The sequence below is a fragment of the Thermobia domestica genome, chromosome 1 (assembly GCF_964235325.1).
Source record: "Thermobia domestica chromosome 1, izTheDome1.hap1.1, whole genome shotgun sequence".
In the NCBI taxonomy this organism is placed as follows: domain Eukaryota; kingdom Metazoa; phylum Arthropoda; class Insecta; order Zygentoma; family Lepismatidae; genus Thermobia; species Thermobia domestica.
In genome coordinates, this window is record NC_137454.1 from 74,766,921 (window position 1) to 74,839,009 (window position 72,089).

The following is a 72,089-nucleotide window of genomic DNA, read 5'->3' on the forward strand; positions in this document are numbered from 1 at the left end:
TTTGCGGTTTTCAAAACCGAAACCGCAAAAGCGGTTTTCAAAACCGAAACCGCAAAAGCGGTTTTCAAAACCGAAACCGCAAATGCGGTTTTCAAAACCGACATTTCGGTTTTATGAAATTTCACTTTTTTCAAAAACCGGTTTTCGGTTTTTTCAAAAACCGATTTCGAGCACTAGTTGAAATCTGCTCTATTATTTTTCATTATAGGATAATGAATTAACAAGAAGCTACATTTAAAGAAATTAAGACATAGTAAATAGATTGAGAATCGGGGATTAAACAAGTGAATATTCGACTCTAGTAGTGAACATTATTATTCCACTTTAAATTCTACTGTAACAGTATGTAGTTGATATTATATCAGTTACTTTAGGGTTATTGGATCAACGGGAGCCTCATTCCGAATATGTTTGCGTCAACGCAACTCAAGATTTAAGTTTTGGTTTGCAATGGTCGACATTATTACGCATTGATGTTTCAGTGCGAGTCAGTGTCGCAAATTTCGCATTTCGGAATCATCTATCCTCCGTTTTCTTTCACCGATTCACAAACTTTTAGCGCACTCTCATTTGTATTGAATTGTGGACCTCAAATCTTGCGAAGTGTTTCGGAATGAGGCTCCGATTTGCGGAGCTAGACAGTTTAAATGTAACCATTCGCATATCCAGGTATGCATGACAGAAATTGTGATCCATGTAATCTAAGTGACATATACCATCAGTAGTTGTCACACAACTATTGTTCATTTTGGGCACTTCAAAAGAAAAGTGGAATAAGAGATAAGTAAGTCAACCAATTATGATACTTACATTAAAAAATCTAGAGCAGGGAAAATAAAACTTTTTCCCATTTTGAACATATCGATTTTTAGTTCTCAAAGGTTCTGTGTTCCCGTCCTGTATCTAGGAGTTTTCCACTACATTTAAGTTAACAAGTAAAATTAAGAAACTGGATACGTTCGGTAATCATTAAGAAAGAAAGCAGATAAAAAGGTTCGCCATCCGAAATCTTCAGGTTCAAATAACGAAACCCACTGTTGGGGTTGAAATTTAGTAGGCCTTTTCAATCTTCCTGACAAATGTTGGAATTATATGATTTCGTAAGTATACTGCTGAAATGCTGTACCATGATTCGTTATAAAAATCTATCACTTTCCACTTTGAGCCAGGGGAGCTGTTGAACTTCATCCCGATGTTCCTGAAATCACGCTGCAACAACGCCAGCTGTGTGAATGGGTACATTATCATCCTGGAAGATAACGTCATTGTCCGGGAACAACATCCGGATCATAGGATGCAAGTGGTCTCCTAAAATTGCAATATAATCTTTGGCAGTGATTCGTCCGCTAAGTGTGACCACAGGACCCAATGAAAACCATGATATTGAGGCCCACAGCATCACCGAGCCGCCGCCATGTTTCACAGTTGGGCGAGACACTGCAGATCATAAGCTTCTTTGGGCGTTCTCCACACATAAACACGTCCCGTGGTTGGGAATAGGGTGAAGGATGACTCATCCGACTATATCACACGTTTCCAGTCCTCAACGGTCCAAGTTGCATGGTCGCGGCACCATTTGCGGCGTGCGAAAGCGTTATGGTCCCTGATGAGCAGTTTGACCCGTGCAACACGACCCCGTAAGTTCATGTCATGTAATTCGCAGCGGACTGTGTTTGTCGAAACAGGGTGGGGGAGGTGCTGATTGAGTTCCTCCGTCACTTGCTCCGCAGTGACACGATGGTTCTGCGTGACAATGCGCTTTAATACCTGGCGTGACCTGTCACTCATGATTTTCTTCCGCTCACTGTTCCGCTTCCCCGATGTGGTTTCCCCGTGTGTTGTGTAGGCCGTCATCACCTTCGACACTGTCCCACGCGACACATCTAACACAGTAGCCACTGCTGTCACACTCACTCCACATAACCGCGCACCAACAATTTGCCCTCTTTGAAAATCTGAGAGGTCTCCCATTTTACACTACCTCCGTCTGGTGCAGCCACTAGACACTGCTGTTCCACTGCGCCTGACGTAGTATGGAGACCGACCTAACACACCACCACCAGCGGTCCAGCGCTGCGGGCACCACGACACCACTGCCAACCCATACATCTGACGTGTTGCCAACTACAGGTGTTTCCATTTTTCTGATCACCATCTGTATATAAAATAAGAAAGGTTCCTCTTCTGAAGGGGGGGAGGGCGATTGCCCCGATCGCCTCACCTGGATCCGCCACTGCAGTTAGTTAAACTTTTTCTTTAAATTTTTCATACGGTCAATATGATATATTGTTCTTTTTTCATAATGTGAGAACGAAATCGCGCCAAGAGACTGTCTTTTGTCTGGTGTGCAAGCAATATGACTGCCGGTATCTCTTATGTTTGGATATTTTACATTCAGTGTTTTTACAGTGCATTGTGTATTTATCTTAGTGTCGTGTCTACAAAGGAAGAACATTTTATTATTTTGTACAGATTCAGATAGTTCTGCAGGCACAGATAAATCGTTCTTTTATAGACTATTATTTTATATTTTGTTCGTTTTCCCTGGAAGATACCAGGCCTTTTACTTTGTATTGTTTTTATAGCCGGAACGATTAAATACTAAATACTTCACATGCAATACTTTTGGATTGAATATAGCCCGCTCCTCCCAGTGATTTTTAACGAATCATAGTGATTTTAACGATTCATATTAGTTCATAATGAATCGGAATCGCATGTTCTAAAGATTTAGGATGTAAATCTTGTGGTAAGGAGGCTTCAGTATAAGTAGTAGTAATGGTAGTTAGTAGCAATAGTAGTAATAGTAATAGTAGGAACGGGTTAGAAGCCCCGCAGGGGTTGGTTGGGTTCTGTTCTCGATATAAGTAGCAGTAGTAGTGACGACTCTTTCAGTTCCGGTGACAAAGAACTGGGGAGAGCGGGCTATACACAAGCCATACTTTTCTTTCTACATTTAATATATAAAGAATATATGTTACAATATTCTTGTGATATAATCGATTGCAAGTTTTTTTTTCTGCTATCTACTACGGTTATTTCTACTATTGCCAGCTTAAATATTACCTGGTTCCAAACTTTTGACCTTCTGCATTCTAGCAAAATATTAATGGTGATTTATTAAGTAGTTCTTGACATTTTTTTAATATCCCGTTCGAAAGGACAAAGCAATCATAGTTTTTAAAAATTAATTTTGTTGCATATTTCCATTTGAAAACTAACAAAAACAACACAATAATTTGAGATTTGCATAGTTGAATTGCAAACCGAAGATTTAAATCTGTCAACCGCAAAGTTTAGAGAGTTCAATAATTCTAATTATGTAACAGGAAGGGTAAGGAAAATGATATATATAAATTCCTGGACCGAAATGTATTTTCAGAAGTTATTCATACAGATTTGTTTACATTTCAACAACCTTCGGTTCATTTATCGAAAACCAAGATCAAAGTCGTGGTAAGCACCCACATGGAAGAAAGGAAGGTCCACATCTCCTTCAAAATCATGATGCAAGCCCAAGAAGTCAGGTAGAAAATGACGACTCAGAGCTACTACAGGATGAGCGATCACAAGGTATTGTGATAGCAGAATCAAACCTATTACCTTAAGAGAAATAAGAATTAGAAACATATTTTTGACTTACAATTATTTAAACTTGAAGAATATCAATAAGAAATTTAATAACTTTTATAATGACATGAATAGCTTAGATTATCATAATATTCGATGGCTAGCGTTTTTTTTTCTTATCCTTGTAAAGTAGACTACACATTGATCAATGTGGCCGATTGACTCCTGAACGAGGATGAATACTGTGGGCAATACAACAAAGCCTCTTACACAAGTTCACTCGAGCATGTGGTGAAGAAAGAACTTTCCAACATTCTGATTGAGGCATTACGCACTGAGAGCTATATATCCGTATCCTTTTCTTCCTTCTTCTTCTTCTTTGGTTTGGCTGTCCTGTCTCTGATTAATGTGCGGCTGGCATAACTGTAGGACGCTTAAGCCACAAATTAGGTATATACTAAATTATTACTTTTGGTTTTGAAGATGTTTAATCACATTTAAATTGAGTTCAGTTTTCAAGAATTATATTACTTAATAACACCAGAAGCACGAAGAAATCATTTTGACTGCTTCAAGATATATAATTTCGTATCATTTCTATAATGGGTTCGTTAAAGCCCTGAAATTCGTTGACTTTTAATACTTTTGTGCCCACTTGTTGATGGTATTAATAATAAGTTTATGTCCCTTTTTACAAGAGCACTAGTGTCAATTATACCTGGAAGCACGAAGCAATCATTTTGACTACCTTATAGAGAGTCTTCACTAACTTCTTTTGTACAATCCTGTCAGTCAGTTTGCGTTACTTTCAATGTAAAATTTATATTATTTTCTTAGCAACCTAACCTAAATTTTAGTTTTAGTTTATTTTCTGTTCATATCTCAGGGCGTTACTTGCGGGGGACAGGGGACAACTGCCCCACCAAGGAAGCTCCCGCCGTTCGAGAGGGGGTCACTTTAAGAAAAAATTTTCTTACTTCATATACAATACTAACATGAAATTATAAATGAAGCATCAAAGAGGTACACTACATTACATACACAAAACAGCACACAAAAGATCAATAAAACAAAAATGAGTATTGGATCCATTTCAGTAAAGAATGTCTACTATTGGGGGCCCTAGAAATAATATTTATTCGTATGGCTTTGAGATTTGTCAATATTGTCCTCTTAATTAATTTGTCATGTATGGAACGGGACACGGGTTGTAACTAATGGCTCCACAGACCTTGCCGTGAGAAAGGGCCCAAAGGCTCTGGGGGTCCCACAAGTTGTAAGAGAAAGATAGAAAAAAGGGGCCTATTTTCGAAAAACATTTTTTTCTAGGGGTCCAAAATATTAATGCTTGCCCCCGAGAAAAAATCTAAGTTACGGCGCTGCCATATTCAGTACCAAAGTTACGAAGAACAGATTTATTAACTTAGATTCCATGAGCTGTTTTCCACTAAACTGATCTCGTCCCCATGAGAGAGCTGGATTATCTGATGACGCTATGGTCTCAGCTATTATAAGTTTAGAAAAAAATTCGACTAATGTTGAAGACATGGTACGGTGCATCTTTTATTAAAATCAACATTGAAAAGGAGTGAAGTAAGATGAAAGTTTACGTGTAATAATATTATATAAGGATCTGTAGCGGATGGTGAAATGAAATATGAAATAGCATTAGTAGCTGCTTGATAATCCCATAGGAAAGGGAAGTATTTTAAGGCAAATTATATTTTACTGCGGAATAGTTTTCTTGCTACAACGGTAGTAAGTTTGATCTCAAATTGGATTATTTGTCTAAAATATAATTTTGAGGTAGAGATTAAGCATTCGTTATGGCTACTAACACTTCACAGTTTTGAATTATCATAAGTTATTACACAATCCGTGACATAAATGGAATATTTGTTTTGATTGCAACCTTTATACATTCATCCCTCATTTTAATTGGTTAAAAAGGGCCAAAAGTGACCTTTTTTTTCCTATTGGGGCCTCAAGTTCCTACACTAAGTCTTCAGGGGCTAATATTCAGAATCACATTAGTAAGAAAGAGGGACAATATAGTAAAGGAAATTTCTTATCCTAGGGTCAGGATGTACACCCAGGAAAGAAAGTATTTGACAGTTGACAAATTTTCTTTTGCCAATAGCTCGGAAACAAATTAATTTGGATCTTTTTGTTGTTATCCTTAGAATAATTATAATTTGATAACTTGCCAATATCAGTACTCTAATAGGTTAATTTATTGTTAAGTTTTTAGGAAAACAAATTTTGTCAACTGAAAAATTCTTTCTTTCGTGACTGTACCAGGACATAGCACTTTCAGCTCCCTTGAGTTTCCTAGGCAATTCTTTTTTTTTTTTTCTGTGGAGGCAAAGATTGTAAAATTGCTTCACATCGATCAGAAAGTGTCTTCTTACTGCGTCGAAATGTTTTCAGTACACGAAATTTCTTATATCTTATACAGTAACATGAGGAGTGGATAGAGGGCGCATTGTGGGAAGTATTCTTTAATGGGAATTTGTCGTTTTAGCGTCAAGCATTTTATTTTCTTCAGGTTAATGTCATTTATCAATTGAAATATATTTAATCGTTTCACAATATTACAGTTAGTCAAAAATTAAGTGCTAATCATTATTTTGGATTGTAAACCATTAACCATACTGCTTAAAGTCCTAAATCAATTTATCCTAATGTCATTTATCAATTGAAATATATTTAATTGTTTCACAATATTACAGTTAGTCAAAAATTAAGTGCTAATCATTATTTTGGATTGTAAGCCATTAACCATACTGTTCAAAGTCCTAAAGGGCACAAGACCTAAACGGCATAAGTCCTAAAAATATAGGCACTAGTCCTAAATTTTAGGTCTTGTGCTGTTTAGGACTTGTGCCATTTAGGTCTTGTGCCGCGAAATGATTTTTAGGACTTGTGCCGTTTAGGACTAGTGCCGTGTTCCCCTGTCGTCTAGCGATTGTCATAATGAAGAAAGAAACTATTGACATAATACTTCAGTATCAATTTCATCTTAGTTGGTATTGTGTGTATTGTTGCCCCCGAGATAAGATGAGAAATAAGGTCTTCTAATTTCGTCTTGTAAATGTAAAAATTTCGCCTCGATTTTCGATGAATTCTTCCTGATCTCGTCTCGCTTGTCTTGAAGCTTTTCTCGTCTCGGTTTGTTAATTCATGTACAAAATTTATATTATGATTTTTCTTTAAAATTCATCTAGAAGCTATAGGAATCCTTTGCCGTCATAAGAGATCCATGAAGGGTGGATATAACAACGTTTAAACAATATGTACCTACTATCAGATGATATTCTATAATGACTTGCTTATCTGGAAATGTTTGTAGCCGCCCATTCACCTCGCCGAGTCACTCCTACGAACATCACCAAGGCAACACAAGACGGTTCCAAATAGATTAAAATTTTTATGTTGGCCCGGATATCGAAAGGTACGCTGCCAAGTCCCCCGGTCGTGGTGCGCAGCAATGTGGAAGTGATTGGTACTATTCGGATGGTCTTCTGAAATACTGATGACTATTAGATGTAGCTGGAATGGCAGTTAACAGTTGATCAATATCACAGAAAAGAACATTAGGATGATGAACGGGAATGAAGTGTGTATGACTATAGCGCTTCATAATACATGTCTCAATCAGGTTTTACAATTAATTATTTGCCACAGACGTGAAGTCTTCAAAGAAAGCAATACGCTACAGACGCAATAGACAGGGCTCTATGGGCACCATGTGGCTAAATATTGCAGCGTTGCCTCAAATATTTAGTTTCACCGTGACTATTATAATATCCTGATTAACATGCATTTGCGACTAGCGTTAGACTATGCTATACGGCCGCATACACCATCAGTACGCTTCACCACTATCGATCAGATATGCTATCATCTGCCAAGAACAGCTACGGTACCTATTTTCACCTACGACAGAGAAGTACGACGTATTAAGGTGTAAGATATTGTTAGGGATCCTAACTGTTTACTCGTACATGTTTTTCATATTTATAGGACTTCAGGAAAGAAAAACAAATTGAATATTAGTTAATATAAATCCACAATGAATAAATAATTGATTGCTTAATTATTATTCTATGCACCAAATTAACTAACACTATCCTTGTAAACAATATGGTGTATTTGGCGAAGAAAAATTCAAACTTTTTAAATCACAAAGCATAAGTAATATTTTGTGACAGGAACTTCATACATCAATCTTTTTTTTCATCTGAGTACGTTCTGTTATTACCATTTTCTTCTTCTTCTTACAGATTTGTTTTAACATATTTTTATAAACAAATTTAAGATTTCATGTATGAGAAAGAGTTCTAGATTAAATTTACAATAGATTAGAAAGAAAAATGTATCATGTTATTTTGTTACATAATTTCGGTAAATATTTAAATAGAAAATTGAATTTTATTATATAATTCATTATTCCAAATCTGCATATATACTAACATATTACACATCTAGAAATAAATAATCTTTGGCTCAATGATAAAATCGATTAAATAAACAAACTATTTCAAACTTTCAGATAAGTAGCTAATTCAGGAATTGACAAAATCAAATTTACATGAAAGCATACAAATACTGTAAGGACCATGTGCCAAAATGGTCCATTACAGTTTTGCCAGCCCATCAAAGAAAAATTTTAAAATTGTAGTTTTAAAATTTTTCACAAAATATCGTAACCTCCATTAACGTTGGGCAACAAAGGGTTAACATAGCATCAAAGGGATAACATTACAATAAAGGTTTAACATAACAACTACAATAACTAACACTACTCTTGATAGTGAGCCGACAATACGTTTAAAGGTTGAAATTTGGGTTAAATGGTTTAATATTATTTATGTATTTATGTTTTGGGCCTAAAATAAAATTTGCTCACATAACATATAACTTATTAAGCAAAACAGAGTTTTCATATGTGAAGAAAACATTAAAAGATGTTTTCAACTAATACTCACATGCGCTGCATCAAGCAAATATTCATATGCAATTATGAATGAACGTCCCTGTGTTGCATCAAGCGAACATTCGCATTCGAGCAGAAACGAATATTTTTTTTTCTTTTCCACCATACTCCTATGCACTTCATGCGTTTTCGCAATTTCTTTCTTTTCTTTCTCTGATACTTTAACCGATCATTCTCATTTTTCTTCTTTCGATTTTCATAACAGGACTGTTATGTTAGCAACTGTTATGTTATGTTAGCGACATGGGAAAAGGAACAAGGAATAAAATACTTCTTTTATTCCTTGTTCCTTTTCCCATGTCGCTAATTGTTTAAATTTTTCAAATTTACGTTTTCTTTTTGGTTCATGATACTCATCACCTTTTCTTTTCTCTCTTTTATTACACGTACTTGCACGCCTTTTCGGCGTATACTCAGTAGTTCTCTTGGTAACGTATTCTTCTTTCAACCCTTTTCTTTTCCACCTTTCGTATCTTCTTTCCGATTTTCTTTCGGTCCCCCGATGACAGAAGTTTAACTTTCTGAAATGTATCCTCGTCTTCTTCCTATCGGGATTCTGGAAGTACATCTCAACGAATAACTTTCTTTTCCGTAGTGTCACTCTTGTTTTCTTATCCAATATTCTTTTACTCACACATTTCGGGCAGGGTAACAGATCATACAATTTATTTCGTCCTTTTCTACTATTTGTCTTTACACAATCACATTCTTTCTTCCTACAAGTTTGGCAGAAATCACTTTCTATCTTATTACATATTGGACAGCAATTACTTTCTTTCTGTTCACAGATTAAACGGCAATCACATTCTTTTTCATTTTCTGCTTCCAACGTTTCTTCACACGGCAACATCTTCCCTAAATGCACTATGTTCCTCCATTCCATTTTCATAGTTAACGTGGACTCTTTCAAATCAGCGATCTGTCTGTCTTCTTTAAATTTCTTATCAGTGATGTTTCATTCGGGAATTTTATATTGCTTTTCATCTTTCTGTTGGGTCTCCGTCGCCTGGAATTCCGTAATATGAATAATACTGCTAGGCACCTCTTTCCTCAATTCACTATTCAACAGAATCATAGTCGCCTTGAGATCTGTTATTTCCTTCTTCCTATCCTCCTTGTCCTGTTGCAACGCTGAAGTGAACTTTTCCTCCAATCTACTACTGAGCTCACGAAACTCTCTCATCATGAATTGCATTTCCGGAGACATTTGAGGCACTTCTGTTCGGCTGTCGACTCTTCCAGCACACTCTTGATGGGATGATCTTCCAAGATCATTTATTCCTATTTCAGTCACCTTTTCTACACATTTCTTGCATTTCAACTTATTTTCAGGACTACAAATCACTTCATATTCTTCTGGTTCAAGGTTCAAACATTCAACGTGGAATTCTGCAACACAGAGTTCACATTTCACTGTGGGTTTACTTTCATCCTCTTTTGCTTCACAACCATAAGCGTATTTCAATTGGGAATCTGTATTTCCCGTAATACTTTTTTTCTTCCTTGACTTTGTCATATTTTCATATACTGGATCCCCAACTGTCTCTACACCTTCGTCACATGTTCTTGAATTATATCTCTTTCGTAGATTTTTCGCAAGATACATCCACAAACCTTCACAACCACGACTAGGATGCCAAACAGAGACACTGACGCCCTCTAGCGACATCCTGGCTGGGTCGCCATTCTCTACTGTAGCCGCCCATTCACCTCACCGAGTCACTCCTACGAATATCACCAAGGCAACACAAGACGGTTCCAAATAGATTAAAATTTTTATGTTGGCCCGGATATCGAAAGGTACGCTGCCAAGTCCCCCGGTCGTGGTGCGCAGCAATGTGGAAGTGATTGTGTACTTTGTAGTGTGTAAAAGCCATACGTCTAATTGAAATGTCAGCCATAAGATAATCAATACAAGAAGAAGAAGATAATTCAATATAAGGATGAATAAATAGGAGATACCGTATTATATGCTACCCAGTGACGATCAGGCTTCTTAACCATGGGTCACAGACATGAATACTATGAAGAGAACAATACGCTGTAACTAATCATACGCGGGCTCTTCAGCACCAGCATTAACATATTGCAGCATTGCCTCTATTTTACACATTCACCGTGACATTATTATATACACCTGACCATTATACGTAGTCAGTAGCTATGAATATATACAGTACTCATTCACCATGTCATCCTAAGGAAATAGAATTAACTAAAATGAAGAAATCTGAGTATCACGACGACCAGCTGTATATCTTTATGCTGACTATAACCAACGACATAACTGGTAACTAAATTTTATCTATAGCACGAAAGAAGACTGGGACATCATTAGGTGTTAGGAGATTTGGTCAGGGATCTCAATTACTTACTCGTACATGTTTTTCATATTTATAGGACTTCAGGAAAGAAAAACAAATTGAATATTAGTTAACATAAATCCACAATGAATAAATAATTGATTGCTTAATTATTATTCTATGCACCAAATTAACTAACACTATCCTTGTAAACAATATGGTGTATTTGGCGAAGAAAAATTCAAACTTTTTAAATCACAAAGCATAAGTAATATTTTGTGACAGGAACTTCATACATCAATCTTTTTTTTTTCATCTGAGTACGTTCTGTTATTACCATTTTCTTCTTCTTCTTACAGATTTGTTTTAACATATTTTTTATAAACAAATTTAAGATTTCATGTATGAGAAAGAGTTCTAGATTAAATTTACAATAGATTAGAAAGAAAAATGTATCATGTTATTTTGTTACATAATTTTGGTAAATATTTAAATAGAAAATTGAATTTTATTATATAATTCATTATTCCAAATCTACATATATACTAACATATTACACATCTAGAAATAAATAATCTTTGGCTCAATGATAAAATCGATTAAATAAACAAACTATTTCAAACTTTCAGATAAGTAGCTAATTCAGGAATTGACAAAATCAAATTTACATTAAGGCATACAAATACTGTAAGGACCATGTGCCAAAATGGTCCGTTACATGTTGATAAATGTTCTTCATTGTGTTCGCACAATCACTTCATCCATTTATAGTTTTATCTATGCATCATCTAACACTACAACGATGTTTGAGATCTAAGACCTAGGTGAAGTAGTATTGTCTACGAGACTAGAAATTTGTTGATTTTCGATTGTCATAACGCATGTCTCAGTTTCAGACATTTGTTTTCGATAAAAAGTAATAACATTGTGGAATTTTGTGTTCAGTTGCGTTATTATAGGTTTGCATTACAGTACTGGTTTCTTTCATTCACTATATTTACTTTCTTGAATATTTTCAATATTATATCAATTGACCCACTGATGATACCCAACATTTTTAGTTCTATTATTTTTACTGTAAGTTTCTGTAGACAAAGCTGGTACAAAGAATTGAGTCTACATATTTCTGAGTAAGTTTTATCAACTGATAATAAAATTTGGTGATAACATTCCACTCTCTCTCTCTCTCTCTCTCTCTCTCTCTCACACACACACACACACACACACATATATATATATATATATATATATATATATATATATATATATATATATATATATATATATATATATATATATATGGCTGGTATGGCTGGAACGGTGGTACAACGGTGGTATGGCAGGAACATACAGAAAATTAGTCTTTATAATTTACTGAAAACTGTACTCAAATTGTCCTTCCATTCTGAAGTTATTTACGAAACTAATTTCATCAAACGGAAATAACTTTTGTCGCTGACTATACTATAAGGCCTACTTTGGTCCCTCATTTCAATCATATACATATGCACGTAGGAGAAACACTATAGATTTTAATGAGTGAATCGAGCAGTAACAAAATTTGCGACATACTGTGGATTCTATCTCTCAAATTACTTTAAAGCTCGCTCATAACCTATTATTGATGGAATATAACATTCAAATTCTATTAGATTTTCTTTGCTCCTATCCTAAGATCTAGGTTTGTGTAACGTGCGATTGAGCACTGTTTTGCATCGCAGAATTTCTTCTGCCACGCGCTCTAATAGTTAGTTGAATTATATCAAAAGTATGTGATTGCAGACAAAGACTATTTTCGTTAACTAGATTTTGTTAGGGATTTGTGGCTGTCTCGTCTCGAAAATGTGCTATAAAAGTGATGTCTCGACTCGAAAAATGTATATTTCTCTATTGGAAGACCCGTGTATCGATTCGAATTTTGTCAGAAAAATCCTGTCTCGACTCATCTCGTGCTTATTCCTATGTATTGTAGTGTTTATTTTATTGATATTTGGAAATGATGCACTTGATATGATCATTTCCTCGCATCGATCTAATGTGTGAAGCAGGCTTGGTGGTAGTCTTGCATCTGACTATCAGAGGAAACTTTGTATTTACAGTAACGCATGTCTATTCAACACCAAACGGAATATCAAACATTTTATTGCTTCTCAGGGTTCACCACCTACTCTATCTACTTACGTTATTAACATTACTTGGTTGTTGTACGTCAACACTGGAAGTATTTGGTCCGATCAAACATATTTGTAGTAAAATGATCGTCCTAAAGTGGGTAAAAGCAAAAATTTCTGATGAAAAAAACGGTGGTCTGTGGTCTTGACGAAAGGGATTTGGGGTAAAAGGTGCTTAAATACATTGCTAATACGGAACTTGTATAATTCCCTTCCAATGTAAATCGGTCTTAATGACGCTTGGTCCGCTTAAAGACGTGCTCTTTCAAAGGTATTTCACTGTAATAATAAATGATATGTTTATAACCCATAGAGGAATCTGCCGTAAATTTACATAATTAGGCAATGATATTCAAATATGTGTTAGAACAGCCACACATTGGCTACATACAGAACCGCCAAACCGAGACAGATGTACACTCATGTCCAAAATTATTGTCGCATTTCTATAAATATATTGTTGTAGGAATATAATTTGATAACGAATTCGTCCGGTATTTCTTATAATGTCGGTATGTGTATAATCGACAAAAACATGTATGTGGGCAAATTTCATGTCGAAAGAGCAGTAAATAATAGTGCTGTCGAAATCGGTTTTTGAAAAAACCGAAAACCGGTTTTTGAAAAAAGTGAAATTTCATAAAACCGAAATGTCGGTTTTGAAAATCGGTTTTGCGGTTTCGGTTTTGAAAACCGCTTTTGCGGTTTCGGTTTCGAAAACCGCTTTTGCGGTTTCGGTTTTGAAAACCGCATTTGCGGTTTCGGTTTTGAAAACCGCTTTTGCGGTTTCGGTTTCGAAAACCGCTTTTGCGGTTTCGGTTTTGAAAACCGCTTTTGCGGTTTCGGTTTCCAACACCGCAAATGTCACAAAAATTCGACTAATAACAAGTAACGACGAGAAAACAGCAAAGAATCTTTCCCCACTCCGGCAGTCACAGTTGCCAGATGGAGGGATATTTCCCTCGGCGTAAGGAAAAAGTGATCAAAATTTGCAGAAGGAAAAGAAGGTATTTTTTCTTAAAATGTCTTAAAGTGTAGGAAAATTCTTGGTGAATATACTTTTACAATTGGCAGAATAAAAAAAAAAAAAAAAAAAATAAGTTGCAATTTCTCAAAGATGCACGGCTATCGTTATTAGGAAGTAAAAGGATACAGAATAAAATATGATCGGTGTTTCCTTCACGTTTAAACTACTGCAGGTGTCTGGGACTTGCGATAAGAAGCCAGTCAACACATGCAAAACCACAACATTCACATTTATCGGAGTGGCAACAAATCAACAATAAAATTGTGTATTGAGATAGAGATTTTCTTTCTTTCTTTTCTCTTTCTTTATATTAAGAAAGGGAGGTGGTGCCTTTTTGTTAACAAAAGAAAGAGTGGCAGTACTATTTCTAAAAACAAGGGGAAAGAGTAATAATAATAATATAAAAGATGTCAGTCTAAGTGGATGATATTTCAAATTGAATTTCATGAGTTGCATGTGTATTGATCTTAAATAGGGATATACCTTATTTTTATTGAGCTTAGTGTTGGCTTATTACCCTATTTTAGCGGGTACCACCCGATTTTCAGGTTCTATATTCGTCCCCCGCTTAAACATATCTTAATCACTAAAAACCACCTGCTTTTTGGGATTGGAGAAAAATCTACAGGACTTAGTTAATAAAGTGTTTGTATGGTATATTCAACGTAAACCGGTACACCTCTGACAATCTCAATCGCGATTGAGTTAAATTTGGACTCGCGCTCAGGCTCAGGCTCAGGCTCTGGGCTATCTGAGCAGTGCGCGTGTGCAGAATCATTTGCTAATAAGAGATCTGCTCTAATGCACAATGGTTTTCTTTGTGTAGCTCATGTGTTTTTAATGTAATGTATTGGAGGTTCTATACGAATGAATATTCGTTTGTAGATGTAACAAAATACAGTGAAACCTCTCTAAAGCGGACAGCCGTGGGGAATCAAAAATTGTCCGCTATAGAGAGGTGTCCGTCTTAGAGAGGTTTCGATATTTTCTTACGTAAATTAGTAAATAAGGTGATATGTAATTACAAACTATTGAAGGTAATTTATCAAACCGTTCTATGACTGTGGGCATGTCGACATCTGCGGATTCTCTACAAATTTCTTTGAAAGAAATTTTGTGTCTAATCCGAAACTTCTCTAACCACTGGTTCGAGACCTTGAAATCTGAAACATTCATTTCTGTTGCTACCTCCAAATTCTTAGCTTTTAGCATCGAACCTAACACAGGATTTTTTTGCATTCCGCACTCTATAAAAACATTCACTTGAACACCAACTTTGTTCAAAGCAATGAGACACCATTTTCATTGTCATTTTCACACCACAACTTTATTAACTTGTCTTGGTTTTATATTATCTCAGGTGCTTGTCTTTTACCGATACAAAAAATTTTCAGCTAGCCTTCGCACACCTCAGTATTCTTCGAAAATTCAATCAATTCGATTTTAACATTAGCGCTTCTCGTGGCATTTCGAAAGCTCACAACAACTTACACCTTATTGCTTATTCGATGCAGAATGACTTAAAAAGATTTCCGTCTACAAATAGAGGCACTAAGACAATATGCGAATACGCGGACAAAAAATACCAAACATGTCTTCTTCTTGATTCGAGCGGAACAGTAGAATGACGTGTCATCCCAAATGGCAGGCAACTGTCAATCACTTTTGATTCTAAAAGAGGTTGGGTGGGAGTGGAATGCAAGCAAAGGATATGAGGGTGTTGTTAAACAAAGACGCTTCATCTGAGTTTCTGAACATCCAGTTGACGAGGAAAAATGTTATTACAATGCTTCCTTGGTGATACATGTATGCATTTCTGAAAATGTATTTTTTCTGTACTTTTCAACTTGTTTCTAGAGAAAGTGTCCGTAATATGGAGGTAAATAATACCTATAAGAGACAGAAAAGACTGTCCGTGTCCGTACTAGGGAGTGTCCGCTTTAGAGAGGTTTGTCAACATGGTTTTTTCCTTTTACAGTGTTTGGGGATTACAAAATATGTCCGTTATGAGAGGTGTCCGCTTTACAGAGATGTCCGTTAGTAGAGGTTTTACTGTACTTGAATTATTCATGCCTTCACAAGCTACAAAGAATGCCGAACGACAATTTCAAGTGTAACTTTAAAGACTCTTATAGAAGCGAATTTACGTTTCTTAGCCAGGGCAGAACTCAGTTTGAAGCAACATATTATGTCCTGTGAGATATATAAAGGTAACCAAGAAAGTCCTGTCGCTTTTTGTGAAGGTCTGTGTTCAATTGACCCTCATACCGTGAGTTGAATGCGAATGGAGATAAGGCGAAGGTCAGTTGTTGGTGTGGGTATATCCAACATTCTACCTGGTTGTGGCAGTTCAGTTACAACGTGAACTTGTGTAAGGACGGAGTGAGTATGGAATCTCCACAGAGCGTCATAAGGGCTTGTATGCTGTACGAGTTCAAACTTGGATCAAACGCCACTGCAGCGGGACAGAAGATACTTCAGGCCTTTCATGAGGGTGTCGTGATTACGTAGACAGTGCAAGGGTGGTTTAGCAAGCTTAAGAACAGTGACGAAACACTCACAAAAGACGGAAGACCAACACATGTACAAAATGAGGATCTTCAGGTAGCAATTGAGCCGAGCAGTGGACAGACATGTGAGGAACTGGGGCTAACATTCAATGTTAGTGAAGAAACCATTCTCCAGCACCTCCATCAATTTGGGAAGCACTACAAGTTGGGTCTATGTGTCCCAGATGATTTGTCTCCGGGCCAGAAGGCTACGCGTGCAGACACCTGTGATTCTTTACTGTCTCGTCTGAGGAAGGAGCCATTTCTGGACAGGATGTTGACATGTGTTGAGAAGTGGGTCCTGCACGGTGTCATCATCATTGGTTAAAATCCCATGAACTGGTTTCAAAACAGCTGAAATCAGCAATGCAGCAGAAACTCCTCCTGTGTGTTTGGTGGACTGCTCACGACATCGTGCATCGGGAACTGCTACCGGGTGGTCAGAGCAGAACATCAATGCAACTGTTTACTGTCAGCAGTTAAGCCGTGTTCAAGAAAAACTCAAAACCCTGGAGCCAGCACTTCTCAATCGCTAAGGGGTTTCCCCGTTACGGAGCAACGCTACGCCCCACATAGCTAGAATGAACCGGGACACCATCCTACGCTTTGGATGGGAAACACTATTGCATCCGCCAGACTGTCCGGACATTGTACCGTCCTGTTATCACCTGTTCCTTTCCTTGGACACTTACTTTAGAGGACTCCAGTTCAACTCCGTAGTAGAGGTGTTAAATGCACTTGATACCTTCTTCGCTTCACGGCAAACCAAGTTCTACCGCGAAGGAATCCATGCGCATCCCGAACGTTGGCAGAAGGTCATTGATACTGATGGGTACTATTTTTGATCTTCCAGGTACGTCTTAGGTGACATATCGATGCTCTAAGTGATAGGTCAAAAAGCGACAGAACTTTCTTCGTTACTTGTATACATATTTCATAAAACTACTGTATAAGTTCTAGTATCTCGAGTTCGGGAAGTCGGAATGTCAAAATTCGTTCAGATTATTGCTCACTTTGGTCCAGTTTACAAAATATATTAAAATCAAATGGGGTTCTTTTTGCTTCCTGGTCAGTTTATGATCGAATGTTTCGAGTTCCGAAATTCGGAATGTCAAAATTCATTCAGATTCGAGTTCCTCGTGGTTTAGTTTACAAAAAAATCAGTTGGGGTCTAGTTTGCTTCCGTGTTCACTTTATGTTCGAATATCTCGAGTTCCGAAATTCGGAATGTCAAAATTCCTTCAGATACGTGTTCCTTGTGGTCTACTTTACAAAATATATAAAAATCAGGTGGGGTCCAGTTTGCTTCCATGGTCAATTTATGTTCGAATATCTCGAGTTCCGACATTCGAAATGTCAAAATTCCTTCAGATTCGTGTTCCTTGTGATCTAATTTACAGCATATGTGAACATCAGGTGGGGTCCAGTTTGCTTCACTGCAGCCGAAAAGTACATTGGAAATGTCATCAAAGAAATAACTTTAAAAAAATAAGGTACTAAGGATCGCAGGTCAGTATTTGTAACACAGAAGTTAACATCAATACTTACGGTTTAGAACCCCTCACTTTTCTGATTTTAAAATATGGTAACCCTAATTTAGCTGTGATTTGTACAACCATTGAACTATCCCTTTCGCACTGTGCTGCACATATTACCATAATAGCCTTAGAGCAAATAAAAAAAAAGTTAAAACACACATATAAATCAATACATTTGTCTCGATCGATAGATGCTTTCACAATTGTTAAAAGGTGTAATTAAAAACAACAAACATTGTTTCTGCTTTGAAAAGGACAATCCCTCATAAAACCGCAAACACGGTTTCGGGCGGTTTTCACTTTCGAAAACCGCATTTGCGATTTCGGTTTTTAAAACCGCATTTGCGGTTTCGGTTTTGAAAACCGCATTTGCGGTTTCGGTTTTGAAAACCGCTGTTGCGGTTTCGGTTTTGAAAACCGCATTTGCGGTTTCGGTTTTGAAAACCGCTTTTGCGGTTTTCGGTTTTCAGAAAACCGGTTTTCTCAAAAACCGAAAACCGCAAATGTCACAAAAATTCAACAGCACTAGTAAATAAGAACAGTAAAACGAAAATTAAACTTTCTTGTCCATATAGGAACATTTTGTTTTACTCATTGTAATTTTCGTATTTATAATTCTTTTTTTATGAAATTTACCACAAATATACATTTTCCGATTATACACATAGTATCAGTATTAAAAATATCCTGCAAAATGATTATCAAATTATATTCTTACAAGAAGACAGTTATAGATATGCGACAATCATTTTGAACATGAGTGTACACTCATGTCCAAAATTATTGTATCATGTCTATAAATATGTTGTTTTAGGAATAAAATTTGATAACGAAATCGCCCTGTATTTCTTATAATGTTTGTAATGTTTATAATCGGCAAAGACACGTATGTGGCAAAATTCATGTCAAAAGAGCAGTAAATAAGAACAATAAAACAAAAATAAAGCTTTTTTCTCTATTTAGCAAGATTTTGGTTTATTCATTCTAATTTTCCTATTTATAATTCTTTCCCTATGAAATTTACCACAAATATACATTTCCCGATTATACACATAGTATCAGTATTAAAAGTACCCTGCAAAATCTTTATCAAATTATATTCTTACAAGAAGACAGTTATAGATATGCGACAATCATTTTGGACATGAGTGTACATAGGAGAGAATAGGGAGAGAAATCTAAGTGCATTGATTGTGACAAAGACCTCTTGAAGAGGCCTTTACCACGTGCTCAACTGAATATGGCGCATGGGGCTTTGTTGCATTGTTCACAATACTGTACCTTTGGCCCAACTGCCCAGTCCTCATCAATGCGCGGCCGACATTAGCACTTGTTAAGTTTGGTTACTAGGTACTTCTAAAAATAAAACTAAATCTAACGCAAGGATACTTTTAAAAAATATATATATCAAAAGAATAGTGAAATATTTCGTCGTGATATAACATGTACAGGCTGAGTTTTGTATAAATATCTTCTGTAGATTTAGAAGTGAAATTGCAGATTTAGTTGAATTTACAAATAGGTTTCTCAGACCTCCGGGATTGACAATATGCATAAATGTCAGTTACAAGCTATTAAAAACAGTATTTACCAGAACATATTCTGAAAGGTAAGGTATAATATTACTATACTTTAATACCTTCAATCTTTGCATCTTAAAAAGTTGTCACAACTAAAAGGAATGGGTTGATTAGTTTCCTCCAAAGTAAATACATAGAAGTTGCACTATGCATATTAATTTTGTCAGAAAATGTTGCATGTTGCTACTATATTAATATGTCTATATCATACAGCTATATCATATGTCAAGTACTGTCATAGCCAAAGTAGCATTCAACAACAAAAGATCACTCTTAACTAGTAGGCTTAATATTGGACTTAGAAAGAAGTTGTTCAGTTGATATGTATGGAATATTGGACTGTATGGTTCAGAGACTTGGACATTACGGAAGTTAGAGAAGAAATATGTAGAGAACTTCGAAATGTGATTTAAACTACTCGTTGCCCAAAACAGTACGTTTATTGTAAAAACTTATTAACTTGTAACAATTTCTTCAACTATCCACTTAGCTTCATCAGATAGTGTCTCATGAAGCCAAGTGGATAGTTGGCGAAATTGTTACACGTTATTAATTTTTACAATAAACGCATTGTTTTGCTCAGCGAGTAGTTTTAATCGGATTTAAGTTTACTAAAAGCAAATCTTGTACATTGGAAAATATTACAGTTGAAATGTGGTGTTGGAGGAAGATAGAGAAAATAAATTGGACAGAAGGAGTAATAGACAAAGATGTTTTAAAACGGATAGGAGAGAAGAGTACGCTTTTAGCCAGCATCCGTCGTAGGAAGGCCAATTGAAATGGATATATCTTGCGAAGAAATTGTCTTCTTCATACCGCCATAGAAAAAAAGATGGAAAGAAAACGAGGAATAGGAAGAAGAACTAATCGTGATTTGAAAAATAGAAGAAAATATTGGGAGTTAAAAGAGGAAGCTGAAGATCGAGAAACGTGAAAGAAACATTTCCAAGCCCAAACCTTAATTTTTTTAAAAAAAAGAAAACTAGAAAATTCATCATTCCAGGACCTGCGAAACGGCAGAATAGTTAATAACGTAATAATTATATAGCTTCAAATTAAAATATTCTTACCAAATACAGTTTCATGATGAAAAAGTCTTTTCTCTGAATAAAAGAAAAGTTTGTGTAGATGAAAAGAGGAGTGAATATTTATATTTTTCTGGAGACAAATAACCTTATCATATCTCATACGTTGATGTAAATAATCGAAATGTGAATTTGACGATGCGACAGAGTATTTACGTAGACCATATTTAGAGATTACTTTTTATTAATAACTGTGATAATTCATGAAATAGAATAAAGGAATATCCTTGTTATTAACAGCTAACAATGTTCTTGCTTTAACTATTATCCTGTAAACTACTAGAGATAATATATTCACGCAAACGTGATTAAGACATGATACATAGAAAATTTTAAGAACTTTAAAGCTTAATTATAGTTTTGAGAAGACAAAAGTTTGGAGGAAACTTTCGAAGTTTCTAAGATAAACTTAATGTCCCATCACATAATAGTTTTACATGATTTCTAAAACATAATTATACTTGGCAACTGGAAACTGTTTACTTGAAGAACACGCTAAATATTCGTTCCCCCTTTTGTCCTGTAGTTTATATTCGACTTTGTTATTACATGTGTTTTCCCATGTTCCAAACGTTGTCCTCTACTTCATTGCTTTAATTCTTTTATGGCCCGTATACATATTCCATAATACAACATGAAACATCCAAAATTTTGGGGTTTATTAGCAACTTGAAACGAATTTTAAGTGTCCAGTAGCATAACACATCTGTGCTATAATATAAAAGTTGAATTACTAGTTGTAAAACTAAAATATTAGAAATAACTGGATATACCATGAACACTAAGTTACTACCACAAAGGTAGTATAAACCAACATATACTTTTCTTCATTATTTACTACTCTGCTTACAACTGGCTAGATTCTGTAGATTCCTTAAATCTTCAGTTTACAGTCTTTTAATAATAGCCCTCATAATTTCTAGCAATAACTAAGAGGATAACACACTTCTAATATTTCTACCTAAAGTCTAACTTTCGATTCTTTTTATGCATACTTGCACATGATAACTCCTACACAACCACATATATTATAATACATTAAAGCATTTGCAGTCCCAATTATTCCTAACGGGATCGCAACATCAGATTCAACAACTTATGAAGACTCATGTTTATACTCTGTATACTAAAGGAAGTAATTGCAAAATAAATATGATACTAGAGTTAGTGAAATAAAGAGACTAGGAGGAAATGAAAGAATATTCGCAAAGTATCTTTATATGATATTGTCTGTTACATGACTTGGTATCGAATCAGAGATTCTTAGCATCATACGGTGGCTCAGTGGTAGAGCGTTCACGTTTGGTACATCGGGTTCTTGGTTCGATCTCAGCTTGCGCCAAGTGAGCTTTGTGGTGGACAAATACTGTGTGCATGGATTTTCTCGGGGTTCTCGTGTTTCATCCCACTTTCTTCATTCCACCATTTTCTTCATTTCTCATCCTCACCGTCTCCTTCAGCCTAACCGGCATAACGGTGAGACGTGAAACTTAAAGATTTCATTTTCTTAAAGTCAGATTCAAGCACACAACCGAAACGAGTGCTTACTCTCTTCCAAGGGTAGTGTTATAACCAGAAAATCCCATCTTTAAGTATTTTGTCCCTGAAAATCAAACCATTTTGTTTAAAGATGAGAAAATTAGTCTACTTTTGTTGTTAAAAAGAAACAAATTAATTTAGTATAATAACTTAAATTTTGATAGAGTAATTTCTGTTTTCCATATGCAGGGAATCTAATCGTTTATCTACAATATGGAATTGAGTATTATGAAGCCATCGCAATTCCAACTCAAACAATGGTTGTGTTTGTTAGTGAAAACCAATAATACGTTTCATGACAAATAATTATCTTTATTTGGTTCAGGAGAGAAATCCTGTAGTAACATCGTGTATATGCATAATGTTCGAATCTGGAGTTCAGAACATCCTCGGCGAATCGTTGAGTATGTCAGCGATTCTCCAAAGTTGCCTCGAAAACATTTTGTACCATTTAAATAAACGAGGAAGGACCATTTCAAAATTTGGGATACTTCGATCACTTGTAATGCGACATCTTCAAATTCGAATTTTTACTAGCTCAGTATTTTGTCCAATTTTTGTCAGTTTTTTTCACCCATAACAAATATTTGTACCATTCAAATAAGCGAACGAGGGAGGGCCATATCAAAATTTAGCCACTTCGGTCACCTGTAGTGGCAATCTTCAAATTCGAATGTAAATTATTCAGAAATTTTTCTAGCTTTTGTACATTTTTGTACCACCAAGAAAAAAGTATACCATTGAAATAAACGAGGGAGAGTATTTTCGAAATTTGTTCACTTTCAACAGCTGTAGTGTGACATCATATCCCAATTTGAACTAGCTGAGAACTTCGTACATTTTTTACCACCAAGAAAAAATGTACAATTCAAATAAACGAGAGAGCGTCACTTCAAAAGTTGGCCAATTCGATTACCTATAGTGCAACAATGTTCAAATTCAAAATTCCATTAACTCATAATTTTGTCCGATTTTCGTACATTTTTGTACCATTTAAATAAACGAAGGTGGGGTATTTAAAATCTTAGCCACATCGATCATCTGTAGTGCGACGTCTTCAAATTCGAATTCTAACAAGCTTAGAATTCTATAAAATTTTTGTACGTTCTTGTACCACCAGCAAAACATTTTATATCATTCAAATAAACAACAGGGCGCCATTTCAAAATTTGGCTTCGAACACCAGTAGTGCAACCTCCTCAAATTCATATTCAAATTTAATTATCTGAAAATTTTGTCCGGTTCTGTACGTTGTTGTACCAGGAAGTAAAAATTTTGTACCTTTCAATTAAACCACGCGCAGTCAAATGTCCCCCTTGTTTATCTGAATGGTACAAATTTTTTTCTTGGGTGGACAAAACTCTGAGCTAGTTAAAATTCGAATTTGAAGATGTATTACTACAGGTGATCGAAGTGTCCCAAATTTTGAAATTGTCCTTCCTTGTATATTTGAATGGTTCAAATTATTTCTTGGATGGACAAAAATTGACAAAAATTGGACAAAATTCTGAGCTAGTTCAAATTCGAATTTCAAGATGTCGCACTACAGGTGATCAAAGTGTCCCAAATTTTGAAATGGCCCTCCCTCGTTTATCTGAACAGTACAAATATTTTTCTTGGGTGGACAAAAATTAACAAATATTGGACAAAATTTTGAGTTAGTTAAAATTCGAATTTCAAGATGTCGCACTACAAGTGATCGAAGTGTCCCAAATTTTGAAATGACCCTCCCCCGTTTATTTGAATGATACAATTTTTTTCTTGGTTAGACAAAAATGGACAAAATTCTGAGCTAGTTAAAATTCGAATTTGAAGATGTCGTACTACAACTAAATGGACCCGTGATGAACGTCTACAAGAACAGCCTTGCAGGCTTTTCTGCTGACTCAATGGGAACAGGATTTTTCTTTCTATGGTTGTTACGTATGTATAGCAATGTATAAGTTACGTCTTTTATTATCTACTTATATATACTTTTGCTTTGCACTTTTCATTTTTTTTTAATCATATTATTTGTGAATTATCATTGTCAACAATTGTTTGCTATCTGAGCAGCAGCTTTTTGCAACTCTTATGAGTTGATACTTGATTTTCAACCACGGAGCAGCACATGGCAAGCAAGGTGGAAAGTGTTATTACCACCGTGTTTGGAAGGGAGATTGTTTACATTTATTAAATTTCCTAGGCTATCGTATGTTTTGGGGCAGAGGGAAGGTACACTTACGCAAACTTGCTCAGATGCAAATGTTACTATTGAAAACCAATTATTTTCCATGGCATATATCTTTTGTACTCTAAAAGTTCATTGTCCGCAGAGAACCCAGTGATTCCAACTTGAAACACTATAAAATCCCATCTCGAGAGGCAGGAATTCCTATTTTGCCCTTGAATTTCCACACTATACTAATAGCAAAATGTTCTAAACTTAGAAAACATAAACAGGGTGATTAGTGTATATCAGTCATTTTCTTCAATATATGAGTGTATAATTCAAATATTTCGATCGTCTACGTTAACAAACAGTTTATGAACAAGTATTTTCAATAATAACTGAAAGAAACCATTGAAAATACTGATGCAAATACAAACATTTTGTTGTGAATTTTGAATTTCCATCATGCCTTTATGTCAAATCTTCTACTCAATGTTATAAAACTAGATAAACTTCATTCTCCAGTTATTTTTTATGGAAATATTTGCAGTTGGACGTTTCTTGTTTTATTTTCTACCGTTAATTCTGTTCTTTCTTTCATTTTCCCCTCTCTTTTCTTTAAATACCAGAATGTTCCTTGGTACCTGTTTTGTGAGATTCACAAGTCACTGCATTAATCACTTTTAACATTAACATACATTTTATAGTAACAAAATTTGACACTTAGCATTCCTTTCTAGATGATTGAAGGCTTATTTATCTACCTCTCGTCTATAGATAATTTTGTACGTGTCAATGGATTAGATATATGAAAAATCCTATAAATCCTGTCAATTTTTACGAAAACTCCTTTTATCTCATTTCGCGAAATCATTGTCAAAAATCCCACACTGTGGGATTTTTCCCACAGGTTGACATCACTGAGAGAATCTACGAAATGAGCAAGAGAGTGCTGTCCTTAGAAAGACTGTACCAATCAAGTAAGTTGGCGGTACTTAGCGGGCAAACAAAAGAGTTTCACAGAGATTTTGCGTTACTTGGTGATTACATCAAGAGAAAGAAGAACTAGTTCGCGCTAGGCAGCTCGAATAGATTTTAAAACAACCAAATGCTCTTATAGAACTAAGTTCCTCAAGCACATACAGAGGGGTGAGAGAATATACATACTATATTTACTTACTAGTGTCCTTGGTAGTAATTGTGTTAAAGTTGGATCGCGATTAGGACTATCTAATTATAAAAATATTGAACGCACTTCATAAAAAATGCCACTTCACATAAAATTAAATTTCAAGTATTGCAATAATTGGAGATCAGTACATATTCCTTGTATTGACTCATGATGTTTTTGAAAAGGTGAAACAAGTTTAGAATTTAAAATGTGTACTGTGAGATAACAAAGATTGTAATCACTGTTTATAGTAATAGCTAATGATAGATTGTGAATATAATTATCGTCAATCAGCAACCAACGGTATTGAATGAACGGTCAAACTATGATATCTTTTAAATTATTATATTATTGTTTCTCACCTCAAGAAACCTCCAATTAACATTTCATTCCCAGAGTATGATGAACCAACTATTACATATGTTAATAATATCCTGAGCAAATGCATAAAATAAAGAGGCATAAAAGAACTAAGTTATTATTCTCTCAAATAACTATAAAGGTTATTTTTTAGGGTTTTGCTGTTCATTTAGTAGTCTTCGGAAGAATCCAGAGGAAATCCTTCATAGGGAAAAGAGGAAAGGAAGGAGGAGGGGAGGAAGGGATTCATCTGTAGTTTTGAACTGCTCATGGAGTAAAGAAGGTTCACAAAATCAGTGTTATGTGGTAGACAGTAACAGAAAAAACAATCAATTGTCTTTGATATTAGTAGCATTATATTTGGCCTATTTTCATAATAGTATCCAAATTCGGGGAGAAGATATAATTAAAAAAAAAATAGAATCGATTTATGCATACCTCTCCAGGCCCGTGCTGGCCCACCGGGACACCGGGACATGTCCCGGTGCGCCCTCCGAAACATCACAGTACAAATAAAGGTACAAGTTTTAGTAATAAATTCTTACACTTTTATTGGCAAAGAACCCGTGAATTATTCAATGCGCCCTTTACATTAGGCGCCCTTGCAAAACCACATCAAAGATGAACGATTTTATTTATTCTTCTGTACACCACGGTTCTGTACAATAAATACAGAGAGTTTCTGTTGCTAAATAACTCGTGAAAGTTACAGTGCGCCCTTTACACAAGGCGCCCTGCGAAACATCACATTATAGATAAGTTGTTTTAGTTGTTCTGTATACCAGCTTTGTATAATAAATTCAAATAGTGGCTGTTAATAAAGAACCTGTGAAGAGTACAAGGCGCCCTTTACATAAGATACCCTGTGAAATATCACATTATGAAGATAAATGTTTTTTTTTAAATTTATTCTTTTGTATTCCAGTTTGTATTATAAATTCATACAATTGCTATTGGTAGAGAACAGATAAAGAGTAGAATCACTTATTAAAATATGTAAAAAGTTACGTATCTATAAGACAAAACATGTGAGAAATCAAGAATGGTTCTGATAGTCAAACGTACGATGCATTCATGAAATACTACATTAACACTAGAATCTGTTTCTAATTTATTATTTTTACAGCATCAAAGCTTACACAGTCATAATGTGCATCCATATGTGTATCCGTGCATATTGATTGTTCCTGTGTGTTTTAAAGCAGAATTCGGATAATCAGTGCATATTGTATTTCTAGAGCATAGCTTTATTAATTTCCGTGAAATATGGTCTTTCTATCACCACGCCATGGGGTGTTCTGCGGTTGCTAATCGAGGAGAAGGCTTCTAGATAAGGAGGTTAGCTGCGAATATACTGAATAAGCAGTCGCGGTACAACAGTACGTTGTATATTTGTATATTTTTACTACTTGTAAATCCTTATTTTATTAGGGCGTAAGATATTTTAAAATATGTACTAGGCTGATTATGTAATTCGAAGAAGAAAAAGAAATATGTTAATTATAATAACGATATAAAAATATATTCATATGTTTTAAATAATAGGATTTTGGAATGTCGTTGTCAGGACAACAAAAAGATATAAATAAATGGATTTTTATTCAACGGAGTTGGGATTTTAATGGCTCAATAATTTAAATGAACCGTTCTAAATTGGTGCAGAAAAACCGAGAATAGGTTTATCATTTAGAAGTAAAGTAAAAACAAGCAACATTGAGCCTGATATTAATTGTACCATCTTAAGAAGTGGCAAGATAATAGCTCGAAATATCATGAATGCTACGGATAGCCAAAATATACATACTGAAATGAATTTTCCAGAAAACATGATGGATGTTTTAAAGGGAATATCGGAACAAATTAAGGAACAAGCTCGACGAAGTGATGAACAGTTTGAGAAATTAGACCGAAAGATGAATCAACAGATTAAGAATCAAGCTCGGGATCAAGCTCAACAGTTGGAACAGTTAGATAAAAAGATGAATCTACAAGCTCAACATTTTGACGAAAAGTTAGAATAATTGCAGCAATGTAACGATGGCAAATGGGACCAAATACAACAACAATTAAGTCAAATGAATCAGCAAATTACAGCTAAACCAAATCCAGCAGTTACAAGATGAAGTAAACTTCATTAAAGAAAGGCGTATCCACGAAATTGCAATGCAGGCTGATGGGCACCCGAATACTGTACATCCCACATCTATCGCTTGGGAATCTACACGTCATCCTCGAACAGCTTATGAACGTAATGCATCCTCGAGCTGTGATGAAGATAGCACCGAAGCAGAAAGAAGAGTGGGGCAATCATCCCATCAGAAACGAAGCCAATACAGGTATTTGAGGACAAACACAGGTAAATCGTTACGGTTTAGCGATGTAAAAGCACTTACTAAATTTAGTGGTGTAACGGAAGACATACCTGCGCGAGGGTTTCTTTAAAAAAATGGGGACAGAGAGACATCAGATGACCAGAGGAAGACTCCATGGAACAGAAACCGTGGTAGGACAAATTACCGTGAATAAAACTAACTAACTCTATGCCCTATGGAGCCGCGTTCAATGCCGCGTTCACAAAAGCTCTCCATTGACTTCTATTCTTAGCTAACTGCATCCAGTTTCTACTTTGTATTCCAATCTCTGCGAGATCCATCTTGATATTGTCCTCCCATCTGCGCCAGGTCTTCCTAATGGTCGTTTTCCGATTGGTCTTCCAGTCAAGACTTTGAAAGCGTTTCTACTTTCTTCCATTCTAGCTACATGTACCGACCACCTAAGCCTCCTAGACTTGACGACCCTAACAATGTTGGGTAAACCATATAAATTATGTAGTTCGTTGTTAAGAAGTTTCCGCCATTCCCCATTCCCGTTCCTCTTAGGTCGGATCATGGTGGAAAGATTACAAGGTGGTTGCATGCGCATGTCGCCTGGAGCGCTGTTGTGGCTGTGACGTCATCTGGTTTGCAAGAGACAACGGGAAAAGGCGGTGACAAGTGGAAATTCTTTGTTCTTTTAAATGATATCGAGAATGCCTAACTGTGCAGTGTACGACTGTAGTATTTGGTCTAGGAATTAATTCGTGCGGTTAGTACGCACACATTGAAGCTGTAGTACAAACACAAAATACATAAATACCTTAAGAAAAATATTGTCCATCGCTAGCCACCACTTTCGCCCATCTGTCAGGCAATGTACGGATTCTGTGGCGAAAGAAGTCCTCATCCTTGGAAGCGATCCAGTCAGAGACCCATGCTTTGATATCTTCTGAAGAAGTAAACCGCTGTCCAATCAAATCGTTGTTCATGCAATCGAGCAAGTAGTAGTCCGAAGGAGCAACGTCTGGTGAATACGGCGGGTGGGTTAAAACTTCCCATCCAACATTATCTAAATAGGTTTTGACCGGTTTTGCGACATGTGTGCGAGCGTTATCGTGTTGAACAATAAGTTTATCATGTCTGTTCTCCCATTCTGGTCGTGTTCTGGCCAGAGCTTGCTTCAAACGCATTAATTGTCGTCGATAACGTTCTCCATTCATAGTTTCACCCGGTTGCAGCAGCTCATAGTACACCACACCTTTCATATCCCACCATATGCACAGGAAAACCTTTGCACAGTGAATATCTCGTTTTGGTTGTGATGGACCTGGTTCACCTGGTTTCACCCAGGCCTTTTTTCGTTTAGGGTTCTCGTAATGGATCCACTTCTCATCACCCGTAATAATTCGATGCAGAAACCCCTTTCTGCTCTGTCGTTGAAGCAGCAATTCGCAAATGGTTTTTCGTCTTTCAACGTCTCTGTCTTTCAATTCATGTGGAACCCAATGTGACATCTTTTGAATCATTCCCATGGCTTTCAAGCGTTTGGAGACTGTTGTTTGATCAACGCCTAATGCTGGTGCAAGTTGTTCCTGCGTTTGACACGAATCCTGCTCGAGCAATGCTGTCAATTCTTCGTCTTGAAATTTTTTTGGCTGTCCTGCTCGCTCTTGGTCTGCCAAGCCGAAATCACCACTTCTAAACCGTGCAAACCACTTCTGACACGTTCGCTCAGCTAGAGCATGGTCACCATACACTTCCACCAAAATACGATGACTTTCAGTCGCACTTTTCTGCATGTTAAAGTAATGCAGCAGGACACCCCGCAAAAACACTTTATCAGGCACAAATTGCGCCATGTTCACTTCACTACAAACTGGTGTTGTTGACGCTTTAATTCACTGCCCTATACTACGAACGATACGCGAACACAGGGGTTTGCAACACATGTGTGGATACACGGAACTGTGGGACGCTCCGTTCGTTGCGCCATCTCTTGTCCAACCGCACGAATTAATTCCTAGACCAAATAATTATTACAAAAAAATTAAGGGAATTAATATAAAATACTTTAAATTTCCTCAAAAAGAGGGGGAATGTCTTCAGAAATGGATTTTAGCTTGCAGGCGACAGGACAAAATAAACCTAAAATATGGCAAGTTTTACATAAAAGTAATAAATAAATGCAATGTTACATGAAATTATAAAAAGCGATTTCATTATGTAGCTTCTTTTTAGTATTAACAGTATGTAATAATAGTATATAGGACTATAGTAGCTTGTGTTGATTCTGCATACAAAAATCCAATAGTACGATTTAAAAAGACGAACTTTGAGGCAAGACCCGGATTCGAAATCATGAGGGAGGAGAACCGACAGAGGTTATCATTTCTACCATCATTTCCTTCTACATAAGATAATGAGACAAAATTTTCCCCACAGAGGCAGGCATGTAACTCGAGGAGGGAGGCACGATGATCTAGGGGGCATTACCTCCCTCGAGTTAAGCAAATGGAGAGCATTGAACGCGTTAAAGTAGTTCAGGTTCCATTTCATTCTGGAGGTCTGCATTTCCTGTAGCCTCGGTTCTAAAACGGGACGTTGCACTTCAAATTAACTAACGAATGGAAGGTTCGTAATAACGATTAACGGTTACAAAGTTATATAACAATGTATTAGATCAAGAGAATAAAGTATCCACCTACCATGTCAGGGCGACATTGTCGGGACATTTTTACACTCAGATTTTGAAATTTTTGTTCATTTTAATCATAACTTTGGATAATTACATATACATATTTAAACCCCCCCCAGAATTAAAAAAATAAGAATTACTGCAGTAAATTTTAAAATATGGTAGATTCTCAACCAATCAAGGAAGCACGGTGGCTCAGTGGCAGAAGGCTCACCTCTGGTGCAAGGGATACTGGTCCGCTTCTCGGTCAAGTGAGTTTGTGGTGGACAACATCGTGTCCGTGAGTTTCTCGAGGTACTCCCGCATTCTCATTCCACCAAATTACACATAATCATTCACTTGCATTTATCTTTTGTCTTCTTTAGTCCACGGGACAGAAAAGAGAAAACTTATCAAGAAAATTATGTAATTTTATGGTTTATATGTTTTCTAGTCTAGCTGTAACACCCTATATCGTCTTCACCTACGCCTAGTACTTTGTTTCTTGCTTGAAATAGTCAAGTTGCAATTTCTTTGTTTGAGGTGCTTTGTATATACATATTTATTTCTATATATTTTTAGAACACAATAGTATATGTAACGTTTTATTTCGTACAAAAGTTTAATAATACAGTTTGTTATGGCGTAAATTTTGACACTAATATTCAGAGAACTGTCAGTTTCACCAAACCTTTTGTTTAAATACAAATTCTATAAATAAGCGATCAGCGACTTCAAATAAGATGTTTTTTTATAAATCAAAAATAAAAACGATGTTTAAAATATTAAATACGTGCGTCCCTGCTCAATAAAGTTTTAACCTCCCCTGAGATTCTGACAAAACTTACGTGGGAGCAACCTCTTAAAAAAAAAACTGTCCAAGCATAACGAAAATATACGTACGTGCATTTCTGTTTACGAAAACCATGATTTCTCCCTTGAGATATTCTCAAAATTTATATGGGGCCATCAGTAAAGAATTCTCTTTCACGCAAAATAATAATAATAGTAAATCAAAACCGATCAATGTGTTACGAAAATATACTTGAGCATACATAAATATATAATAATGAAATGCATTAACGACACACTGTGTTATAGATTATTCAGGCCTATACATACTCGAGTGTATTACTTCAGATGTTTAAAAAAGAAAAGAAAGAAAAGAAAGAAAAAACAGAAAATGTAGTGAGTAATATTGGCTTGTTCAAGCTTCAAAGTTATTTAATAAATTTATGAACTGATATTGCTGTTTCTTTTGGTATTGTAAATATCTTCCTTTGAATTCACTTAGCTTAAGCATTGATTACATTCCGCCTTATGCAGAGTCGTTTTGATGTATGATTATCATCATACTAAAGGCATGACTGCTGCAGGAAACTTATGTTAGTCGAACTTTTTAGTATGGCACTAATAACACGTCAAAAAGACTCTGCATAAGGCCCATTACGTTTATATAATTATTGTTTGTACTAAAATTTTTACTTCGTTGAAGATCAATATAAATAGAAGAGAAGTTTGCGTGTAAGATACCAGCGAGCAAGCGCTTGTTAAAAGTTCATCTGACTCTCGCTGGCCACGTCTGCGACCAAAATGACGTCATGCGCCAGAGCGACAAGAATGTAGCACTGCATTGCATCCACCTTGTAATCTTTCCACCATGGGTCGGATATTCGTCTCAGGATCTTGTTCTCAAATACTTTCAGTCTATGTTCTTCCCTCAGAGTAAGTGACCATGTTTCGCAGCCATACAGAACAACAGGCATGATTATCGTTTTATATATTTTAAGCTTCAAATTCCTCGATAGAATTCGCGACGACAAGAGATTTTGAACCGAATAGTAACACGAATTCCCTGCTTTTAGTCGACATTTAATTCCTCTGTGAATATGATTTTCCTCTGTTAATATTGATCCTAGATATTTGAAACTATCCACTTTATCAAAAGTATTATTTAATATTTTAACGCATCCATAATTTGCTGTACTCCGGTCCCGACGCACTTCCATGTATTTAGTTTTCTCTGCATTTACTTCTAAATCCATCTCCCTGCAAGCGTTTAATAAGATCTCTGCATTTCTTTCTATTGTTCTCCTATCATCCCCTATTAAATTTACATCATCAGCATATGCCATAACCTGGTGAATACCATTCAACTGTAGGACCTGTTTGCTATCTTTGATTTTCCTTATAGCGTATTCCAGAACGAAGTTAAATAATAATGGCGACAAAGCATCTCCTTGTTTCAGGCCATTTTCGACGTGAAAGCTCGTGGACAAAAATTTTCCTATCCGGACTTTACTTTGGGATTCATTTAAACATATCTTAATTAATCTAATTAGCTTTTTCGGCATTCCAAGTTCTGTAAGAACGTTGTATAATGTTTCTCTCCTAACCGAGTCGTACGCCTTGGGGAAAAAATAGGTACAGCCCTATTAGAAGACACGATATTTCGTCACCAGTCAAACGGATGAGAACTGAACCAAATTTTACCGGTAAGATAAACAAACCTAATCCTACTAGCAACAGTATTAGTAATCGCGTAACGAAACCTAATCTTAGTAGCAACAGTAATAGTAATTGTACTACATTTATGAAGCATGTAGTTAATAGACCTAATTTCATTCGAATAGGATTTCATAGAAATTTTACGGATGGCTAAAATTCTCAAAATAGGAAACAAGGAACTGTAGATGTAAATAACGCGCAAGACTGTATTCTGGTTTATGACTCAATTCTGGTCTGGGTTATTCAATCGATTCTTATTTCATTTCACTGTAAATACCGTTATGACTTCGTTTGTTATTTATACTTTATTTGAATTCTATAAAGATAATATAAATAATCGTAACACATTTTGGTATCAAACAAATTAATCCTAAAGTATTTGAACTTATGGATAAGAACGGGGAAAATTTTAGGATTACGAAATATTTATGAAATTAAATTATGGCAACCTACTGAAAACACTAGAAAACGGTGGATGGATTTAGTCAAAACTTTAGTTTATCCAGAGATTATAAGGAAAGCTAAAGAATATAAAGAATACTTAACAGAAGGAACTTAGTTTTCAAATAGGAGGAAAACGAAGTATTTCATGGATATGTAAGTTTGTTTAATGTATTTTATTTTATGTTATTTAATCATTGAGTTCGTGTCTATAATCGCAGTTACTGAATTTATGTCAACAAATGTCTTAATGTTATGTGTTTTCTTTAATATTCGTATTTCCAAATATTCATGCGTTTTCCTATGATAGAAGAACGCAATATCAATCACATTATTCGTGTTCCATGTTATTGAAGTATATTTAAAAGCATCTTTGTAATGCAAAGATATATATTGAAGTTAATAATTTATGATTTTCCTAAGAAATTCGTATTCAAGCAGTTCTTACTTTTGTGTTCTTATTATATTCGAATTTATGTAAATAATATAAATGTTAAAGAATATAAAAGGGATATTTATAACGTAAACGTATGAAAGTAATGACTATTATATAAAATTAAATATGATATATATGTATATTTATATGAATTGTAATTTTCAAGTATACGAGGTACATTCGAAAACTCTAATGATTAACATGTAAAGGTAAAAGGTCCAGAATTCTTTTTCTTTTTATTAAGTAAATAAATAAAAAAGAAAAGTCCGTCGAGCGCCATAATATACAACAGTATGTTGTATATTTGTATATTTTCACTACTTGTAAATCCTTATTTTATTAGGGCGTAAGATATTTTAAAATATGTACCAGGCTGATTATGTAATTCGAAGAAGAAAAAGAAAAGAATATGTTAATTATAATATCGATATTAAAAGATAATCATATGTTTTATATGTTTTAAATAATAGGATTTTGGAATGTCGTTGTCAGGACAACGAAAAGATATAAATAAATGGATTTTTATTCAACGGAGTTGGCATTGTAATGGCTCAATAATTTAAATGAGCCATTCTAGCGGACAGACGACAAGGGGTGTTCTCCAGCTTGAGAATTTGGTGTGGGGCTAACTTCATCCTGTAAAAAAAAAGTTCATATACATTCGCAGAATCCTCGCATCAGGATTGATACACAGAGAAAAATCCGTTCTCCGGACAGCGGTATATTGTACAAAAATACGGTATCCTCTTGCTTACTATAGTAATCAGTACCGAGCATACGTTATCCGTATGCTACATAGGCACTGCCCTTAGGAGTTACATAATACCGTTGCAGGATGTCTGACATCTAACAGTTTTCTGTATATCACATGCATATACTTATGTTACCATCGTCAGCTATGTTATATACGTCCATTTGTATGTGAGATCCTGACCGTCTACATTGTTTCATACTGAAAGTACGTATAGATGCAACACTTATACACCAAGTATTATAAAACATGCGTTTTCAGTTATACGTCTGCAGTACGTTAAGTCTAAAAACTACAGGAACTACGCACGTAACCTGTCTTCTTAAGTATACCACCTACAATTTTTTTTTCAGTGTAATTTGGTACGAACTCATCAAAGTAAAATTTACATTGGAATATAAGACGTCTCTATAGGGCAGGCGAGTTAAAATCTGTAACGAGTGAGCTAAAGAAATAGATCATAGACCTAGTAGATTATCAGGAAGTTAAATGGAAAAGAAAGGGAATAGTCAAGTCCGGATATTTTACGTTCTTTACGGGGAAGGAATTAAAAATTACCAACTAGGAACAGGATTTTTCGTTCACAAACGAATAATATAAGCAATTAAGCGAGTTGAATTTGTTAATGACAGATTTTCTTTTATTTCTCTTAAGGGTCGGTGGTGTGATATTATTGTTTTAAATATACATGTCCCCCAACAGAAAATCAGGATGACGATGTAAAAGGCAGTTTTTACGAAGAAATAGAACGGGCATTTAATCAACTCCCGCAATACCGTATGGAAATTCTATTACGGGGGTTTCAATACGAAAGTAGAATGAGAGAATCTTTTCAAACCGAATATAGAGAGTAAAAGTCTGCATAGAAAAGTTGCGACAACGGCTTTAGACTCGTGAATTTTGCAACATCCAAAACCTTATCGTGAAAAGTACAAAATTTTCTCATCGGGACGTTCATAAATATACTTGGACCTCACCAGACGGAAAAACGCACAATAAAATGGATCACGTTTCAGTAGACAGAAGAAAATAATCTAGCACAACTGAAGTTCGGTTCTTCAGAGGAGCTGCTTATGATACAGATTACTGCCTGGTAGCAGCGATAATAAAATAGAGACTATAACTGAATAAAGGAAATATTCAATATCTGTAAACGGAGCGGTTTGGTTTAAATAAATTAGAGGAGATTCAGGTAAGAGGGAAGCCAGATTGAAGTGAGTAATAGATTCTCGGTTTTAGAATGTTCCGAGTGCACTACTATGCAGAATATTTGGGTTGAAATTAGAGAGAACATTAAAATTTTAGCAAAAGAAAAATTAGAGCGCACAGAAATATTTAGGAACAAATCATGGTTCGGCTAGGACTGCACTAAAGTAACAGAGAAGAGAAAACAGAAGAAATAGCCTTGGCTACAAAATCTGAATGAAATAACTACACAAAACTTTTAGAACAAAGAAATGGATTTTTTGAAGGTTAAAATTAATGAACTTGAAGATAATAGTAAAAAGAAAAACATTTGGACCCATCAATAAATTTAAGAAAGACTATCAACCTCGCGCTTATATGTATTAAAGAAAGCCCACGGAACAATTATCATTTATACAGATAGCACATTGAATAGATGGAAACGTTTTTTTCACCATTTGCTTAACACGCAGCCAAAAGCTAATGTTCGTGGAGAAAGTGAAATGCATACAGCATAACTGTATATTCTAGAACTTGACCTGACAGAAATAGAAATCGCCATCAAAAATACACAAACACAAATCTCTGGGTGTAGACAAAATTCTGGACGACTTTATTTTAGCTGAAGGAGAAAAATTGTGGAACAAGATACACAAACTCATTTTCCTTATCTGGAACAAGAAGAAATTGCCTCAAAAGTGGAAATATATTTATCATTTGACTAATACTCGAAAACAAGTTGGAATACAATATCCCGGCACATCAATTATTTATTGACTTTAGAGAAGCCCACGACTAAGGGGAGAAACATTGTACAACATTCGGGACAGAATTTAGAATACCGAAAAAGTTAGTTAGACTAATTATGATATGTTTCAATGAATCCCAAAGTAAAGTCCGAGTAATAATTTCTTGTTCACGAGTTTTCATTTTGAGAATGGACTGAAACAAGGAGATGAGGTGTCGCCATTATTATTTAACTTTATTTCGCAGTATACTGTAAGGAAAATCAAAAACAGCAATCAGGTGCTAGAGCTGAATGATATTTACCAGGTTATGGCGTATGCTGATTATGTAAATATAATAAGGGATGATAGAATAATAGAAAGAAATGTAGAAATCTAAATTAATGCTTGCAGGGAAATGGGCTTAGAAGTAAATGCAGAGAAAGCTAAATACATGGAAGTTAGTTGGGATCGTAGTACTGTACCCGGTATTTTATGGATGCTTTCGGAATAATTCTTCCGAAAGAGTGGATACTTTCAAATACCTAGGATCATTATTAACAAACCAAAACCATAATCACGAAGAAATTTGATATAGACTGAAAGCAGGGATTTCGTAAAAATCTCTTTTAGTCGTGAATTCTGTTGAGGAATTTGAAGTTTAAAGTATATGAAACGATAATCATGCCTGTTGTGCTGTATGGTTGCGAAACATGGTCACTGACTCTGAGTGAAAAACGCAGACTGAAAGTATTTGAAAACAAGATTCTGAGACGAATATTCGAATCCAAGAGAAACGGGAATGGGTAATAGCGGAAACTTCATAATGAGAAACTACGTAATTTATACTGTTTACCAAATATTGTTAGGGTTATTAAAGCCTGTGACAAACATCTTGGCATTTCACCTAAACGAATAAAACGCAAGCTCTGACGCAACGTTGCCAAGTGGTAAAGGGGTGTGGCTTTGGTTAAGCAGACAAACTACAGCGCGATCAGGTGACAGGGGATAGACGCGGATGTGTACAAAATAAACGTGACAATACCGCTGGCATCTGATTTGCTAGCAGAATTTAAAGGAAACTTGGAGTGCCGCCTTCAAATGCCAAGATGTGGCACACAGTTTAAGTCTATAAGGCTCAGATGGACAGGTCATATAACTAGGATGGAAGAAAGTATGAACGTTTTCAAAGTCTTAACTAGAAGACCAATCGGAAAACGACCATTAGGAAGACCGAGGGAGAATAATGGGAAAATGGGAGAATATTAGGATGGTTCTTACAGATAGAGATATAAAATAGAAACTGGATCCAGTTTGGCTAATTACAGAAATCAATAGAGAGCTTTTGTCAACGCGGCATTGAACCTCCTATGTACATAGGTCATACAGCTATATTAAGTTCTTGATATATTTAGCTTCATTTTGTTTGACAAAATGTTATTACAGGAACTAAGAAGTTTTTTCTTTACTAAACAATTTTGGTGGTAATTTTGATATAAAATGGCACACACACACACACCATATATATATATATATATATATATATATATATATATATATATATATATATATATATATATATATATATATATATATATATATATATATATATATATATATCACTGCCCTCGTTAGCATCCCAGCACGGGCCTGTACCTCTCCCACAGTCTCCTGTCTTCGTTTGGCTAATTATTGAAATCTGGCCTTTTGTGGTGGGCAAACATCGTGCTCGTAGGTTTTCTCGGGGTTCTCCCGTTTCCTCCCACTTTTCATTCCACCATTTCACTCATCTCTCACCATCACCATCTTCTTTAGCCTAACCGGCATAAGCGTGGGACGTAAAACTTTAAGATTTCATTTCATTTCATTTTCAAATCTGGCCCTTATCATTAAAGTAATTTAGGCAATACACATCCCATTGTTTATCAGTACTTCTCTCAACTTTGGCACACCTATGTGGGACTATGTAAATTAATCCCACTTCCATCTGAATGCACAGCACTTCACACCTTTCTTCCTCCTCTCGGGCAGCGTGATCGCCGAAGGACGTCATCCTGAAGGAACAACATGGCCATAACTTGAAAAAAAAAAATCTAATCGAATTATGTAGTTAGTTTCATTCTTTAGGTGCGTTGTTCTTTCTGACAATTATTTAAAGAAAATATACTTATCTGAGAATCGAACGTTGAACAGTTGTTTGGTAACAAAGAACAATATCAACTTAGAGACCTATTTGCATCGTTAATAACACAACACACTTAACATGTGGAACTGATTGTTTCATTTTTTATTGTTTAAAACTTACACCACAATTTTGCATTTTCCCTTTTATTATAGTTTTACTATGTTTATTCTAAACACCATTACCAAAGATGATAAACTCATACAGGGGCGTCATTTAAGACTTCGCTTCAGGGGGCAAAAGCACCATCGACATAAGACTTTCACGTTTTGTACTAGTATATTAGTAGACAATCGATTAAAGTATATGTATTCCTCAAATTCTTGGGGGGTCAATTACCTCCTCCTGCACCCCTGAATGACGCCCCTGAACTAATCTATTTTGTAGTGGTCCAAAGCTCTAAATACTTTATCGCCAAAAATGAAACCCGGAATCTCGTGCACCAGAGGCACACGCGTAAGAACTTATTAAATTCTAGTAAGGATACTATATTCGGATCTATGTTGAATAAATATTTGAAACAGAGTATGATAACAAAAAAATCTGCCCCACACGATGGCCAAAAGACATAAGTAGTTTTCGTAAAAGTCTTCGAACATTATGGACTATCCGTCTTCAATTTAACGAAAAATTACGAAATTCAAAACTTGAAAACTGGAAAATAATAAAAGTATATATATATTAAAACACACAAACGCTCCTCGTTCATGGTAGGCCAATACGGAAAGGTAAGACTCCCTAAATTGAAAGAGCTAATGTGGTTAGCAATATGCAGAAACCCTCAAGTTTTAAGGGGTGTCAATTTTGCAGACGCTGGATAATTTTTTGAGTCGCAGTTGGACAAGAGTAAAACTGGATAGTAATCCCAGTCCCATCGGAAATCGAATTACAGTAAAATTTGTGCTCTTGCAACCTGAAATAGAATTCACAAGCAACGAGGCAGTAATCTTTAATCCATTTGTATTTTCACAACATGAAGTAATTTGGTTAGTATGTCGTATTTTTGCGTAATTAATAGTGAAACCGATTGTTTTTAGCATATTTCTAGTACTTCCGGTTTCAGATTAAAGTAGAAATGGTATACATTATTGAGAAGTTTAACTCTTTTCAGAAAATTAGTTAGTTCGGGCTATCTGTTACCGTTCTCACTATATAGCAATCAACATTAAAACGGGAAATGATTGACTTTTTGCAACTTCTAGCTTTAATAGAGAGTTAAGAGGGGAAGATGGGAATTATTCTTAGAACGTTAAATCGATCCTCTTCCTTAAAAAAAAAAAAAAAAAAAAAAAAAAACTACTTCTCGCTATCTCTAGTGGTTTCTGCTTTATGTAAGTCAATATTGAAACAGAAAGCTGTAGTAGATGTGTATCATTTCCGAGGGTTTAGTAGAGATAAAATGAGATTTATTCTTGTGACAATCGAATTGCAAGAAACTCTTTTTCTATCTACTATGGTTATTTCTACCATTGCTAGCGTAAATATTACCTGTATCAACAAACTTGGTTCATAACCTTTGAGCTTCTACATCCTAACGAAAAATTAATGCTGATTTATCAAGTAGTTCTTGACATTTTTTATAACCAGTTCAAACGGACAAAGTAATCGAACTCTTTTAAAAATTAATTTTACTTGAAATTTCCGTTTCAAACCCAATAAAAGACAACGCAATAATTTAAGGTTTGCATAGTTGAGTTGCAACCGGAGATTCAAATCTGTCAACCTCAAAGTTTACAGAATGCAATAATTCTAATTATGCAACAGGACAGATAAGGAAAATTAAAAAAATAAATATATTTATTATTTTGTGAACCAGAATGTATTTTCAGAGGTTGTTCATACAGATTTGTTTACATTTCAACAACCTTCGCGTCATTTATCGATAACCAAGATCAAAGTCGTGGTGACCAGGGAAGAAAGGGAAGTCCGCACCTCCTTCAAAATCATGATGCAAGCCCAAGAAGTCAGGTAGAAAATGACGACTCTGAGCTACTACAGGATGGGCGATCACAAGGTATTGTGATAGCAGGATCAAACCTATTACCTGAAGAGAAATAAGAATTAGAAACATATTTTTGACTTATAATTATTTAAACTTGAAGAATGTCAGTAAGAAATTTAATAACTTTAATTCTGACATGAATAACTTAGATTATCATAATATTCGATGGCTAGCTTTTACTTTTCTTATCCTTGTAAAGTAGACTACACATTGATCAATCTTGCGGGTGACTCCTGAACGAGGATGAATACTGTGAGCAATACAACAAAGCCTCTTACACAAGTTCACTCGAGCATGTGGTGAACAAAGAGCTTTCCAACATTCAGATTGAGGCATTACGCACTGAGAGCTATCTTTCCGTATCCTTTTCTTCCTTCCTCTTCTTTGGTTTGGCTGTCCTGTCTCTGATTAATGTGCGGCTGTCATAACTGTAGGACGCTTAAGCCACAAATTAAGTATATACTAAATTATTACTTTTGGTTTTGAAGATGTTTAATCACATTTAAATTGAATTCAGTTTTCAAGTAATTGTATTGCTTAATAACACTAGAAGCACGAAGAAATCATGTTGACTGCTTCAAGATATAAAATTTCGTGACATTTCTATAATGGGTTCGTTAAAACCCTGAAATTCGTTGACTTTTAATACTTTTGTGCCCATTTGTTGATGGTATTAATAATAAGTTTATGTTCCTTTTTACAAGAGCACTAGTGTCAATTATACCTGGAAGCACGAAGCAATCATTTTGACTACCTTATAGAGAGTCTTCACTAACTTTTTTGTACAATCTCGTCAGTCAGTTTGCGTTACTTTCAATGTAAAATTTATATCATTTTCTTAGCAACCTAACCTAAATTTATTTTTTAGTTTTTTCTGCCCATATTCCAGGGCGTAACTTGTGGGAAACATGGGACAACTGCCCCACCAAGGAAGTTCCCGCCGTTCAAGAGGGGGTCACTTTAAGACAAAATTTTCTTACTTCATATATAATACTAACATGAAATTATAAATGAAGCATCAAAGAGGTACACTACATTACATACACAAAACAGCACACAAAAGATCAATAAAACAAAAATGAGTATTGGATCCATTTCAGTAAAAAATGTCTACTATTGGGGGCCCTAGAAATAATATTTATTCGTATGGCTTTGAGATCTGTCAATATTGTCCTCTTAATTAATTTGTCATGTATGGAACGGGACAAGGGTTGTAACTAATGGCTCCACAGACCTTGCCGTGAGAAAGGGCCCAAAGGCTCTGGGGGTCCCACAAAGGGTAAGAGAAAGATGGAAAAAGGGGCCTATTTTCGAAAAACAATTTTTACTAGGGGTCCAAAATATTAATGCTTGCCCCCGAGAAAAATCTAAGTTACGGCGCTGCCATATTCAGTACCAAAGTTACGAAGAACAGATTTATTAACCTAGATTCCATGAGCCGTTTTCCACTAAACTGATCTCTCTCTCTCTCTCTCTCTCTCTCTCTCACTCACACACACACACACACACACACATATACATATATATATATATATATATATATATATATATATATATATATATATATATATACAAATAGTTAAATACAACGGTGGTATTACTGGAACGTACAGAAAATTAGTCTTTTTAATTTACTGAAAACTGTACTCATTCCTTCCATTCTGAAGTTTACGAAACTAACTTCATCAAACGGAAAGAACTTTTGTCGCTGACTATACCATAAGGCCTACTTTGGTGCCAGATTTCAATCTTATTGATATGCACGTAGGAAGAACACTATAGATTTTAATGAACGAATCAAGCAGTAACAGAATTTGCGACATACTGTGGACTCTATCTCTCAAATTACTTTAAGACTAAAGCTTGAAATTTTTACTCTCTCATAACCTATTATTGATGGAATATAACATTCAAATTCTATTAGATTTTCTTTGCTCCTATCCTAAGATCTACGTTTGTGTAACGTGCGATTGAGCACTGTTTCGCATCGCAGAATTTCTTCTGCCACGCGCTCTAATAGTTGGTTGAATTATATCAAAAGTATGTGATTGCAGACAAAGACTATTTTCGTTAAATCGGTATTTTTAGGGATGCGCACGAGACAAGATTTGTGGGTGTCTCGTCTCCAAAATGTGCTGTAAAAGTGATGTCTCGACTCGAAAAACGTATATTTCTCTATTGGAAAAACCGTGTATCGACTCGAATTTTGCCAGGAAAATCCTGTCTCGACTCGTCTCGTGCGCATTCCTAAGTATTATAGTGTTTATTTTATTGACATTTGGAAATGATGCACTTGATATGATCATTTCCTTGCACCGATCTAATGTGTGAAGCAGGCTTGGTGGTAGTCTTGCATCTGACTATCAGATGAAACTTTGTATTTACAGTAAAGCATGTCTATTCAACACCAAACGGAATATCAAACATTTTATTGCTTCTCAGGGTTCACCACCTATTCTATCTACTTAGGTTATTAACATTACTTGGTTGTTGTACGTCAACACTGGAAGTATTTGGTCCGATCAAACATATTTGTAGTAAAATGATCGTCCTAAAGTGGATAAAAGCAAAAAATTCTGATGAAAAAAACGGTGGTCTGTGGTCTTGACGAAAGGGATTTGGGGTAAAAGGTGCTTAAATGCATTGCTAATACGGAACTTGTATAATTCCCTTCTAATGTAAATCGGTCTTAATGACGCTTGGTCCGCTTAAAGACGTGCTCTTTCAAAGGTATTTCACTGTAATAATACATGTTATGTTTATAACCCATAGAGGAATCTGATGTAAATTTATATACTTAGGCAATGATATTCAAATATGTGTTAGAACAGCCACACATTGCCCACATACAGGACCACCAAATCGAGACAGATGTACACTCATGTCCAAAATTATTGTCGCATCTCTATAAATATATTGTTGTAGGAATATAATTTGATAACGAATTCGTACGGTATTTCTTACATTGTTAGTACGTGTATAATCGGCAAAGACATGTACGAGGTAAATTTCATGTCAAAAGAGCAGTAAATAAGAACAGAAAAACGAAAATTAAACTTTCTTGTCCATTTAGAAACATTTTGTTTTACTCATTCTAATTTTCGTATTTATAATTATTTTTATATGAAATTTACCACAAATATACATTTCCCGATTATACACATAGTATCAGTATTAAAAGTACCCTGCAAAATCATTATCAAATTATATTCTTACAAGAAGACAGTTATAGATATGCGACAATCATTTTGCACATGAGTGAACATGGGAGAGGATGGACAGAGAAATCTAAGTGCATTGACTGTGACAAAGACCTCTTGAAGAGGCCTTTACCACGTGCTCAGGTGAATATGGTGCATGAGGCTTTGTTTCATTGTTCACAATACTGTACCTTGGCCTAACTGCTCTATCCTCTTCAATGTGAGGCCGACATTAGCCTGTGTTAACCCATTAGTGCCCAGAATTTCCCACTTATATTTTGAAAAGTTTTTTTCGCCTATTTGGTCTTACTAGTACTCTAAAATATATATTAAAATATTTTTGAAAAATATTTAGTTTTTTCTTGTTTTTTTAGCCCGGCAACTTAAGTTTCCAACAGGCAACATATTCAAGAAAAAGGGAACATTTTGAAAAGTTACAATTTTCAAGGAGAAAATACATGGGAAAATCATAACTATTAAAATCAAATCAATCCTTCCTTTACAGACCCTCAATCTTTCCTTCTGGAGTCTTTCAAATCAATCCAGTTGAGTCTTTCTCTTTAAAACACATTGTACCCAAAAAACAGTGCTAATCCCGCATCAATATATTATACAAAGAAAATGTAACAATTCTATAACGAAACAGACCCCAAAGTTACTTTACGATTACAACTAGCTATGTCAATCCATGAGTTTTTTGCGCTATGACGAAAAATTGCCATGGCAACTTAAGTTGCCAAGGGGCAGCATTGGTTATTAGGTACTTCTACAAATAAAGCTAAATCTAACGCAAGGATACTTTTAATATATATATATATATATATATATATATATATATATATATATATATATATATATATATATATATATATATTAAAAGAATAGTGAAATATTTCGTCGTTATATAAAATGTACAGGCTGAGTTTTGTATAAATATCTTCTGTAGATTTAGAAGTGAAATTGCAGATTTAGTTGAATTTACAAATAGGTTTCTCAGACCTCCGGGATTGACAATATGCATAAATGTCAGTTACAAGCTATTAGAAACAGTATTTATCAGTAATATACTCTGAAAGGCAAGGTATAATATTACTATACTTTAATACCTTCAATCTTTGCATCTTAAAAAGTTGTCACAACTAAAAGCAATGGGTTGATTATTTTACTCCGAAGTAAATACATAGAAGTTGCACTATACATATTAATTTTGTCAGAAAATGTTGCATGTTGCTACTATATTAATATGTCTATATCATACAGCTATATCGTATGTCAAGTATTGCCATAGCCAAAGCAGCATTCAACAACAAAAGATCACTCTTAACTATAGGATTAATATTGGACTTAGAAAGAAGTTGTTCAGTTGATATGTATGGAATATTGGACTGTATGATTCGGAGACTTGGACATTACGGAAGTTAGAGAACTAATATGTAGAGAACTTCGAAATGTGATTTAAACTACTCGTTGCCCAAAACAGTACGTTTATTGTAAAAACTTATTAACTTGTAACAATTTCTTCAACTATCCACTTAGCTTCATCAGATAGTGTCTCATGAAGCCAAGTGGATAGTTGGCGAAATTGTTACACGTTATTAATTTTTTACAATAAACATTGTTTTGCTCAGCGAGTAGTTTTAATCGGATTTAAGTTTACTAAAAGCAAATCTTGTACATTGGAAAATATTACAGTTGAAATGTGGTGTTGGAGGAAGATAGAGAAAATAAATTGGACAGAAGGAGTAATAGACAAAGATGTTTTAAAACGGATAGGAGAGAAGAGTACGCTTTTAGCCAGCATCCGTCGTAGGAAGGCCAATTGAAATGGATATATCTTGCGAAGAAATTGTCTTCTTCATACCGCCATAGAAAAAAAGATGGAAAGAAAACGAGGAATAGGAAGAAGAACTAATCGTGATTTGAAAAATAGAAGAAAATATTGGGAGTTAAAAGAGGAAGCTGAAGATCGAGAAACGTGAAAGAAACATTTCCAAGCCCAAACCTTAATTTTTTTAAAAAAAAGAAAACTAGAAAATTCATCATTCCAGGACCTGCGAAACGGCAGAATAGTTAATAACGTAATAATTATATAGCTTCAAATTAAAATATTCTTACCAAATACAGTTTCATGATGAAAAAGTCTTTTCTCTGAATAAAAGAAAAGTTTGTGTAGATGAAAAGAGGAGTGAATATTTATATTTTTCTGGAGACTAATAACCTTATCATATCTCATACGTTGATGTAAATAATCGAAATGTGAATTTAACGATGCGACAGAGTATTTACGTAAACAATATTTAGAGATTACTTGTTGTTAATAACTCTGTGATAATTCATGAAATAGAATAAAGGAATATCCGTGTTATTAGTAGCTAACAATGTCCTTGCTTTTAACTATTTTATCGTAAGCTATTAGAGATAATATATTCATGCAATCGTGATTAAGACATGATATATAGAAAATCTTTAGAACTTTAAAGCTTAATTATGGGTTTGAGAAGACAAACGTTTGGAGGAAATTTTCGAAGTATCTAAGATAAACCTAATGTTTCATCACATACTAGCTTTACATGATTTCTAAAACATAATTATACTTGGCAACTGGAAACTGTGTCCTTGAAGAACACGCTAAATATTCGTTCCCCCCTTTCTCCTATAGTTTATATTCGACTTTATTATTACATGTGTATTCCCATGTTCCAAACGTTGTCCTCTACTTCATTGCTTTAATTCTTTTATGGCCCGTGTACATATTCCGTAATAGAACATGAAACATCCAAAATTTTGGGGTTTATTAGCAAGTTGAAACGAATTTTAAGTGTCCAGTAGCATAACACATCTGTGCTATAATATAAAAGTTGAATTACTAGTTGTAAAACTAAAATATTAGAAATAACTGGATATACCATGAACACTAAGTTACTACTACAAAGGTAGTATAAACCAACATATACTTTTCTTCATTATTTACTACTCTGCTTACAACTGGCTAGACTCTGTAGATTCCTTAAATCTTCAGTTTACAGTCTTTTAATAATAGCCCTCATAATTTCTAGCAATAACTAAGAGGATACCATACTTCTAATTTTCCTACGTAAAGTCTAACTTTCAATTCCTTTTATGCATACTTGCACATGATAATTCCTACACAACCACGTATATTATAATACATTAAAGCATTTTCAGTCCCAATTATTCCTAACGGGACCACAACACCAGATTCAACAACTTATGAAGTCTCACGTTTATACTCTGCATACTAAAGGAAGTAACTGCAAAATAAATATGATACTAGAGTTAGTGGAATAAAGAGACTAAGAAAAAACGAAAGAATATTCGCAAAATATCTCTATATGATATTGTCTGTTACATGACTTGGTATCGAATCAGAGATTCTTAGCATCATACGGTGGCTCAGTGGTAGAGCGTTCACGTTTGGTGCATCGGGTCCTTGGTTCGATTCCAGCTTGCGCCAAGTGAGCTTTGTAGTGGACAAATACTGTGTACATGGATTTTCTCGGGGTTCTCCTGTTTCCTCCCACTTTCTTCTTTCCAGCATTTTACTCATTTCTCATCCTCACCGTCTCGTTTAGCCTAACCGGCATAACGGTGAGACGTGACACTTCAAGATTTCATTTTCTTAGCATCAGATTCAAGCACACAACCGAAACGACTGCTTAGTCCCTTCCAAGGGTAAAACGTATGTGTTATAACCAGAAAATCCCATCTTTAAGTATTTTGTCCCTGAAAATCAAACGATTTGTTTAAAGATGAGAAAACTAGTTTACTTTTGTTGTTAAAAAGAAACAAATTAATTTAGTAAAATAACTTAAATTTTGATACAGTAATTTCTGTTTTCCATATGCAGGGAATCTAATCGTTTATCTACAATATGGTATTGAGTATTATGAAGCCATCGCAATTCCAACTCAAAAATCGTTTGTGTTTGTTAGCGAAAACCTAATTGTGATGATGGGCCTATAATACGTCTCATGATAAATAATTATCTTTATTTGATTATGGAGAGAAATCCTGTAGTAACATCTTATATGTGCATAATATTCGAATCTGTATTCAGAACATCCTCGGCGAATCGTTGAGTATGTCAGAGATTCTTCAAAGTTGTCTCGAGATCTGACGGAGCTGCTAGAGCGGCTAACAGAAGCCTTTTCTGCCGTTACAAGAGACATGCTAATTCGAGTACGGGAGGAAATGGATTATCGACTAGATATCGGCCGTGTCACGAAGGGCGTCCATATTGAATATTTGTAAGATACCTAAAAAAGAACTTTAATATATTACCTTGCTTTAGGCATATAAAGGAATCTAATATCACATGAGCGGGTCCGAGAATCTTTATTTTGAAAAGGGTACTCTTTTTTTAGACACTTTGTATTAATTTCGAACCTTTGCTTCGATCATTTGTGATCATTGCTTTATAAATTCCCACAAATCTGAAAGTGATAAAGAGAGGAAGGAGTAAAAAGCCTTTACATTCATGTCTATACTCATATCTCTACTAGTAATTCCACGTGGCGTAATTGCTAACACTTGTCTTTGGTGCGAGCAGTCCCGGGTTCTATTCCCGATGGCACACTTGGTCAGAAAGGTGTAAAGCTTGGCCAGCCATCTTGAGTGAAGTTTTCCTGGATTTTTCTCGTGTCACACCAGGCAAATGTCAGGATGGTACCTAAGATAATGGCCCCAGGCTGCTTCCTTCCTTCCCCATTGTAAAAGACCAGATTGACACCCATGGTCATTTGCATATGCTTATGTAAGTTAATTAACCTACCAATATTTAAATGTTGTGTATTTACATATTAGATACATATTTTATTTCATATTTACCATATTTTAAATGCAATCGTAAATGCTGAGTTGCATATGCGTATTTGCAAATATTCATCATTATTTTTAGAGTATTTTATGCATTCTGAATCTTTAAGTGGCTCTATTCGTGTGACATGTAGGAATTTATTGTGTATTTATATGTAGCAGGCAGAGACAAAAATGACGCAGATCATAAAAAGAAAAGAATATTAAGAAAGACAGATTGAGAAAATCTAAAGATATTGAAATCATACGTCAATGCAAATCTTTAACTTTGCAGCAAACATTTTTTTCTGTTCCTTTCTAGGATGCTGAGTACTTAGTGATGTTTAGTTGATACTTTTTCTACGGAGTACTCACCAGAAAGGACACACAAAAGGAGAAATTATTTGTGTAAGAATATGTATGGGCCTAAAGTCGAACTATCTAACTAATAGATTGTACTATAATCATACATCACCAATAGGCCGCGATATCTTTTGTATGTTCCTAGTGTCTCGCTGGTAGCAGCTGAGTGGTTAAAATATACACATGATGAGTGCTTTTTTTTTTCTCAACTTTGAAACATATTTCGCACAATTTTTCTGCGTAGTGTCACTTTTACTCGACTGGAAAGGCAACCTTTTATTTTCAAAGCCACACAACTATTCTCGTTCGAATTGGGAGAGAGATTTTCAGTAATAGCCACTATCAGGAAATGAAATTTGCATATATATGTAGCATTCTTCCTCTATCCGTCAGCAACAGTTTTTTTAAAAAACTCTTTATTTTCCAAACAGAATCTAATACAAGGTATTATAGAGGGAGAGGGGTGATGAACGGGTTCATTTAGTTGTAGTTCGATATCTTCAAATCTGAATTTTAAGTAGCTCAGAATTTTTGTCTATTTTTGTGCACCCAAGAAAATTTTTTGTATCATTCAGATAAACGAGGGAGGGCCATTTCAAAATTTGGGACACTTCGATCACCTGTAGGGCGACATCTTCAAATTCGAATTTTAACTAGCTCAGAATTTTGTCCAATTTTTGTCCATTTTTGTCCACTTAAGAAAAAAATTTGTACCATTCAAATAAACGAGGGAGGGCCATTCCAAAATTTGGGACACTTCGATTACCTGTAATGCGACATCTTGAAATTCGAATTTTATCTAGCTCAGAATTTTGTCGAATTTTTGTTCATTTTTTCCCAACCATGACAATATATATATATATATATATATATATATATATATATATATATATATATATATATATATATATATATATATATATATATATTCTTGCTTTGCACTTTCATTTTTTAATCATATTATTTGCGAATTATCATTGTCAACAGTTGTTTGGTATCTGAGCAGCAGCTTTTTGCAACTCTTTTGAGTTGATACTTGATTTTCCACCAGGAGGCAGCACATGGCAAGCAAAGTGGGAAGTGTTATTACCTCCGTGTTTGGAAGGGGCATTTTTTACATTTATTAAATTTTCTGGACTATCGTATGTTTTGGGGCAGATTATAATACAGGACCAGTGGATAGGGAAGGTACACTTATGGCAAACCTGCTCAGATGCAAATATTACCATTGAAAACTAATTATTTTCTGTGGCATATATCTTTTGTACCCTAAAAGTTCTTTGTCCGCAGAGAACCCAGTAATACCAACTTGAAACACTATAAAATCCCATCTCGAAAGGCAAAAATTCTTATTTTGCCCTTGAATTTCCACACTATACCAATAGCAAAATTTTCTAAACTTAGAAAACATAAATAGGGTAATTAGTGTATATCAATAATTTTCTTCAATATATGAGTGTAGAATTCAAAAATTCCGATCATCTACGTTTATCAAATAGTTTATGAACAAGTATTTTCCTTAATTGAGAGAGACAATTGAAAATACTGATGCAAATACAAACATTTTGTTGTGAATTTTAAATTTCCATCACGCCTTTGTGCCATAATCTTCAACTGAATGTTATAAAACTAGATATACTTCATTCTGAAGTTATTTTGTATGGAACTATTTGCAGTTGGACGTTTGTTGTTTTATTTTCCTCCGTTAAGTCTGTTCTTTCTTTCATTTTTCTGTCTTTTCTTTAAATGCCAGAGTACAATTAACGTTCCTTGGTACCCATTTTCTGAGATTCACAAGTCGCTGCATAAATCACTTTTAACATTAACATACATTCTATAGTAACAAAATTTGACAATCAGCGTTAATTTCAAGATTATTGAAGGCTTATTTATCTACCTCTCGTCTATAGATAATTTTGTAGGTATCAATGGATTATGAAAAATCCCATAAATTCTGTCAATTTTACGGAAATTCCTTTTATCTCATTTCGAGAAATCAAAAATCCCACAACGTGGGATTTTCCCCACAGGCTGTCATCTCTGAGAGAACCTACGAAATAAACAAGAGAGTGTTGTCGTTAGAAAGACGGTACTAATCAAGTAAGTTGGCTACTGTGCGATATTTAGCGGGCAAACAAAAGAGTTTGACAGAGATTTTGAGTTACTTGGTGATTACATCGAGAGCAAGAGGAACTAGTTCGCGCTAGGCAGCTCGAATAGAGGTTAATACAACCAAATGCTGTTATAGGACTAAGTTCCTCAAGCACATACATAGGCGAGAGAGAATTTACATACTATATTTACTTTCTTGTGTTCTTGGTAGTAATTGTGTTAAACAAGTTGGATTGCGATTAGGACTAGGGATGCAAAAAAACCGGCTTTTTAAATCGATGGTTTTTTTCACATAAAAAGCCGGCTTTTTTGGGAAAAAATGAGAATTTTGGAAATTTTGGCGTTTTTCATTTTCATGATTTTTCTATTTAAATAGCTTTTTTATAGTATATTCTGTAGTTAGATAAGAATTCCATGACCTAAATGCCATATTTCACTCTGAAATTCACCATCAAGATGGATGGAGCACGTTTTACGAATTAAAGCTAACATGAAGAATGTAGTATTTGAGGGCAATTTTAGAGGCTATTTAATTGTATTTTAACTTTTGAGTTATCGACATTTTTTCTTCTCTAGATCATTTTAGTTTGTCATTTGTGTTTCATTTCTAAGAGCTTAGTAGTCTAGCTTCTAGCGCAAAAGTTAAACTGACGTTTTTCTATATCTCCGTCAAAACGTACGTTTTTCAATATACCAATTCATAAAAATAATCAGTAGCGGATTTAGAAAAGTACGTTGAAAGGGGTTTCTCTGATTGTTTCGTTTTCTAAAAAGTCCCAATTTTATGTGGGAGGAGCTTGAAATTTATGAGTACAGGCATAACTAATATTTCGTTTCCTTTATATATTTAGCAATAATCTTCCAGATACAATCTTGAACATCATTTTATACTGAGAATCAGTATCGGATTTAGAAAAGTATTTTGGGAGGGGTTTTTCTTACTAATGTTTAGTTTTTTGTAAACATTCGTAAATTTTATTTGACGGGAGCTTAAAGTTTATGAGTAAAGGCATAACTTGGGGAACAGGCTTCAGTCCGAAAGACCGCCCCCCTAACCTTTGCAAAACGGTCACTGCTGGTAATTAGATAACGATTTAAAAACAATAAAAAAGGAAGTCGGCCAACCCACAGTACATGCACTATTTCTACATTCACAGATAGAATGAAGAAAAGCTTTGTCAGAATGGTCGAATGCTGGGTTGAATCCCGGACTTCCCGATAGAAGCGCAAAATCTAACCCACTCAGCCATGAGTAGTAATTGCCCCACTTGGCCTAACTTTGGACTTTGACCCCGACATTTATGACGTCATAGGTCAAAGGTCAATGACCTTGACCCGGGGTCAATGACCTAGGGGTACATAGGACCACCCCCTCTAAATTTTGGCAGGAGTACCATGGCCCACCCCCTAAATTTTGGCAGGGGTACATAGGACCACCCCCCTTAAATTTTGGAAATTGCCAAATCTAAAAATTGGGTATGGTAGCCTAGGACCACAGTATGTACCTCTATCAGTATTGGGGGTCTATGTCGTTCCCTTTCATGGGTAAAAAATTGCCAAAAAGTCAAATTTCGGGGGTTTTTGACCTAATTTATCCCCTTTGATGAGGTATTATTACCCTATATGGTTATATGGACGTATACAGGGGTTCATTACCTATCATAAGACATGGGTATATTAATGCACCCGTTGAAAAATTTGGGAGGGGTACCTTGGCCCACCCCTTAAATTTTGGAAATTGCCCAATTAAACATTTGGTATTATAGTACAGGACCCTAATATGTATTATGATACATTTGGGTGGTCCACCTCGTTCCCTTTTAGGGGTACAAAATTGCCAAAAATATAAACGTAAGCAATACGTTGTACCACGTGTTTGGTTTTTGGTCCATTTATCCCCCTTTGATGAGGTCCTATTACCTTATATAGTTATATGGTCATGTATAGGGGTCCATTACCTATCATAAGACATGGGTACATTGGTGCACCCTTTAAAATTTTGGGAGGAGTACCTTGGCCCATCCCTTAAATTTTGGAAATTCCCCAATTTAAACATTTGGCATTATAGTACAGGACCTCAATATGTATCATGATAAATTTGGATGGTCCACATCGTTCCCTTTTAGGGTACAAAATTGCCAAAAATATAAATGTAAGAAATATGTTGTACCACGTGTTTGGTTTTTTGGTCCATTTTATCCCCTTGGATGAGATCCTATTACCTTATATGATTACAGGGATCTATTTCCTATCATAAGACATGGGTATATTGTTGCACCCTTCTTAAAATTTGGCAAGGGGTACACTGATATTGTCCAATTTAAGCATAGTACATGACTTCAATATGTTTCGGTGGTCCTATAGCCAATATTTTTTTAGTACAACCACGTGTTTGGTTATTGACTCAATGAATCCTATTTGATAAGGTATGGACGGGTATCCCCTTTCAATTTGGTATAACCCCTCGGGTGTAGTACGGTCACGTGATCGATGATTTGGTTTTGATGCGCGACGAGGTCCCTGGTCAATGTTCTCTAGGAATTAGGTGGAAACTTTGATAGGAAAGATTCATGGTATTTAATTTTTTTTTCAACTTTCAAACTAAAAAAAAATCAAACCAAAGTTTTTCAAAACAAAAATTGAAACGAAAACTTTTAAACGAAAATCTTGAAACTAAAAAATTTTCAAAACAAAAATTTGAAACGAAAAATTTTCAAAAATTTTCAAACAAAAAATAATTTCAAACTAAAAGTTTTCAAACAAAAATTTTCAAACGAAAAATTTTCAACCAAAAATTTTGAAACGAAAAATTTTTTTTCAAACTAAAGAATTTTGAAAACAAAAAAAAGTTTGAAGCAATATTTTTTTGAAACGAAAAAATTTTGAAACAAAAAATTTTCAAACAAAAAAAAATTTCACGTCTCACGGTTAACCGTTAAACTTTATCCGGTTTTTAACTATTCGATTATTAAATAAACGGTTTTCAACTATTCGATTAACAAATAAACGGTTTTCAACTATTCAATAAACAGATGAACGGATTTTTCCTTTTCACACCAGTGAGTGCAAGAATTTACAAACTAAAACAAAAAAAATTTTGTACTCGCTTTAAATACGCATCATTTTTGAAACAAGGTGTTAGTGTTCATCATGGATACACAGTGGAAACATCCATTTACCTGTATTCTCGCAGGGCCTAGTGGGTGTGGAAAAACGTATTTTGTGAAGCGATTACTGTCACATCTCCCAACCATGATCAATGCAAAATTTCGTAAGATATACTGGTATTATGCAGAATGGCAAGACGTGTATGCAACAATGCCGGTTCCAGTAGAATTTCACGAAGGACTTCCACGAATGAAAGATTTTCAGCCTCAAGATGGACCACATTTGATTATTATTGATGACCATATGCGAGAAGTGAATAGTGATACTGTTGATATGTTCACAAAAGGATCACATCATCGAAATATTAGTGTGATTTTTATAACACAAAATGTATTTCATCAAAGTAAAGCAAATAGAAATATGAGTTTAAATTGTTCGTATTTGGTGTTGTTTAAAAATCCACGTGACAAGTCACAAATCAAGCATATGAGTTATCAAATCATGCCTGAGCATCCACTGTTTCTACAAGAAAGTTATGCAGACGCAACAAGAAATCCACATGGCTATTTACTGATGGATCTTAAACAAGATACACCCGATGAAATGCGATTTCGTACAAATATTTTTCCCGACGATTTGCATCATTATGTTTACGTACCAACAAAACATGTTTAAATTATTGTGCATGTGAAAAGAATGACTTAGTCTGTCACGATGTCTCCTACAGTGAAACACGCTGATCTGCTACGTGCTCTGCACAAAGCTAAACCAAGATTGCGTAAAGCTATTATTGCCAATGCAGACGCTTCATTAATTCATAGTATTTGTGAATGTTGTTATAATGTCTTAAAAGGCAATGTTCCACTGACAAGTGCGCAGAAGTCAAGATTAAAGCGTTACAAGAACACGCTCCGCTATCTCGTAGACAATACAAAATCTTTGGGCGCCGGGCGCCCGGGGCGCAAAATTTTGGCGGCGGCGGCGGGCGCCTCGCTCCAGGGGGCGGTAAAAATGGCCTCAAGTGGGGCGATTACTACTAGTAATTGCCCCACTTGGCCTAACTTTGGACTTTGACCCCGACCTTTATGACGTCATAGGTCAAAGGTCAATGACCTTGACCCGGGGTCAATGACCTAGGGGTACATAGGACAACCCCCTCTAAATTTTGGCAGGAGTACCATGGCCCACCCTTTAAATTTTGGCAGGGGTACATAGGACCACCCCCCTTAAATTTTGGAAATTGCCAAATCTAAAAATTGGGTATGGTAGCCTAGGACCACAATATGTACCTCTATCAGTATTGGGGGTCTATGTCGTTCCCTTTTATGGGTAAAAAATTGCCAAAAAGTCAAATTTCGGGGGTTTTTGACCTAATTTATCCCCTTTGATGAGGTATTATTACCCTATATGGTTATATGGACGTATACAGGGGTTCATTACCTATCATAAGACATGGGTATATTAATGCACCCGTTGAAAAATTTGGGAGGGGTACCTTGGCCCACCCCTTAAATTTTGGAAATTGCCCAATTTAAACATTTGGTATTATAGTACAGGACCCTAATATGTATTATGATACATTTGGGTGGTCCACCTCGTTCCCTTTTAGGGGTACAAAATTGCCAAAAATATAAACGTAAGCAATACGTTGTACCACGTGTTTGGTTTTTGGTCCATTTATCCCCCTTTGATGAGGTCCTATTACCTTATATAGTTATATGGTCATGTATAGGGGTCTATTACCTATCATAAGACATGGGTACATTGGTGCACCCCTTTAAAATTTTGGGAGGAGTACCTTGGCCCATCCCTTAAATTTTGGAAATTCCCCAATTTAAACATTTGGCATTATAGTACAGGACCTCAATATGTATCATGATAAATTTGGATGGTCCACATCGTTCCCTTTTAGGGTACAAAATTGCCAAAAATATAAATGTAAGAAATATGTTGTACCACGTGTTTGGTTTTTTGGTCCATTTTATCCCCTTGGATGAGATCCTATTACCTTATATGATTACAGGGATCTATTTCCTATCATAAGACATGGGTATATTGTTGCACCCTTCTTAAAATTTGGCAAGGGGTACACTGATATTGTCCAATTTAAGCATAGTACATGACTTCAATATGTTTCGGTGGTCCTATAGCCAATATTTTTTTAGTACAACCACGTGTTTGGTTATTGACTCAATGAATCCTATTTGATAAGGTATGGACGGGTATCCCCTTTCAATTTGGTATAACCCCTCGGGTGTAGTACGGTCACGTGATCGATGATTTGGTTTTGATGCGCGACGAGGTCCCTGGTCAATGTTCTCTAGGAATTAGGTGGAAACTTTGATAGGAAAGATTCATGGTATTTAATTTTTTTTTCAACTTTCAAACTAAAAAAAAATCAAACCAAAGTTTTTCAAAACAAAAATTGAAACGAAAACTTTTAAACGAAAATCTTGAAACTAAAAAATTTTCAAAACAAAAATTTGAAACGAAAAATTTTCAAAAATTTTCAAACAAAAAATAATTTCAAACTAAAAGTTTTCAAACAAAAATTTTCAAACGAAAAATTTTCAACCCAAAATTTTGAAACGAAAAATTTTTTTTCAAACTAAAGAATTTTGAAAACAAAAAAAAGTTTGAAGCAATATTTTTTTGAAACGAAAAAATTTTGAAACAAAAAATTTTCAAACAAAAAAAAATTTCACGTCTCACGGTTAACCGTTAAACTTTATCCGGTTTTTAACTATTCGATTATTAAATAAACGGTTTTCAACTATTCGATTAACAAATAAACGGTTTTCAACTATTCAATAAACAGATGAACGGATTTTTCCTTTTCACACCAGTGAGTGCAAGAATTTACAAACTAAAACAAAAAAAAATTTGTACTCGCTTTAAATACGCATCATTTTTGAAACAAGGTGTTAGTGTTCATCATGGATACACAGTGGAAACATCCATTTACCTGTATTCTCGCAGGGCCTAGTGGGTGTGGAAAAACGTATTTTGTGAAGCGATTACTGTCACATCTCCCAACCATGATCAATGCAAAATTTCGTAAGATATACTGGTATTATGCAGAATGGCAAGACGTGTATGCAACAATGCCGGTTCCAGTAGAATTTCACGAAGGACTTCCACGAATGAAAGATTTTCAGCCTCAAGATGGACCACATTTGATTATTATTGATGACCATATGCGAGAAGTGAATAGTGATACTGTTGATATGTTCACAAAAGGATCACATCATCGAAATATTAGTGTGATTTTTATAACACAAAATGTATTTCATCAAAGTAAAGCAAATAGAAATATGAGTTTAAATTGTTCGTATTTGGTGTTGTTTAAAAATCCACGTGACAAGTCACAAATCAAGCATATGAGTTATCAAATCATGCCTGAGCATCCACTGTTTCTACAAGAAAGTTATGCAGACGCAACAAGAAATCCACATGGCTATTTACTGATGGATCTTAAACAAGATACACCCGATGAAATGCGATTTCGTACAAATATTTTTCCCGACGATTTGCATCATTATGTTTACGTACCAACAAAACATGTTTAAATTATTGTGCATGTGAAAAGAATGACTTAGTCTGTCACGATGTCTCCTACAGTGAAACACGCTGATCTGCTACGTGCTCTGCACAAAGCTAAACCAAGATTGCGTAAAGCTATTATTGCCAATGCAGACGCTTCATTAATTCATAGTATTTGTGAATGTTGTTATAATGTCTTAAAAGGCAATGTTCCACTGACAAGTGCGCAGAAGTCAAGATTAAAGCGTTACAAGAACACGCTCCGCTATCTCGTAGACAATACAAAATCTTTGGGCGCCGGGCGCCCGGGGCGCAAAATTTTGGCGGCGGCGGCGGGCGCCTCGCTCCAGGGGGCGGTAAAAATGGCCTCAAGTGGGGCGATTACTACTAGTAATTGCCCCACTTGGCCTAACTTTGGACTTTGACCCCGACCTTTATGACGTCATAGGTCAAAGGTCAATGACCTTGACCCGGGGTCAATGACCTAGGGGTACATAGGACCACCCCCTCTAAATTTTGGCAGGAGTACCATGGCCCACCCCCTAAATTTTGGCAGGGGTACATAGGACCACCCCCCTTAAATTTTGGAAATTGCCAAATCTAAAAATTGGGTATGGTAGCCTAGGACCACAGTATGTACCTCTATCAGTATTGGGGGTCTATGTCGTTCCCTTTCATGGGTAAAAAATTGCCAAAAAGTCAAATTTCGGGGGTTTTTGACCTAATTTATCCCCTTTGATGAGGTATTATTACCCTATATGGTTATATGGACGTATACAGGGGTTCATTACCCATCATAAGACATGGGTATATTAATGCACCCCTTGAAAAATTTGGGAGGGGTACCTTGGCCCACCCCTTAAATTTTGGAAATTGCCCAATTTAAACATTTGGTATTATAGTACAGGACCCTAATATGTATTATGATACATTTGGGTGGTCCACCTCGTTCCCTTTTAGGGGTACAAAATTGCCAAAAATATAAACGTAAGCAATACGTTGTACCACGTGTTTGGTTTTTGGTCCATTTATCCCCCTTTGATGAGGTCCTATTACCTTATATAGTTATATGGTCATGTATAGGGGTCCATTACCTATCATAAGACATGGGTACATTGGTGCACCCCTTTAAAATTTTGGGAGGAGTACCTTGGCCCATCCCTTAAATTTTGGAAATTCCCCAATTTAAACATTTGGCATTATAGTACAGGACCTCAATATGTATCATGATAAATTTGGATGGTCCACATCGTTCCCTTTTAGGGTACAAAATTGCCAAAAATATAAATGTAAGAAATATGTTGTACCACGTGTTTGGTTTTTTGGTCCATTTTATCCCCTTGGATGAGATCCTATTACCTTATATGATTACAGGGATCTATTTCCTATCATAAGACATGGGTATATTGTTGCACCCTTCTTAAAATTTGGCAAGGGGTACACTGATATTGTCCAATTTAAGCATAGTACATGACTTCAATATGTTTCGGTGGTCCTATAGCCAATATTTTTTTAGTACAACCACGTGTTTGGTTATTGACTCAATGAATCCTATTTGATAAGGTATGGACGGGTATCCCCTTTCAATTTGGTATAACCCCTCGGGTGTAGTACGGTCACGTGATCGATGATTTGGTTTTGATGCGCGACGAGGTCCCTGGTCAATGTTCTCTAGGAATTAGGTGGAAACTTTGATAGGAAAGATTCATGGTATTTAATTTTTTTTTCAACTTTCAAACTAAAAAAAAATCAAACCAAAGTTTTTCGAAACAAAAATTGAAACGAAAACTTTTAAACGAAAATCTTGAAACTAAAAAATTTTCAAAACAAAAATTTGAAACGAAAAATTTTCAAAAATTTTCAAACAAAAAAAAATTTCAAACTAAAAGTTTTCAAACAAAAATTTTCAAACGAAAAATTTTCAACCCAAAATTTTGAAACGAAAAATTTTTTTTCAAACTAAAGAATTTTGAAAACAAAAAAAAGTTTGAAGCAATATTTTTTTGAAACGAAAAAATTTTGAAACAAAAAATTTTCAAACAAAAAAAAATTTCACGTCTCACGGTTAACCGTTAAACTTTATCCGGTTTTTAACTATTCGATTATTTAATAAACGGTTTTCAACTATTCGATTAACAAATAAACGGTTTTCAACTATTCAATAAACAGATGAACGGATTTTTCCTTTTCACACCAGTGAGTGCAAGAATTTACAAACTAAAACAAAAAAAATTTTGTACTCGCTTTAAATACGCATCATTTTTGAAACAAGGTGTTAGTGTTCATCATGGATACACAGTGGAAACATCCATTTACCTGTATTCTCGCAGGGCCTAGTGGGTGTGGAAAAACGTATTTTGTGAAGCGATTACTGTCACATCTCCCAACCATGATCAATGCAAAATTTCGTAAGATATACTGGTATTATGCAGAATGGCAAGACGTGTATGCAACAATGCCGGTTCCAGTAGAATTTCACGAAGGACTTCCACGAATGAAAGATTTTCAGCCTCAAGATGGACCACATTTGATTATTATTGATGACCATATGCGAGAAGTGAATAGTGATACTGTTGATATGTTCACAAAAGGATCACATCATCGAAATATTAGTGTGATTTTTATAACACAAAATGTATTTCATCAAAGTAAAGCAAATAGAAATATGAGTTTAAATTGTTCGTATTTGGTGTTGTTTAAAAATCCACGTGACAAGTCACAAATCAAGCATATGAGTTATCAAATCATGCCTGAGCATCCACTGTTTCTACAAGAAAGTTATGCAGACGCAACAAGAAATCCACATGGCTATTTACTGATGGATCTTAAACAAGATACACCCGATGAAATGCGATTTCGTACAAATATTTTTCCCGACGATTTGCATCATTATGTTTACGTACCAACAAAACATGTTTAAATTATTGTGCATGTGAAAAGAATGACTTAGTCTGTCACGATGTCTCCTACAGTGAAACACGCTGATCTGCTACGTGCTCTGCACAAAGCTAAACCAAGATTGCGTAAAGCTATTATTGCCAATGCAGACGCTTCATTAATTCATAGTATTTGTGAATGTTGTTATAATGTCTTAAAAGGCAATGTTCCACTGACAAGTGCGCAGAAGTCAAAACAAAAATTCGAAACGAAAAATTTTTTAGTTTCCAGATTTTTGTTTAAAAGTTTTCGTTTCAATTTTTGTTTTGAAAAACTTTGGTTTGATTTTTTTTTAGTTTGAAAGTTGAAAAAAAAATTTAAATACCATGAATCTTTCCTATCAAAGTTTCCACCTAATTCCTAGAGAACATTGACCAGGGACCTCGTCGCGCATCAAAACCAAATCATCGATCACGTGACCGTACTACACCCGAGGGGTTATACCAAATTGAAAGGGATATCCGTCCATACCTTATCAAATAGGATTCATTGAGTCAATAACCAAACACGTGGTTGTACTAAAAAAATATTGGCTATAGGACCACCGAAACATATTGAAGTCATGTACTATGCTTAAATTGGACAATATCAGTGTACCCCTTGCCAAATTTTAAGAAGGGTGCAACAATATACCCATGTCTTGTGATAGGAAATAGATCCCTGTAATCATATAAGGTAATAGGATCTCATCCAAGGGGATAAAATGGACCAAAAAACCAAACACGTGGTACAACATATTTCTTACATTTATATTTTTGGCAATTTTGTACCCTAAAAGGGAACGATGTGGACCATCCAAATTTATCATGATACATATTGAGGTCCTGTACTATAATACCAAATGTTTAAATTGGGGAATTTCCAAAATTTAAGGGATGGGCCAAGGTACTCCTCCCAAAATTTTAAAGGGGTGCACCAATGTACCCATGTCTTATGATAGGTAATGGACCCCTATACATGACCATATAACTATATAAGGTAATAGGACCTCATCAAAGGGGGATAAATGGACCAAAAACCAAACACGTGGTACAACGTATTGCTTACGTTTATATTTTTGGCAATTTTGTACCCCTAAAAGGGAACGAGGTGGACCACCCAAATGTATCATAATACATATCAGGGTCCTGTACTATAATACCAAATGTTTAAATTGGGCAATTTCCAAAATTTAAGGGGTGGGCCAAGGTACCCCTCCCAAATTTTTCAACGGGTGCATTAATATACCCATGTCTTATGATAGGTAATGAACCCCTGTATACGTCCATATAACCATATAGGGTAATAATACCTCATCAAAGGGGATAAATTAGGTCAAAAACCCCCGAAATTTGACTTTTTGGCAATTTTTTACCCATGAAAGGGAACGACATAGACCCCCAATACTGATAGAGGTACATACTGTGGTCCTAGGCTACCATACCCAATTTTTAGATTTGGCAATTTCCAAAGTTTAAGGGGGGTGGTCCTATGTACCCCTGCCAAAATTTAGGGGGTGGGCCATGGTACCCCTGCCAAAATTTAGAGGGGGTGGTCCTATGTACCCCTAGGTCATTGACCCCGGGTCAAGGTCATTGACCTTTGACCTATGACGTCATAAAGGTCGGGGTCAAAGTCCAAAGTTAGGCCAAGTGGGGCAATTACTAGTAGTAATCGCCCCACTTGAGGCCATTTTTACCGCCCCCTGGAGCGAGGCGCCCGCCGCCGCCGCCAAAATTTTGCGCCCCGGGCGCCCGGCGCCCAAAGATTTTGTATTGTCTACGAGATAGCGGAGCGTGTTCTTGTAACGCTTTAATCTTGACTTCTGCGCACTTGTCAGTGGAACATTGCCTTTTAAGACATTATAACAACATTCACAAATACTATGAATTAATGAAGCGTCTGCATTGGCAATAATAGCTTTACGCAATCTTGGTTTAGCTTTGTGCAGAGCACGTAGCAGATCAGCGTGTTTCACTGTAGGAGACATCGTGACAGACTGTCATTCTTTTCACATGCACAATAATTTAAACATGTTTTGTTGGTACGTAAACATAATGATGCAAATCGTCGGGAAAAATATTTGTACGAAATCGCATTTCATCGGGTGTATCTTGTTTAAGATCCATCAGTAAATAGCCATGTGGATTTCTTGTTGCGTCTGCATAACTTTCTTGTAGAAACAGTGGATGCTCAGGCATGATTTGATAACTCATATGCTTGATTTGTGACTTGTCACGTGGATTTTTAAACAACACCAAATACGAACAATTTAAACTCATATTTCTATTTGCTTTACTTTGATGAAATACATTTTGTGTTATAAAAATCACACTAATATTTCGATGATGTGATCCTTTTGTGAACATATCAACAGTATCACTATTCACTTCTCGCATATGGTCATCAATAATAATCAAATGTGGTCCATCTTGAGGCTGAAAATCTTTCATTCGTGGAAGTCCTTCGTGAAATTCTACTGGAACCGGCATTGTTGCATACACGTCTTGCCATTCTGCATAATACCAGTATATCTTATGAAATTTTGCATTGATCATGGTTGGGAGATGTGAAAGTAATCGCTTCACAAAATACGTTTTTCCACACCCACTAGGCCCTGCGAGAATACAGGTAAATGGATGTTTCCACTGTGTATCCATGATGAACACTAACACCTTGTTTCAAAAATGATGCGTATTTAAAGCGAGTACAAATTTTTTTTTGTTTTAGTTTGTAAATTCTTGCACTCACTGGTGTGAAAAGGAAAAATCCGTTCATCTGTTTATTGAATAGTTGAAAACCGTTTATTTGTTAATCGAATAGTTGAAAACCGTTTATTTGTTAATCGAATAGTTAAAAACCGGATAAAGTTTAACGGTTAACCGTGAGACGTGAAATTTTTTTTTGTTTGAAAATTTTTTGTTTCAAAATTTTTTCGTTTCAAAAAAATATTGCTTCAAACTTTTTTTTGTTTTCAAAATTCTTTAGTTTGAAAAAAAATTTTTCGTTTCAAAATTTTGGGTTGAAAATTTTTCGTTTGAAAATTTTTGTTTGAAAACTTTTAGTTTGAAATTATTTTTTGTTTGAAAATTTTTGAAAATTTTTCGTTTCAAATTTTTGTTTTGAAAATTTTTTAGTTTCAAGATTTTCGTTTAAAAGTTTTCGTTTCAATTTTTGTTTTGAAAAACTTTGGTTTGATTTTTTTTTTAGTTTGAAAGTTGAAAAAAAAATTTAAATACCATGAATCTTTCCTATCAAAGTTTCCACCTAATTCCTAGAGAACATTGACCAGGGACCTCGTCGCGCATCAAAACCAAATCATCGATCACGTGACCGTACTACACCCGAGGGGTTATACCAAATTGAAAGGGGATACCCGTCCATACCTTATCAAATAGGATTCATTGAGTCAATAACCAAACACGTGGTTGTACTAAAAAAAATGGCTATAGGACCACCGAAACATATTGAAGTCATGTACTATGCTTAAATTGGACATTATCAGTGTACCCCTTGCCAAATTTTAAGAAGGGTGCAACAATATACCCATGTCTTATGATAGGAAATAGATCCCTGTAATCATATAAGGTAGTAGGATCTCATCCAAGGGGATAAAAAAGACCAAAAAACCAAACACGTGGTACAACATATTTCTTACATTTATATTTTTGGCAATTTTGTACCCTAAAAGGGAACGATGTGGACCATCCAAATTTATCATGATACATATTGAGGTCCTGTACTATAATACCAAATGTTTAAATTGGGGAATTTCCAAAATTTAAGGGATGGGCCAAGGTACTCCTCCCAAAATTTTAAAGGGGTGCACCAATGTACCCATGTCTTATGATAGGTAATGGACCCCTATACATGACCATATAACTATATAAGGTAATAGGACCTCATCAAAGGGGGATAAATGGACCAAAAACCAAACACGTGGTACAACGTATTGCTTACGTTTATATTTTTGGCAATTTTGTACCCCTAAAAGGGAACGAGGTGGACCACCCAAATGTATCATAATACATATTAGGGTCCTGTACTATAATACCAAATGTTTAAATTGGGCAATTTCCAAAATTTAAGGGGTGGGCCAAGGTACCCCTCCCAAATTTTTCAAGGGGTGCATTAATATACCCATGTCTTATGATAGGTAATGAACCCCTGTATACGTCCATATAACCATATAGGGTAATAATACCTCATCAAAGGGGATAAATTAGGTCAAAAACCCCCGAAATTTGACTTTTTGGCAATTTTTTACCCATGAAAGGGAACGACATAGACCCCCAATACTGATAGAGGTACATACTGTGGTCCTAGGCTACCATACCCAATTTTTAGATTTGGCAATTTCCAAAATTTAAGGGGGTAGTCCTATGTACCCCTGCCAAAATTTAGGGGGTGGGCCATGGTACTCCTGCCAAAATTTAGAGGGTGTGGTCCTATGTACCCCTAGGTCATTGACCCCGGGTCAAGGTCATTGACCTTTGACCTATGACGTCATAAAGGTCAGGGTCAAAGTCCAAAGTTAGGCCAAGTGGGGCAATTACTACTCCATGTTTGTTATGCAGTTGTATTTAGCTTAAACATATTCCGTAGTCCTTCTTTTTTTTTTTAGTAGGGGGGAGTTCTGTAATGATATGTTGAATCCCTCTTGTTAAAAATTTAGAAAACTTGAAGATTGGGTAAGCCGTGATGGTGGTTATATAAAACTTAACTTTAGAATTTCAAGGATATACAGAACCAAAATCTCTAGATGTGTAGCCTTTAAGTGTATCATATAAATCTAAGTATTTCTCTTATGTTTTAATTTTATTTTGTTTCAAAAAGAGGGTATGGAATGTTTTGAAGTACAAATACTACATACAATTTTGCTAGTTATTTGTGTATTTTTTAAAAGAAGTGTTTACTTTTAGGGTTGGCTCGTTTACAGCTTTTTTTTAGTAACTGGTTTAAACCAAAAAAAAAAAAAAAAAAACGAAAAATGTGAATCGTGTGAACTTTATGGTGACGTTTCCAGATATCAAACCATCTGCATTAGTTTTATTTCCTTTTCACCTTTTAATCAAGGTATCCCATGTTCAATTCTCGGTCGAACCACAACTCTTGCGTAAACAACCAAGTACCGGTTTGGATGTCACTTTAAGCGAAATTCTTCTTGATAACCTCCGTATTACGTAAGGATGTTAAGCCTAAACATACGAAACGAAACCAAATTGTATATTTCTGCATGTCTGAATGCCTGCTGTTTTATAAAGAAGCCAGGGTATCTTAAATATATTGATAGAAATTGGCAAAATTTATCGATTGCCTACGTAGCTTCCAACATTAGCTTAGACTGGACTTTCAATGATATCTACAGACTAAATTTGTAATTTAATACCTCAGTTTTAGCGTACTGATTATGATACGTTGACCTTTAAATTTTACATGCAAAGCAATAACAGGATTTTCCCGTTATTGTTTTACATTTAAAGTAATGACGGGATTTTCCCGATGGCTAGGGCGGGAGTTTCTCAATTTAAGAAATTTACTGACCGGACTTCTATAAGCTTATGGGACCTCTTCCAGCGTAATCCAGCTGTTGCATAATAACACCAAGGCGAAACAAACCCCCCTTAAATCCTGGTTTAAACCCCCCCAAAAAAAACCTGGTTTAAACTTCCTGCTAACCCTGCTTACTTTTGTATATAGGAGATAAAAAAAAATCTTATTATATACATTGGTTAATCCTTTGGAATTCATAACGTAAATATGTTGAAGAAAAATTGTTTGAAATACCTTTTTTAAATTCATGGATTATTTTCGAGGTTTTATATTATTATTCGCATCAACCACTAGTTAAATGACTTTTTGTGTTATAGAGAAGCGAAACAAAGTCTGCTTTATCAATTTAAAGCAGAAGTTTGAAAAAAGCCCAAAATTTCCGAAGCAAAAAGGCGAAGCAGAAAAAACCGAGTTTTTTTTCAAAAAAGCCGTTTTTTTCCGAGCCCTTGCATCTCTAATTAGGACTATCTAATTATAAAAATATTAAACACACTTCGTAAAAAATGCCACTTCGCATAAAATTAAATTTCAAGTATTGCAATAGTTGGAGATCAGTACATATTCCTCGTATTCCATGATGTTTCTGAAAAGGTGAAACAAGTTTAGATTTTAAAATGTGTGCTGTGAGATAACAAAGATTGTAATTACTGTTTATGGTAATAGCTAATGATAGATTGTTAATATAATTATCGTCAACCAGCAACCGATGATATTGAATGAACAGTCAAACTATGATATCTTTTAAATTATTATATTATTGTTTCTCACCTCAAGAAACCTCCAATGAACATTTAATTCGCAGAGTATGATGAACCGACTATTACATATGTTAATAATATCCTGAGCAAATACATAAAATAAAGAGGCATAAGAGGACTAAGTTATTATTCTCTCAAATAACTATAAAGGTTATTTTAGGATTTTGCATGGGGAAAAGAGGGAAGGAAGGAGGAAGGGAAGGAGGGATTCATTTCCTAAAAATCTATAGTTTTGAACTGCTCATGAAGTAGAGAAGGCTCACAAAATCAGTGTTATGAGGTAGACAGTAACAGAAAAGGGAATTAATTGCCTTTGATATTAGTAGCATTATAATTGGCCTATTTTCATAATAGTTTCCAAATTTAGGGAGAAGACATAATTAAAAAAAAAAGATTTAAGGAAACCTCTCCCACAATCTACTGTCTTCGTTTGGCTAATTATTCAAATCTGGCCCTTATCATTAAAATAATTTAGGCAATACACATCCCATTGTCTATCAGTACTTCTCTCAACTTTGGCACACCAGTGTGGGGCTATGTAAATTAATCCCACTTCCATCAGAGTACACAGCACTTCACGCCTTTCTTCCTCCCCTTGGGAAGTGTGATCGCCGGAGGACGTCATACGTGAAGGGACAACATGGCCATAACTTGAAAAAAAAAATCTAGTCGAATTGTGTAGTTAGTTTCAATCTTAAAGTGTGTTGTTCTTTCTGACAATTATTTAAAGAAAATATACTTATCTGAGAATCGAACGTTGAACAGTTGTTTGGTAACAAAGAACAATATCAACTTAGAGACGTATTTGCATCGTTAATAAATACAACACACTTAAAATGTGGAACTGATTGTTTCATTTTTTATTGTTTAAAACTTACATCACAATTTTGCATTTTCCTTTTTATTATAGTTTTACTATGTTTATTCTAAACACCATTACCAAAGATGATAAACTCATCCAGGGGCATCATTTCAGACTTCGCTTGAGGGGGCAAGACACCATCGACATAAGACTTTCACGTTTTGTACTAGTATATTAGTAGACAATCGATTAAAGTATATGTATTCCTCAAATTCTTGGGGGGGTCAATTGCCCCCTCCTGCACCCCTAAATGACGCCCCTAAACTAATCTATTTTGTAGTGGTCCAAAGCTCTAAATACTTTATTACGAACGATTAAAAGACGATTGTTAGGGTGATTTTAACTTCCAGGACAGTGATCACAGTTGAGTTGAGTTGAATTTGAGTTTAACATCCCGTTCAGCAGCGAACAGTGATCAGAGGCACCGTGGACCGTATGTGAGACCGATAGAGTTCCTATCAAATTTATTTAAAATGTGCTTTTAATCCCAAAGTTCATCTAGTGTGTCTATTCGTGCAACCTCTGATGTGACGAGATCAATTTTCAAATATTTAAGATTCATGAGATTGAGAACTTGTAAGGTTAGTTTTCTGAAATCAAGACGTTACTTAATCTAATTATATTTCGCAATCACAAAGCAAGTGTATTTTTAACTTATTCTTAATACAGTACCATACATTTACACTTTTGTTTTGCGAAATTTATACAATATTCTTAGATTCATCACATCTTTCAGTTTCTCTAGAATTCATGTTGAAATACAAGTCATTTTCATATTAAGTTCTTTCAATTTGTTGAACTCTTTGTAAGCGAAAACCAATTTAAAATATTTCTACACTTAATCTTTCAATTACCGTATCTTCAATGAATTTTAATAAAATCCAGAAATCTCAATTCTTTAGCATTAAGTAGAATTAGAATACTACATACTCTTATCGCCCTCCAAATCCAAATCCAAAGCCTATACCTCCTAAGTTAAATTCAGCGTGAGTTTTTAATCCTCCATTAAGGCCTCCAGTTGCATCTCCTTGAGTTTTCAACAATCCACCATGTCTCAGTTCAGCACTGTCGGATGCACCTACATTGGCAATTCTACCTATCACTAACCCTTTTCTCAATTGCCCAGGAGCTCCACTTCGAACATGGAGTCCTGTATTGATTCCTAATCCTTCTTTATATCCTAACTCGCCACTTCCTATTCCTTCTGCATTAAATTCTCTATTTATAGTATCGTGTGCTGCTCCTTTAACATTATACACAGTACTAGCTCCCAAACAAGTAATACTTGTTCCACCAGCATTAACTCCTCTGTGAGCCTCTATTACTCCACTTAAACTACAATGGGCTCCCTCCTTAGCACTGAACCCTGTACTGGCTCCTAAGCTAGAGCTTCCTGTCCCTCCTATAAGCACATTTCCATTGGCCTGCAGTCCTCTATTAAAACTTCCACTTGTCCCTTGTACATTATATCCAGTACCAGCTCCTAAACGAGTAATATCTGTACCATCTGTTTTGACTCCTCCATGGACATCCAACTCTCCATTCAAACTACCTCGTGCTTCCCCATTAGAATTAAACCCTGTATTAGTTCCTAAGCCAGTGCTTCCTTTCTCCCTACATGTAAATTTCCACTAGTCTGTAATCCTCCATTTAAACTGCCACTTGTTGCCCCTTGAATATTGTATCCAGTACCTACTCCTAAACGAGTAATACCTGTTCCACCTGTGTTAACTCCTCCATGGGCCTCTAATCCACCATTTAAACTACGATGGTATTCTCCCTTTGTATTAAGCTCTGTACTGGATCCTAAGCCAGGTCTCTCTGTTCCCTCCACATGTAAGTTTCCATTAGTCTGTAACCGTCCATTTAAACTGCCGTTTGATGTCCCTTGGACATTATACCCAGCACTAGCTCCTAAATGAGAAGTTATACCTGTTCCAACTGTTTTAACTCTTCCATGGACATCTAATCCTTCGTTTAAACTACCATGTGTTCCCCCATTAGAATTAAGCCCTGTACTGGCTCCTAAGCCAGTGCTCCCTTTTTCCCCTAAATGTAAGTTTCCACTTGCCTGTAATCCTCCACTTAAACTTTCACTTGTTGTCCCTTGGATATTGTACCCAGTACCTACTCCTAAACGAGCAATACCTGTTTCACCTGTGTTAATTCCTCCATGGGCCTCTAATCCACCATTTAAACTACCATGGGATCCTCCCTTAGTATTAAGTTCTGTGCTGGCTAGTAAGTCAGATCTCCCTGTTCCCTCTATGTGTAAATTTCCATTAGTTTGCAATCCTCCATTTAAAATACTACTTGACGATCCTTGGGCATTGTATCCATTACTAGCTCCTAAACGAGCAGTTATACCTGTTCCACCTGTATTAACTCCTCCATGGACATCTAATCCTCCGTTTAAACTACCATGCGTTCCCCCATTAGAATTAAGCCCTGTACCAGCTCCTAAGCCAGTGCTCCCTGTTCCCATTCCGTGTAAATTTTCATTACCCTTTAAACCGTTATTTAAACTACTACTTGCTGACCGTTGGACATTGTACTCAATATCTGACCTTACTCCAGTAATTCCTGCTCCACCAATGTTAATACTTCTATGGATCTCCAATCCTCCATTTAAACCAGGATGTGTTCCTCCTTCAACATTAAGCCCATCTAATTTAGAAGTTCTTGTTGCATCTACATTAACTTCTTCATGCGGCCGAAATTGCCCCTTTAAGCTGTCGCTTGTTCTTCCATTCACATTATACTCAGAACTAACTTCTAACCCAGCAACTCTAGTTTCGTCTATATTAACTACTCCACTGGTTTGAAATTCCCTGTTTAAACTACTACTTGCTCCTCCTTGGACATTGTACCCAGCACCAATTCCAAGTTTAGCACTACCAGTTGTACCACCGATTTGAGATCTTTCAATTAAATCACCAGAAGCTCCTTCTATATTATGCCTTGCACTAGCTCCAAATCCTACGTTGTATCTTACTCCGATAGCTCCCAATTCACCGACATTTGTTCCTTCACCAATTTCAAAGTCAGTTGAAGTTCTTGCATTGTTCCTAGCACTAAGTCCTGCGCCCGTTCCAAAGCCTCCATTATAGGCTAATCCAAAGTTTCCTGAAGTTCCTATACTTCCTTTCCTTGCCACTCCACTGCCAATAGCTCTTCTAGCGTTGACTGTTCCTCCAAGAGAAAGTCCACCAAGTCCAGAATTGAAACCATAACCAAATCCAAGGTCTCTTGGATGCACACTATGTCTAAGGCCAGTCCTTATTTCTCCTTCACTGTCTTCCCTAGGACTCTCACTTAACAAGATTACCCTGGCTGAGGTGAAGTATTTTAAAATGATAATATATGTAATTACCTGTAGAAAAAGAAAACATAAAATCATTTTCGGTTTATTTTATCACTTCTAATGCTATTGTTTAGTATTAATATTCTTGTATTTAGAAACTTCAGTTAACTACACTTCAGTGAACATAAATGAGTACATTTACTGTTTCTAAGAGTTTACTTGGTCTGTTCAAAATAAGTGAATATGGTGATCCCAAGATAAGCAAAATGTTTGCTATTAGTTTGAGTATTTA

General features: G+C 35.4%; 1 protein-coding gene and 2 long non-coding RNA genes across 3 annotated transcripts in view; all 3 read right to left on the bottom strand.

Annotated features, from left to right (window-relative positions):
• Nucleotides 1-3,357: 3,357 nt before the first annotated feature.
• LOC145686243 (uncharacterized) lies at nucleotides 3,358-20,915 on the bottom strand. Its single transcript, XR_014131543.1, has 2 exons — nucleotides 20,808-20,915; nucleotides 3,358-3,603 (listed from the first exon to the last, which is right to left on the bottom strand). It is a non-coding gene; the product is annotated as an uncharacterized LOC145686243 (long non-coding RNA).
• Nucleotides 20,916-41,057: 20,142 nt separating this feature from the next.
• Nucleotides 41,058-46,721, bottom strand: LOC145666196 (uncharacterized). Its single transcript, XR_014127702.1, has 2 exons — nucleotides 46,579-46,721; nucleotides 41,058-41,305 (listed from the first exon to the last, which is right to left on the bottom strand). It is a non-coding gene; the product is annotated as an uncharacterized LOC145666196 (long non-coding RNA).
• Nucleotides 46,722-70,031: 23,310 nt separating this feature from the next.
• The window catches only part of LOC145686505 (uncharacterized), a 7,770-nt gene continuing 5,712 nt past the window's right edge, over nucleotides 70,032-72,089 (bottom strand). The window contains exon 2 of the mRNA XM_081759930.1: nucleotides 70,032-71,866. Coding sequence (XP_081616056.1) covers nucleotides 70,085-71,866 — 1,782 coding nt within the window. The 3' untranslated portion in view covers nucleotides 70,032-70,084. The remainder of the gene's footprint in view (nucleotides 71,867-72,089) is intronic.